This window comes from Sorex fumeus, unplaced genomic scaffold, assembly GCF_029834395.1.
Source record: "Sorex fumeus unplaced genomic scaffold, SorFum_2.1 ptg000189l, whole genome shotgun sequence".
Lineage (NCBI taxonomy): Eukaryota > Metazoa > Chordata > Mammalia > Eulipotyphla > Soricidae > Sorex > Sorex fumeus.
The window spans coordinates 210,945-281,271 of record NW_026606246.1 but is presented as its reverse complement, the minus strand read 5'-3'; the positions used below and the strand labels follow the sequence as shown (position 1 = coordinate 281,271).

Here is a 70,327-nt window from a genome sequence, read left to right as displayed (position 1 = left end):
TGTTTGTTCTTCACTTGAACAAGTCCCGAGAGAAGCAGCTTCCGAACAGTATTCACGTCCTGTCTCCACCATGCGTTGGTTCCAGGGCTAAGAACTTACCCCTTCCCTGGGGGCAAAACCAGACTTTCTAGTTTTTTCCAAGCTCCTCTGAAAACCTAGAGTGCTGGCTTTGGTGGGACTGAGTTCAAAGGGACAACGAGTAAAATGCCAAGAACAGAACTTGGGAAGTCAAACATAAGAGATGTCTTTTTGATTAGGTACTTGACTGGGTCAGTACTTCTTGTGGATAACACACCATTGGGATTCCCTTATTTTACCACCAGTTTTCTCTGAAGGGGGGGTACCGGGGTGGGGGGGAGAAGACTCATGCCAGTTTTAGCACAGAGTAAGCATTTAATTAGTATCTGATAACATTTATTTAGCAAATGTGCCCATTGTCAGCTCTATGCGAGTGATCTAAAATATTGTACTTTTTTTTTTAGGGTCAAGAGTGGCAGAACGCTACTCCTGGCTCTGTGGTTGGAATCAGTCCCAGGGGTGCTCAGCAGAACATATGAATCGAAGATCTAACCCAGGACTCCTGCATACAAATCATATTCTCTCTCTCTCTCTCTCTCTCTCTCTCTCTCTCTCTCTCTCTCTCTCTCTCTCTCTCCCTCTCTCTCCCTCTCCCTCTCCCCCTCTCTCTCCCACCCCCTCCCAGCCCCCCCCCCCCCGATTTAGAAACTTGAAGGCAGCAAGATCTCTGCACTTCAGGAAGTCCTTGACAAGGCCAAAGGTTCTTGGAGACTGACCTCTGAACAAACAGGAGCACGAGAAACCTTGTTTGAAACACGTCATCCCACCTTCATTAAATCAGAAATTTATCTGATCATATCATATCCTTGGGCTGGAGTGATAGCACAGCGGGTAGGGCGTTTGCCTTGCATGCAGCCGACCCGGCTGACCTGGGTTTGATTCCTCCACCTTTGATTCCTCCTCCCCTCTCGGAGAGCATGGCAAGCTACCAAGAGTATCTCGCCCGTACAGCAAAGCCTGACAAGATACCCATGGCGTATTTGATATGCCAAACACAGGAACAAGTCTCACAATGTCACTGGGCCCACTCGAGCAAATCAATGAACAGCGAGAGGACAGTGACAGTGATCGTATCCTCATCCCAGCTTCATTAAATCAGAAATATCAGGGAAGGGATATGCAAGGCCCAGCACCCTGCTTTAACAAACCTCCTCGAGGAGTCTAATGCTGATTAACATTTGAGAACTTGGACCATATGGAAGAGAGATACGTGCAAAGACAGTGACCACTTCTGGTAGCCATTTCTCTTGCTGCGGTTCAGGTGAGCCCAGAGCAGAGCACGAAAGTGGCCTTGGAGAGGTCAGGATGGTGTTGGGACACGAATTGATTCTCAAGTGGTAAGTGAGGGAAAAGCTGCTTTCCTGAAGCCGGGGGATGGATTGAGTGGTCTCGTGGTCTCCCAAGCCGATGTTAACTACGAGAACTGGAGCTATAGGGTTTGCGGGAAGAGAATGGGCAGAGCATCTGGTCTACCCTCAGTTGCTTTACCATGAGGCTGTCTCATGGGGTGTCAAGGAGCCTTAGAAGAACTGAGGCAGAGCATTCAGAGGCTGGAGTTTCACAGGGAACCACTGACCAGGGCTACATTTGGTCAATGCTGGGATGGACCATGGCTTCTTCAAGGATGGAAGGTGTGAGCGCAGGAGTCTCAAGAGGGAGAATGTGGAGTTCATGTGAGAATGTTTTTGTCTGTGCACGGGGAGAGATGATGGATGAGTTTAGGTCGAAGCAAGTTTTAGAAAACAAGAAGACTGTTTATCTTTCCCCCAAGCTCTCCAATGGACCCACAGGCCAGTGAAAGGGAGATGCTTGGGGGCGAGGAGAAACACCTGAATGTGAGGAATCGTTTCTGGAAGGGAGGGAGGAGACAGGGTGGAGAGGGAGAGGGACCCTTTAATTCTCTCTGTCGTAACAGCAGCTCTTGAATGTTTGCAGTTAGACAGTCAACGCATAGATATCATTGGAGTCTCCACTTTTTGTATGCGTGAAATAACCCGATAGGAAAAATGTGAAAACACATCAAATGTACTTACGAGGATGAACACAATGGAATTTTTGAAAGCCAACCCAAGTTTGATCCCTGGTACCCCATATTCCCTGAGCCCTGGTACCCCAAGTTCCCTGAGCCCTGCTAGGAATGAGCCTTGAGCACAGAGCTGTGAATAAGTCCTGAGCACCACACCAGATGTGGCCTCCCCCCAAAACTATGTTGTTGAGGATAAATACACCAGTGCATTAATGCATATTTGACGTTACTGTCAGCTAAGTGTGAGTTGCTAACAATCCACTGTCACTGTCACTGTCCTCCCATTTTCTCGAGTGGGCCCAGTAACATCTCCATCGTGAGACTTGTTGTTACTGTGTTTGGCATATTGAATACGTCACGGGTAGCTTGCCAGGCTTTGCCATGCGGGCGAGATACTCTCAGTGCTTGCCGGGCTCTCCGAGAGGGGCGAAGGAATCGAACTTGGGTCGTCCATGTTGGCTGCGTGCAAGGCAAATGCCCTACCCGCTGTGCTATCGCTCCAGCCCATCACCTAAAAATCTATAGACACACACACACACACACACACACACACACACACACATTAGATGACAAGCTCTGAGGCTCTTCTTAAAAGCTGGATTTTAAGCTCCTCCTTCTTCACTGTGAGTTCACGTCTCTGCAGCAGCAGATACAGATGAATCGAGGTTTCATGTTGTCTCGGAAGTAGGGGCTCCCAAGCAGTGCTCAGGAGACCTAGGACCGCATGCCACAATTGGTCAGCCAGGCCAGCTGTTTCAAGCAAGGGCTTTAGAATGTGGTTCTGCTCGGGCCCTGTGTGGTCAGGGGCACCCAGGCCACCCCAGAGGTGCTGGGACCCCCCTAGGGCTGTGTCTGGTGATGCTCGAGGAATCTTATGGTTCCAGGAATCGAACCCAGTTTGGCAAGTGCTTGGTATGTGCTGCAAGCACTGCACCATTTCCTGGTCCTGAGTCAAGAGATCTTTCCACAACAGCTGGTGAGTTTCGTCATCAAGAGTGAGGCCTGGAGAATAGAGCAGAAAGAAAATCCATGTGCTGAGGTCAAAGAGCACGAGTGAGTCCATCTGCAGTAGAAGTGGGGGGGGGGGGGGCCACACATTTGCCAACAGAGAATGTTCCAGAATGATAGGTAGGGCCCAGGTAGCCCTGTCTTAGGGTGAGATGGAATCAAGGACCACCACCTGGGGGGCTTACACACCAGACACCCACTGTCTCTCAGTGCAAAGTCCAGACGGGGATCTCCTGAGTACCAGTGGGGGTGGTCCTACCCACCCCCTCAGCATCCTTAGAGCAGCCCTGACCAAACAAAGCCAGAGAACACCTGAAGACGGAATCCCTGGGTGATATATTTAAGGACGGCCCAGTGGCAGAGCACCTGCCTTACAAGCACGAGGCCCTGGGTTTGATTCCTGGTTCCCTCCCCCACTCCCACACACAAAATAATAACAAAAGAGTTTCTCTAGCCAATGGGGGATCCTTCACTGAGGATGGCTGCGCCTGAGTATTTTCTCATTTTCAGAGCACGGGTTCCCCAGAGGGGTGAGTGGCCAGGGGAGTCCATTAGTAAGACCTCGGAAGTCAGGCTCCCTGCCGCCAAAGCCACAACACAAAGCTTAATGTCCAGAAGGGTCAGTACTGGCTGGGCATGGAGGACAGTTCACTGACCACTGAATTCCGAATGTCTTCCAAGGGCAGGCAGATAACTTGTTTTGACGTTCCCTGGGGCAGATCAAAGGCTTTGTTAGTGGCCATTGTTGGGCTGTGCTCCTAAGCAAATCATTCCCAATTAGAGAAAATGAAATCTCTGCTTCTTTGGTGAACCAAAGCCAAAGACCGGGTCCCTAATGACTTCTTTGAAAGGCTACAGAGAAGCAATTAAGTTGGTCTAAAGTTTCTGAGAGTTGTCATTTGCCCTGTTGCAACCAGTGTCCAAGCCCATGGTCACATCCGACCAAGCAATTTGATGGCCGGGAACTGAGCCTCAGGAAATCAGCAAGCATGCTTGCACAACCTGCCGTGAAAGATGTTCGTGACAGCATTATTTACAAGGGGGTTAGGGGAAAGAAGAAACGTTTAATATAGAGGGTTTGGCTGTCAAAAACGAAGGAAGTGCTTCTTGTAAGACAAGGGTCAGAGAGTTGCTTAAACATGCATAGCAGAAAAATGATTAGTGACCACGTTTAATGACAAAGACAGGTTTAAAGTCGAACTGGGTTTTTAATGGGCACAGGGCGGGGGAGAGGGGCCACATCCGTGGTGCCCTGGGGACTATGGGGTGGTGTCTGGAATGTAACCACAGTCAACCACATGTGAGAGAAGTGCCCTGATGCCTGTCCTATCTCTCTGGTCCTTTGGAGTTTCTGCTCCCTTGATTCTAGAATGGCTGCATGGCCACCAAGCCAGGCCAGAAGTCTCCCTCTGCAGCGAGTTCGGCTTGCGAGCAGGGGGACAAAGATGACAGTAACATTCCCATCTTGTGCAGGCAGCTATGGTCACAGTCTCACCTCTAGGAAAAGAAAGGAAAAAACCCCCCAAAAAACAGCCCTTACTTGTGCCTGCCACAGAGGGAGGGGGTTGGATGGGATGGGGGTGGGGGTGGGGGATGGCTACTGGGATCATTGGTGGTGGAGAATGGGCACTGGTGGAGGGATGGGTACTCAATCATTGTATGACTGAAATGTAATCACAAAACAGTTTTTTTTTAAATCTGTAACTGTATCTCACGGTGATTCATTAAAAAATTAAATTAAATTTTTTTTAAAAAGCCCATGGAAATGTCCAGATTCCTGCAAATCTCTAGAGATTTCACTCTGAATTCACACATAAATTTGGAAAACATTCACTCCCCCACAGGGCCACATGAAGGCACTCCATTTATAGTCTGTGTTATTTCTTAATTCAGCACCATTACTACTCCCTTCCTGGCTTCTTTGTAAATACGGATTTTTTTTGGGGGGGTGGGGGGATATAACTTAAAAATTTCCTGGTTGTTTCTTACTTGCACAGAACCAAGTCTTGAACTCTAGAGTTCAAGGACAGAGATCCTAGTTTAGGGTCTGTTTGGAACCAACTTTTTTTTTTTTTTTTTGCTTTTTTGGGTCACACCCAGCGATGCTCAGGGGTTACTCCTGGCTCTGCACTCTCAGGAATTACTCCTGGTGGTGCTCGGGGGACCATATGGGATGCTGGGAATCGAACCTGGGTCGGTCATGTTGGCTATGTGCAAAGCAAATGCCCTGCTCGCTGTGCTATCGCTCCAGTCCCTGGAACCAACTTTTGCAGAAAAAGCTGGCAGAACTCTAGGCTGATTTGAGGTGGATGCAGGGAGGAGTTAGGCTCTATGCTTACTGCTGAATTTTTTTTTCTTTTTGGGTCACACCCAGCGATGCACAGGAGTTACTCCCTGACTGCACTCAGGCAAGGCAAATGCCGCTGTACTATCGCTCCAGCCCCTGACTGCTGAATTTTGGGTCTACCTGCTGTCCTCAAATGCGGTGACTGACAATGCGATTTCCACACACAAAGAACTCTCCAGAGATGACCTTCGCCGTAGAAAAGGTGGCTACACACAGCGGATTCTATAAGGATTGAATTTCTCCCCAGTGACTCACAGAGGATTTGGGAGCTTATTGGAGGGAGAAAGAGCGCAGATCACAGGTTAATTCCTATAAAATGAGAAATCTCCATGCAACAGATTCCTCGAATTCTCTCTGCTGTTCAACCGGATGATGGAAAACCCAGACCCTGGCTTGTATTAAGCAGGGAGCTCTCAACAGATTTGCTTGAGGCGTATTTTAAAGAAATAAATTAATTTCACCCCCAATATCTTCATCGATAAAAAACATGAAGAGCCAGAATTTGGAGGAATGCTTGCACAAGAGGTTGAAAACGGGCTCTGGAAGTCAGATGACTCCAAGTTCAAATCCCTCCCTGTCCACTCCCTAGGGCCGTGATCTCAGTGTCTCGTGACTGCCCTCCTCTCCCCAGCCCCAGTGGTGACCTGGGGTCCCCCGGAGGATTCGGGGCTGATGACTGTTCCCCCAAGTCAGAGGACAAAGGAACAGACTGGCAACACTGTAGCACTGTCCTCCCATAGTTCTTCGATTTGCTCGAGCGGGCACCAGTAACGTCTCCATTGTGAGACTTGGTGTTGCTGTTTTTGGCATATCGAATACGCCACGGGGAGCTTGCCAGGCTCTTCCGTGCGGGTGGGCTACTCTTGGTAGCTTGCCAGGCTCTCTGAGAGGGACGGAGGAATCGAACCTGGGTCGGCCCTGTGCAAGGCAAATGCCCTACCCGCTGTGCTGTCAGTGGCTGCTTATTCAAATCCATTAGGATTATCATAGAAAAGTTGTGAGGGTTGGTGGCAGCAATTACACAATGGGATTGAACATCAGCATAACAATGAACAGATGTAAAGCCCCTCCTTCCGGGGAGATGCTTCTAGGAAACCCACCCAAGGACAGAATTCCATCTAGGGGATCCACACGCTAGGTTCCTACTAGGGATCTGCCCAAGGGTGGCGTTCCATCTCAGGGCATATTAGTTCCTCCTTTCCTTTGCTGGTAACCCATTTAAACAATCATATTAAATTGACTTCTCCATAATATTTCTAGTCATTTTGTATGAACATAGTCAGAGGGGCTGGAGCGATAGCACATTTGCGATAGGCATTTGCCTTGCATGCGGCCGACCCAGGTTCGATTCCTCTGTCCCTCTCAGAGAGCCTGGCAAGCTACCGAGAGTAGCCCGCCCGCACGGCAAAGCCTGGCAAGCTCCCTGTGGTGTATTCGATATGCCAAAAACAGTAACAAAAAGTCTCAGAGTGGAGACGTTACTGGTGCCCTCTTGAGCAACTCAGTGAACAACGGGAGGACAGTGCTACAGTCAGAGAGGTGTTTATCTAGAAACACCGAGGTTAAACTTCAAAGGGGTCTTTTCCTGGGGATGTATATCCCAGACGACAGTCCTGAGGCCAGGTTAGTTTTTCCTAACCCCAACACTCAGTCAAGTATAGAAGATGGTGGTGGTGGTGGTGTAGTGGTGTGTGTGTGTGTGTGTGTGTGTGTGTGGAGTGGGGATCGCTCCTAGAACATGGGGCTGTGGCTGGGAGAGAGGAGAGCAGTTAGGAGACACACTCGACACTCACCCAACCTGGGGTTTAGCCGAGGCAACAGTTAGTCTCTTGAGCATCTCCAGGTATAGGTCTGGAGGCCCTCAAGAACTTGCAGGGGTGGTCCTGGGGACCCCCAGCACTGGAGAATACAAGCAGCACCCCAGCGCAGTTGGCCGGTTACCACTAGGGAAGGCACCCCGCCCCCCGCCCCCCTCCACCTGCTGAGCTGCATGGCTTCCCCGGAACTGCAACTATCGAGTGAGGGGTGGAAGCAATGACCCCCTTCATGAGTGTTTTTGGGGGCATGGTGGAGTGTCTATGAAACTTAGCTCCAAGCCCGTGTAAAATGGACTGTTATTGATGGCGCTTATTTTTTTTTTAAATTTTTTTAATTGGCAGAAAAACAAATGCTTCTCAGAAACAGACTCTTGCCGTTACTGGATGGCCCCCAATATCAAAGGCCCCTCCCTCCCCGCTGGCTGGATAAGCTGATGAGTGGGACGCTAGAGGCAGAACCTGAATGTCACTGAACCTGGCCGGGTGACACCGGGCACTTAGAACACAGTTCAGCTTGCTCTTCCCACCTGCTGGGACTCCAAGGTCCTTCAGACAAATGAGGCCTCAGGGCCCAGGAAACACCTCTCCGTCTTGGGCCCTCCCTCTGCCCAAAAGACCCCCAGCATTTGTAAATGGAGGTTCCCTGCTGAGCCCTGTCCCAGCCTCCACTGCCCCTTCCGACCTTGAGCCCCCACTTGCCTCCGGAACATCTGTCACGGGTCCCCCGGGAGTCCAGCCTCGCTGCGAGGCTCCCCAGCTACGGGCTGCAAACATTGATTTTAGGCCTTTGCAGAACACATCTCCCTCCCCTGCCCCTCCCTCTTGTCATTCCTCTCATCATGGTGCACTGAGCACCTTCTAGAAGGTTCTGACGCAGACTTTTTCATTTCGGTGGGAGCTGAGCGCCCCACACACTCCATCCCCGTCCCCCCCACCCCCCACCGCCTGCCCCCGGGGGTGGAGGCGGGGGCTGGGGGGAGGGTGGAGAGGTGATGGGAGAAAATAAATTCCCCTTCACATAACAATCAGAGGAAGACAGTCCCAAACAGTGACCAGACCATCCTCGCGGGCTATGATGACAGCCATTTCCAACTTATCACACCCCGGCACTATATTAAGGCCTGGAGATTACAGCGTGGTTCATTAGAGGAACATCTGTTGGAAATCAGCTCGGCGGCCAGATATGAGCGCAGAAGCAGCAGCCTGTGGGGTGGGGGTGGGGGTGGAGGGCCGAGCAGAGCCCCTCCCGCGGCAGAATGCCAGACAGGCGCCATGTTGGGGCCCCCTCCCTCCCCGGCCCCCAAGTCCTCACTTGAATGAGGTCAGGAGCGGATGGGAGGCAGCTGGGTGCATCTGCAGGACCCAGAGATATCTGCAGGGATAAGGGGACTCTGGGTGCACCCTCCCCCAGCTAGGGACTCCCTGAGCACTGTGCTCATTCCCCTGTGGACAGTTTCACCCAGTTTCCACTGTCACCCTGGGGGAGGCGGCTCTCCTGCTCACAGCACAGGGCACGGAGGAACCAGGCAGCAGAGGGACTCCTCAAGGCCCGGCATTGGCGCTGCTCCAAGAAGTCTGCCAGGCATGCGGCTGTCTCGGCCAGCCCAAAGGTTTTCCAGGGATGCAGAATTTTCAGGGCTCAAGCCGGGCTAAGTGGCGGCCGACCCAGGTGAAGCCTGAGTCTCCATCCTCATCTGTCTTAGGCCAAAGCCGCATGCTCAGAATGGTCTGCCACACTGTGCGTGCATGCAGACATTCACACACACCTGCCCTGGCATGGCCAAAGCTGCCACGCTCCTGGCACCCAGCGGACATGCTTCAGGTCACCCCAGCCACGGCAGGGAACAGACCCAAACCCTCCCTCCCCAGCCACGGGCAAGTGGCCCCCTGTTAGAAAAAGCACCTAGTCCTACCCACCTTGAGATGCCCCAGGGTGGGTGACACAAAACCATTATTCCCAGCCAGTCAGAGCAATCAAAGGCCGTCCTTCCTGGGGCTGGAGCAATAGCACCGAGGGTAGGGCGTTTGCCTTGCACACTGCCGACCCAGGTTCGATTCCCAGCATCCCATATGGTCCCCTGAGCACCGCCAGGAGGAATTCCTGAGTGCAGAGCCAGAAGTAACCCCTGTGCATTGCTAGGTGTGACCCAAAAAGTAAAAAAAAAAAAAAAAAAAAAAAAGAATAACAAAGGCCGCCTTCCTACTGACTCACACAAAGAAGGATCTGGAAGCACCTCAGGGAAAGGAGCCCCAAGCAGAAGCTCCGGAACTGCTCCGTGCTGCCTCTTCAGTCTAGAAATAGGCTGGCCAGGCGGCCTGGGATCAAAGCAGGCGCAATCAGGAGGTTATAAATAGGGAAGGTCGGCCTGGGGCCGCGCCTGCCACTGGCCCTGAGGTGCCTTTGCCATTCCTGGGCTCCAGCTGAGCCGAAAGAACGCCCATCCCTCCACCAGTGCACATTCTCCACCACCAATGTCCCCAGTATACCAGCCCTCCGCCTGCCTCTGTGGCAGACAACTTCCCCCATACTCTCTCTACTTTGGGCATTATGGTCGGCAATGCAGATACCGAGAGACCAGCACGTTGGGTCCTTTATCTACTTTGAGCACACATCTCCCATCCCAAACGATCCCTCCAACAATCATTGACTTAGTGATCCCCTCTGTATTCCAGCTGCCTGATGAAACATTTTTAGATGATAAAAAGGAAAATACCCAATTGATATGAAGGTAAAGGTAAAGGTAAAGGCCCTCCCGTTGATCATCGATTTGCTCGAGCGGGCCCAGTAACATCTCCATTGGAGACTTTTGTTGTTACTGTGTCTGGCATATTGGGCTGGAGTGATAGCACAGCGGGTAGGGCGTTCGCCTTACAAGCGGCCAACATGGCCAAGCCGAGTTCGATTCCTCCGCCCCTCTCGGAGAGCCCGGCAAGCTACCGAGAGTATCTCGCCCGCACGGCAGAGCCTGGCAAGCTACCCGTGACGTATTCGATATGCCAAACACAGTAACAACAATTGATATGAAAATGATCAAAAATTTATTTTTTTGGGATTTTTTTTAAACCACAGATCAATTTTCTACCCCCCACACCTCACAAAGACACAAAACATGTTCAATTGGGATGGTAACTCAGAGTTGGACTTTCCAATTCACACAGTTCCTGTTCCTCATGGAGATGAGGGGAAGTGGCATTAGGTCTTATTAGTAATGTTCTAGCAGAAATCAGATGTGTTGACTCAGCTGATCTCCCGTCAATCCTTTGAATACATACATGTGAAAGCATGACTGTGCAACTGCCCGCACCTGACCATATTCAGCTACTATGGAAACTACAAAGGAAGGAAAAATATATCTATTCCCAGGTTCATTTACTGGGATTTTCATGCACCTTCTCTTCTGTAGCACCTCTGGGTGGGGAGAATGCCCTAGGGGCTGCTGTGTTGCCCAGCCTGAGCTCCCATCCTCTGAGGGTCCTGAGAAGGATAATGGATTGGTCCTGGAGCCTCATGAAAGGAGGGGGTGGCCCCATGGGATGGAACAGGTGTGGCCAGAACCCGGGGGTGGGGGGGGGGCAATGTTCACCACACCCAGAGGACCACTTGGGGGTAGGATGAAGTAGCTGGCACAAGGTTCTTCTGCAGGAGGAGGAGGAAGAAGTGCTCCTGGCAGTCCCCGGACAGGCTCTAGCTTGATCCCAGAACCTGGGGCTCCATCCTTCTCCTTTTCTTTCCCTCTACCTGCTTGGGACCTTCCCCATCTCACACGGAGCCTCCGGCCGTTGATGGTCAGCTTTTTCATGGACCTCTCAGCAATAACTTCCACAGCCTGCCTGGTGGCAAACTGAACGACAGCACACTGCTGTCTCTGGATGACAGTCACCATCCGGATCTCTCCGAACTGAGAGAAATGGTTCTTTAGATCTGTCTCGGTCACAGTGTCCCCCAGACCCTCCACATAGAGTGTGGCGATAGTCTTCTCCTCGGGTCGGTACAGACGGGGCATTGCTGATGCCCGCTTTAGAAGTTTGTCTGCCACAGGGTCATTGGTCCCATAGTACCGGTCTCGAATATTCTGATCAGCAAGGGGTTCATCTGAATGTGTGGGTTTCTCATGTCTGTATGGACACTCCTCTCCTCTCTGACACTCTTCCTTTCACCCAGAAGGAGCAAATAGGGGGGCGGTTTCTTTTATAATAAGGTGCCGTCCGACTTTGACCGTGAGTGTGGAAAAGTAGGACTACAGCTGAATCTTACGAAGACAATGTTTATGAGAAACAGCCTCGTTCCTGACGCCCCATTCGCTCTCAATGGAACGACCATCTCCGAATGCAACAGCTATGTGTACCTAGGTCGAGAGGTCAACATGACAAATGACCTGGCACCCGAGCTGCGCAGGAGGAAGAGAGCGGCTTGGAACGCCTTCAAGAACGTCGAAGAAATAGCTAAGAGGACGAAGAACCTCCGGCTCCGGGCACATCTCTTTGATTCCACTGTTCTTCCTGCATTAACATATGCCTCAGAGACCTGGGCCCTACGCAAACAGGATGAGAACGCTATTTGGGTCTCCCAAAGAAGAATAGAAAGAGCTATGCTTGGAATATCACGTTTCACTCAAATGAGAGAAAAATCCGGAGTTCCGACATCCATCGACGATCAAGAATCAGGGACGCTGTCTCGTTTGCCAAGGTGTCAAAAATCAGGTGGGCTGGTCACGTAATGACATTTAAAGACGACCGCTGGACTAGAGCTGTTACTGACTGGATTCCACGGGATGTCAAAAGACCTCATGGCCGCCCACCTACCAGATAGTCAGACTTCTTCGTCAAGATCATGAACGATCGGTTTGAGGCTCTTCATGTTCCCGGAGCAAACAGATGCCATTGGGCTACACTAGCACGCGACAGGAACAAATGGAGACGTTACTGGCGCCCGCTCAAGCAAATCGATGACTAACGGGAAGTTAAGTGATTAAGTGATTAAGGTGCCGTCCGTGCCAGCTTGAGAAGTGTATCCCTGGTAGAGGTGACTTTCCGGAGCTCGCCAACGGGCCAGGTTCCATCTGCGTTAGAGATCTCTCTCTCCGTATTCTGAGTGTAGTACTCTTTGTTAAGATCTGCTTTGGGCATGTCCTCCTTCAACGACAGCTCTGCATCACGAACCTGGGTGGGCAGGCCGTACTCCAGGTCCAACAGGCAGGATTGGCAGACATTCTTCAGTTGGCAGCAGGTCCGGCACACTTGGGTCTTCTTGACACGCATCTGAACTCCAGGACATCAGCGAAATACCGTGAATGGTCTGGTACAGATTTTGCATTCCTTCCCATACTTTTCTTTGGTCATCCGGACATACGGGTTTTTTCCAAGACACGTCTGGCACAGAATCGGGAAGTCTGTGCCCTCCCAGTTCTGCCTGTTGCATGTGTTGGAGCCCAGTGAGGTCATCTTGAGCTTGTCCAGAGATGGCAGCAGCTTCCAAGTCGGGACAGACACCACCACAATCCTGTCCTGCCTGAGGCCAGCTCCCAGCTGTGACGTTTTATTTAGAGCCCTTGCGTCTTTCCACAATAGAAAGAGAAAAGAAGCAGCAGAGGGCGCATGCAGGACTCAAGCGTTAGGTGCTGGAGAACTGTCTCCCCAGAACCGACTCCCCAGCCCGGTCAGGTGACAGATGGGTGGATAAAGGATGGGGAACGGGGGAACAGGGTCCCAGGCTTGTTGGCTATCAGTTGATTTCTCTCCCCTCCCTGCGTAGTCGGATCTCTCCCCCGCCTCACAAGTGCAATTGTAGTTTTGGTCGTAGTCCCAGTCATCATAGGTCCATCATCCTAGTCTCCTCATAGACCTCAAAGTCCTCTGGTTGGTCGTAGTTCTCCTCTTCCTAGTGATCGTCTTCTCTCTGTCTTCTACGTTCTCCAAGTCCAAAGTCAAAAAGTCTCCTCTCTCCCCCCCTTAAAACACGTTTATGTAGAAATCAGGAAGGGTGGGGCACCTAGGGTGGGGGTGAACATTAGCATAACAGAGGTAAAGCCACGCCTTCAGGGGAAGTTCTAAGAGATTAACGGACTGACAAATCTCATCTGAGGGTTCAACGGTCCAGATTCCTAGGAGATCCACTCAAGGGTGGGGTTTTATCCAGGGTGTTTTGCTTTCTCCTTTCCTCAGCTAATAATCCATTTAAACAATCATAGTCAATTTCTAATATTTCTAGTCATTTGGTACAAACACAGTAAAGTATATACTAAGCTTAAAGGTTGGCTCTTCTGAGGTCATCTCTCTGTCAATCCCAGACTACAGTCCTCAGGTCAGGTTAGTCTATTTTTTTCGTAGTCATTGTTTTATTTATTTATTTAAGTTATTTTTTAATTGAATCTCCGTGAGACACAATTACCTCTCTCTCTCTCTCCACCCCCTTCTCTCCCCCCACTTTTGGGCATTATGGTTTGCAATGCAGATACTGAAAGACCATCATGTTTGGTCTTTTACCCACTTTCTTTTTTTTTTTTTTGCCTATTTTTTTTTAAAGGCCCTCCCGTTGATCGTCGATTTGCTCGAGCGGGCCCAGTAACGTCTCCATTGGAGACTTTGTTGTTACTGTGTCTGGCATATCGAATACTCTCGGTAGCTTGCCGGGCTCTCCAAGAGGGGCGGAGGAATCGAACTCGGGTCGGCCATGTTGGCCGCTTGTAAGGCGAACGCCCTACCCGCTGTGCTATCGCTCCAGCCCGGACAAACCGACCATATCCAAAGTCTTTAACAGACAAACAGAAGGAGCCACTTAAAGCATGAGATATTGAGATCCAAGACAGACACTGGGGGGGCAGGATATACTTAAACCATCGAAAGCTTCTACCCAAGTCTGCTCCATCAACAGCTGAGCTCTGCCAAGGGCATGGGGGTGGCTTAGGGTAAGCGCAGATCTGCAAATCAAAGGAGGACATCTGTGTTACAAGCACACGCGCATCTCAGAATGCGCTAGAAAAGGAAGTATTCACGCAGAAGGGGAGAGGGGGGACAATGGAGGCTCCTCCTAGGCATTAGGCTGCCTTGCAGAGGGCTACAGCAGAAAAGCGGACTTCCCCTTGCTCCCGCTCAGTGAATTCTCAGCACACCTTGGCAGCATCCCGCAGTAGTGAGTCTGCCGAGCTGGATCCATGGTTCACAGGGAAGGGCATCCGGCCATCAAGTTCATAGAGGTGGCTGTCCACATTGTTAAACAGAATGAAATGAAAATTCACTTTATCATCTACCCGACACTGGCCCTCCTGGGCCACGGCGTCGTGGGCTGCCTGGATAGCCTCGTTCTTCTCAAAGCATTTGACTCAGTCTTCAGGGGACAACTTCTCCGTTTCAGAAAGGAACTGTTTCAGGATGGACCCATCATTGAACTCCAGCTTGTCTTGGTTATTGGCCACAGCATGGATCAGCCTGATGGTCCCACAGGAGTTGCCGATGGTCTGCTTCATGAAGTATACTTTGGGGCTTACTGCTTGTCCCTTCAGCTCTTCAATCTGCTTTTTCCAGTCTTCTGCCCCCGCGCCTGGCTGTTCCTCGCCGGGGCCCCTTGGAGGGGAGCGGGTTGAGCTTTTCTCCCCGCCCCGACCAGGACTCCGGCAGCCGAAGACCTCCAAGACCAGCCAACACCATGCTGAGACCACTCTCCGCACACATGAAGGTTACTGGCAGAGGGACAAAGCCACGTGGGTTCCGGGGCCGAGATCTCCAAGCCTACTTGGATTGGAGTCGAGCATCCTCCACCCAGATCCTCCAAATTCCAGTAGGCGGGGGTCACACCCACCACCTGGCCCCCTGGTGCCGTGTAATCCCATCAACGGCCAAGACTCAGAGACTATAAAATCCAGCTCCCGGACGAGAACAGTGCAGTCTTCTGCCCCCACGCCTGGCTGTTCCTCGCCGGGGCCCCTTGGAGGGGAGCGGGTTGAGCTTTCCTCCCCGCCCCGACCAGGGCTCCGGCAGCCGAAGACCTCCAGGACCAGCCACCACCATGCTGAGACCACTCTCCGCACACATGAAGGTACTGGCAGAGGGACAAATCCACGCAGGTTCCAGGGCCGAGATCTCCCAGCCTACTCGGATTGGAGTCAAGCATTCTCCACCCAGATCCTCCAAATTCCAGTAGGCAGGGGTCACACCCACCACCTGGCCCCCTGGCGCCGTGTAATCCCATCAGCGGCCAAGACTCAGAGACTATAAAATCCAGTGACATCTTATCAGGACATCTTTTTATGACATCTTATTATCTCATTCCTACTTCGGACAAACTTGCAGGCTATCGAATGTAGCCTTCCCACAGGGCAGAGTCTGGCAAACTCCCCGTGGCGTACCAAATATGCCAAATACCAGTAACAATGATGGGTCTCATTCTCCTACAGAGCCTTGAATATAATCTCAGGGCTAGGATGAAGGAGACGTTACTGGGGCCTGCTCGAGGCAATCGACGAATAACAGGATGATGAAATGAAATGAATGAAATTTTTTTTTAAATAGAGTCTCGTGCCCCCGCACCTGGCTATCTTCACCAGGGCCCCTTGGAGGGGGGAGGGTTGAGTTTCTCTGCCCCCTCACCCCGCCCCGAGCAGAGCCCCAGCAGCTGAGGACCTCCGGAGCCAGCCATGGCCATTCTGGGACCACTCTCCACATGTCCGGATGGGCCTCATGCATGAAAGAACTGGCAAAGGAACCCAGGCATGCGGGATCCGGAGCTGAGGTCTCCAAGCCTACTCGGATTGGGACTGTGCCTTCTCCACCCAGACCCCCCATCTTCCAGTAGGTAGGTGTCACACCCACCAGCTGCCGCCAGCACCAGGTTGGTCCCATCAACGGCCAAGATGCAGAGACTATAAAACCCAGCTCCTGGAAGCGCGCGGCTGCATTTGCAGCCTCGTGACATCTTATTATCTTATTTTTCCTTTGGACAGCCTGGCAGGCTACCAAAAGTATCCTGCCCGCATGGCAGAGTCTGCAAACTTCCCGTGTCGTACTCAATATGCCAAATACCAGTAACAATGATGGGTCTCATTCTCCTAATCCTGAAAGAGCATTGAAATGGCTCTTTTAAAATCTGAGGGCTAGGAAGAAGGAGACGTTACTGGTGCCTGCTCGAGGAAATCAACGAACAACAGGATAATCGTGATCGTGATTTTTTAAAAATTTTATTTTATTGAACCACCATGGGCTGGAGCGATAGCACAGCGGGTAGGGCATTTACCTTGCACGCAGACAACATGACCGACCCAAGTTCGATTCCTCCGCCCCTCTCGGAGAGCCCGGCAAGCTACCGAGAGTATCTCGCCCCCACGGCAAAGCCTGGCAAGCTCCCCGTGACGTATTTGATATGCCAAACACAGTAGCAATTGTCACAATGGAGATGTTACTGGGCCCGCTCCAGCAAATCGATGAACAATGGGAAGACAGTGACAGTGACAGTGAATCACCAAGAGACACAGATACAAGCTTTCATGTTTGAGTGACAATCATACACTGTTCAAACACCCATCCCTCCACCAGGGCACATTCCACACCTCTAGTCTCCCCAGTATACCCCCTTTCCCACTCCCACTGCCTCCATGGCAGGCAATTTCCCACATACTCTATCCACTTTTGGGCATTATGGTTGGCAACAGATACTGAGAGGCCACGGTAGCCTTAACCCCAGTGAAGGGGCTTATTTCTACAGATGGCACAGAACTGCCAATGCCTCCCCCAGTGAGGCGGGTCTCTGCAGTAGAAGCACTGGGGGTGGCGGGGAATAGCCAGCCAGATCCTAAGTGCGGGGAGGAGGGGGTTCAGCCCGAGCAGCCCCGGCACCCGCAGTGTGCACACTCAATGATCCGGCCCATTTCCAGCTTGCTTTTGGGGACCCGGCAGATGCAGTTGGTTCCGGAGTTGGTGTCGCGGGTCTGGATGCAGTGCAGGCAGCACAAGCCCTCGTAGCCCTGCCTCTTCCACTTGGCGATGAGGCTCTTGTCCGCGTAGCCTTCCGCAACGCAGTATTTGTACAGCTCTCGGCTGATGGCTTTCCGCTTGTAGAAGAGGTCGAAAATGTAGCGGGTTTTCTGGTGGTGGATCCTGAAGATGGGCCAGAGGGATTCCACCTTCCTCTTTCCCTCGTGAGGTTCTGTTGCGGCTTCTCTCATCTTTTGATCTAATCCATCCAAAGTTGGTTCAATCAGCTCCCAGCCATCTGGGGGAGCTTTTCGGCTTCTTTTGACTTTGGGCATTTTCCTCCTACCAAAGAACTTGCAAGACCTTAGGATCCGAGTCTAGGAGACAGCAGGAAGCTCCCGGGCCTCCTCTTGAGCGTGTCCAGAGGCAGCGGCAGCTTCCGAGTCAGGACAGACACCACCACAACCCTGTCCGGCCCGTGGCCAGCTCCCAGCTGCGAAGTCTTATTTAGAGCTTTTGCGTCTTTCCACAACAGAAAGAGGAAAGAAGCAGCAGAGGACGCATGCAGGACTCAAGCGTTCGGTGCTGGAGAACCGCCTCCCCAGCAGGTCAGGCGACAGCCAGGTAGATGAAGGATGGGAAACAGGGGAACAGGGTCCCAGGCTTGTCGGCTGTTGGCTGATTTTTCTCTCCTTCCCAGCGTAGTCTGGTCTCCCCCCTCACGGTGCAGTTGTACCTTTGGTCGCAGTCCCAGTCATCACAGGTCCATCATCCTAGTCTCCTCATAGACCTCAAAGTCCTCTGGTTGGTCGTAGTTCTCCTCTTCCTAGTGATCGTCTTCTCTCTGTCTTCTACGTTCTCCAAGTCCAAAGTCAAAAAGTCTCCTCTTTCTCCCCTTAAAACACGTTTATGTAGAAATCAGGAAGGATGGGGCTGAACATTAGCATAACAGAGGTAAAGCCATGCCTTCAGGGGAAGGTCTAGGAGATTAACTCCAAGACAAAATCTCATCTGAGGCATCGGCTTTTCAGATTCCTAGGAGATCCACTCAAGGGTGGGGTTTTATCCAGGGTGTTTTGCTTTCTCCTTTCCTCAGCTAATAATCCATTTAAACAATCGGTCAATTTCTAATATTTCTAGTCATTTTGTACGAACACAGTAAGGTAAGCTATACTTAGTTTAAAGGTCAGCTCTTCTGGGGTCATCTCTCTGTCAATCCCAGACTAAAGTCCTCAGGCCAGGTCAGTCTTAATTCCAGCAGGATCTTTATTCAGTTACTTCTTTTTGGGTCAAGCAGAGTTTGCTCCGTGACCGTTCTCTTAACTTATTAGACTTATGGTGCTTAGCTTGTCCCTTTCTGATGCCAGGGGAGCTTACTGCTAGCCCTGGGTCCATCCAGTCCCTTCCTTGGGACCCTCCTTTGGGAGTGCTAGGAACTAAGGCAACTGAAGCTTAAGTCAAGGAAATATGGATGCCCAGGAGTAAATATTACTTGGAGTCAACTCCCATGTTACAAAAGCATAACATGAATTATCTTTCTGTGTCTAAGCATCAAGCTCTAAGTTACTTTGAGCATCAAACCATTAAAATAACCACTGGCACCTGGGAAGGAGTTAAGTAAGAACTGAATGTTTGCAATCCAAAAAAAGGGAAGGTGTGCTCTGGCGTCCGCCTCATAAGAAGTCGGGTTTTGTGGTTTTTGTTTTGTTTTGCATCTGATCCTAGTCACACAGAAAGTGTCAAGAGAAAAGGCTTCGCCTGGTAGACCAGGTGTGTGAACTGCGTGGCGTGCATTCAGCCTGGGATCGTGGCCTAATGGAGATGGCGCCTTCCCGTTTCATATCCAGGCTTCTCCTGTGCCTGAGACTACAACCCTCTGGGGGAAAAGCACTAGAAACCAGAAGGTCACAGCATTGTAGCAGATCTGACTTTATAGATTCCCCTGGTGGGTAAGAGAAGCCTGCCGACAGCCCGGGGTCTTGAATGTTCTATCCCTCTTACAGGCCATGTAGGCCGCAACCCCCAAGCCCTCGTATAACGTGATCTGGTTGATAGGCTGCATGCAATTGAGCTCTGCCTTAGGTGAACGAAGGTGGAATCGACTGATCAAGTTGTATTTGCCCCCATGAAAAGGGATTTCAAGGAGGACCAGTCACAGCCAGAACTCTCGGCTCTAATTCTGTGCCCTCTAGTGCAAGTATTGATTTTTACATCAGGACCCACATATTACTGATTCTTGTATGAGGACCTACATGCACTCTGGGATTCAGAGTTGCATCTGCTGAAAGCAGAGAATTTGTTTCCTTACGGCTCTTGAATTTGGTTCATTGTGTTGAGTATTCATGCTTAGAAAGTCTATGATGACTACAGTATATGACAAAGTTTCCCCTGAGTGTAGTCTTCATGTTTCAGCAAAAAATAAATTCCACAGAAATGGGGGGAAAATAAGAGAACCAGTCAGATGGTACATTATTAACTAAGGGACCAATCAGAAGTCCCGATCCTCCAGACCTTTATTTCCTCTGCAACATCATGGCAGGACAGTGCCCCACCCTTCCCCAATCCTTATTAAATGATCCTGGACCCCAATAGGTTTGTTAGCAATATCAGGAGTTCAATAAAAGGCCTCAGGGCAGATGTCTGGGCCTAATGGAGTCTGTGCAGAAACTTCAAAGCACCCAAAGTAAAAGGAGCAGCCAGGACAAAGGTTCTGAGGCAGGAACAAGTCTGAGATGACAGGAAGAGCTATGGAGTCCAGGCAGGCTGGGTGAGCCCCAATTCTGGATGATTTTGATGGACTTTGGCGACCCCAGTTTTGGCAACAGCTAGTTAACCCGCATCCTTGAAGTCTTTGGGGGACGTTCTATTAAGGAGTTCTAATGTAGCTACGTTTCATTTTTTGTAATTTTTTAAATCCAGAGCGCTCCCTCCAGACATAATTGTTATAGTGGTCCCTTCTCTATCCAATTGCCTTCCCCCAGCACCTGAGGCAGGCTTCCAACAGTGGCCTATCCTGCTGTCCTTCGGTGTCCTTAGTCCCATACTATGTTTTATCTCTAGCTGTGTTTTAGAGCGCTGGAGAGGTGAGTGGAACTCTTATGGGAAAACATGCACCTCTGTGTACACTCACAGGTGTGTCCACACAGGAAGCCTATGAATACGAAAAATGCAGGAAAAGCTTCATGAGATCCTCAGACTTGATACAGCCCTACAAGGACCAGAGAAACCACAGAAATATAACGTCAATGTATTTAATATGCAAGGTCTAGTAATAGTGAGGGATGTGCCTCTTCTGTCCTCACCCTGTGGGCACCTGTCGTTTGACCCATAGGATGATAAACATTGGGACTGAAGGGAGTACAGCATGTAGGGTGTTTGCCTTGCATGCTGCCGACCTAGTTTTGATTCCTGGTAGCCCATATGGCTACGTCCCAACCCCCTCCCCCTCCCATAAAAGAAAAACCCTCAGTGCAAGGAAATATGGTCAGTTTCCATTTCAGTATCATCCATTCTTAAATCTTACCTGTCCAGAGTTCATCCTGGAAAGGAAAGTGTAAATCCCTCAGTAGCTAAAGGACATCACCAGATCTTGCTGAAAAGTCTACAAATGATTACGATGTGGGAAAACATTTAGATTTTCCTTTCAGATTGGCATTTATAGCCAGTCTATATATATATATATATATATATATATATATATAATGTGTATATATAAACACACATATATATGTATACATTTACAATGGATGTAGAAAGCTTTATGGAAAAACCATATGGGTGAAAGTAAAATTGTAGGGCCAGAGAGATAGTACAGTGGGTTTAGCACTTGCCTTCCATTGCAACTAACCTAGGTTCTATCTCTGGCATCTCATATGGTCCCCTAGTACTGCCAAGAGTGATTCCTGAGTTCAGAGCTAGGAGTAAGCCCTGAGCAATGCCCAATGTGACCCATAAAATTAAAAAAAAACATAACTGTAAGATATGTGGGAAAAATTTTACCCTCCTGTGATCTGTAAGCAGAAATGACATGTAAATTTTCCATAGATGTCCCTCCTGTTTGCTCGAGCAGGCCCAGTAACGTCTCCATTGGAGACTTTGTTGTTACTGTGTCTGGCATATCGAATACTCTCGGTAGCTTGCCGGGCTCTCCGAGAGGGGCGGAGGAATCGAACTCGGGTCGGCCATGTTGGCCGCTTGTAAGGCGAATGCCCTACCCGCTGTGCTCCTGTTGATTGGGTATAATAGAGGAACATTGGATACCTGCCACACTGTTAACAGTATTGTAAATCAGAGTACCTAAAAAGAGAAAACTTGTTTCAATGTGTTGTCCTGACTGGGGGTGGTCTCTTTCCCCTCCATCCTTAACTACTAAAATCCAAAGCACAGAGGCATGGTGCAACACCTACGTCTGAAGAAGAGGGATCTTGGTAGGGAAGGTCTTGGACTCTATTAAAATGGACTGTCTAGAAGTTGCTACATTGTTCCTACACCAGATGTTCTGTAACGGTCAGGTACTGAGTGAAAAGAGGTCCTGAACTCCTAAGTGGAAGGGGGTGTGTTTGCACCCTTAAAGACGTGCATGGGGTGTCTTCATCTCTCTTTGCAAATGTATATGCACAAACTGAAGGCAAGTAGGTGATGGTGTTTAGCTGGTAGCAGAGGGCAAGGACGGGTGGAGAAAGGGAACTCTCCTTGGCCCTGAAGTTTAGAGTCTTAGTGTTTAAACTTTTTAAACAGTGATTGACACAGTTGCTCACCTGCAGGTGTTTCAAAGTGAGCTTCCGTGGTGTTGTTCCGTGGAGTCACCAGCTCTACCTCTGACGTCTGACTAGGTTAGAAAAGTCAGCTTTTACGTCATGGACTTGGGTCAGGTTTTTAAGTTCTTGACTGGTTGCACTTCTTCTGTTTGTGGTCATTGCTATTCTTTAATAAACCCCGAGCATCGTTGCAATCGCGGTTATGAATAGCCCATGGCATTAGTTGAACACATCTTATGCCTCTGTTTTTGCCTTTTGCATGATTCATAAATAAGGTGACACCTGCTGGCTAGAAAGCTGAAGCATGAAAGTATTTTAAAATCCTTTAAAAGCTAACATTCATGATTCTTATCTGTGAGCAATGACATTGGGGGAAGGGGGCAGGGTCTCCCAGTGGTTCTAGGGAGGCTGAGAACTGTGCCAGGTATGTAGTCTTTTGGCTTATCTTTCCTGGTCCAAAAATTATAATTTTGAACAAAGAGCATGACAAACGTATCCTTCCTGATAAAGGACAGGAATTCTGTCTAGAGGCTCCCATCCAGATGGCCAAAGACTGATGGGTGAACACTGACTCCAAGATGACACGTCACGGTCACGGTCTTCCCGTTGTTCATCGATTTGCTCGAGCGGGCCCAGTAACGTGTTCATCATGAGACTTGTTACTGTGTTTGGCACATTGAATACCTCACGGGTAGCTTGCCAGGCTCTGCCGTGCGGGCGGGATACTCTCGGTAGCTTGCCGGGCTCTCCGAGAGGGGCGGGGGAATCGAACTCGGATGACAATGTAGTAATATTTTCCGTTTAAAAGTTAACACATTCAGGGACTGGAGCACAGCAGGTCAGCCATTTGCCTTGCATGTGGCCAACCCAGGTTGGCATCCCATATGGTCCCCCTAGCATCACCAGAAATAATTCCTAAGTGCATGAGACAGGGGTAACCCCTGTGCGATGCCGGGTGTGACCCAAAAACCAAAAAAAAAAAGTTAACACATTCAGTTCTCAGTGAGCAGTACAAGGAATTACTTTTTAAAAATTAACATTGCATAACTGAAGGGGAAAGAGAATTATTATACAGAGGAGACACAGGAGGAAAAAATTATTCACATGTTTAAACTAGGTCCTAAACTAAGTGCCTCCCCACCTAGGGAGTTCCTTTTCTGCTTTCTTATAAACTTTTTCTACTTTCAGAAAAAAAATTCTTTTGTATATGTCATACGAATTTTCTATTAGTGAACCGTCCTGGTGCAGGGCCAAGTATTGCAACTTCTGGAAGTTTTATGAAATCAGGCAGCATGAAGAGCAGTCACGATTTCTTCCATCTACTGTTGTCAGCAAGAAGCCGAGAAGAGTGTGTCACTGCGTATGGTGATGATGTCTGTGGCTGGTCACTGCTGTCCTAGGAATGGGGCCCGAGGGTCGTCTGGCCTCTGTCATTCCCTTCTGTAGCCCCCATTTCTTCCTCGGTGGGCTCCTGGGTTTCCTAGACGCTCTTGTCCGGCCACTTCCTCCCATCCATCTGCATGGTCTCCTTGCAGAAGGTGACTCCCTTGGCCTGAGTGCAGAAGCAGCAACCTGGGGTGGGGTGGGGGATGCAGGGCTGAGCAGAGTCCCTCCCGCGGCAGAAGCCAGACAGGCGCCACGTTGGGGTCTCAGCAGAGCCCCCTCCCTCCCAGGCCCTGAAGTCCTCAGTTGAATGAGGTCAAGGGCAGATGTGAGGGGCGGGAGTGATAGCACATCAGGGAGGGCGTTTGCCTTGCACGTGGCCAACCCGGGTTTGATTCACAGTATCCCATATGGTCCCCTGAGCAGCACCAGGAGTAATTTCTGAGTGCAGAGCCAGGAGTAACCCCTGTGCATCGCCTGGTGTGACCCAAAAAGCAAAAAAAAAAAAAGCAGATGTGAGGCAGCTGGGTGCATCTGCAAGACCTGGAGACATCTGTGAGAATGACTCTAAGCGCACCTTCCCCCAGCTAGGGAGTCCCTGAGCACCACGGTCATTCCCACGTGCACGGTTTCACCCAGTCCCCACTGTCACCCTAGGGGAGGCGGCTCTCCTGCCACAGCACAGGGCACGGAGGAACCAGGCAGCAGAGGGACTTCTCAAGGCCGGTCATTGGCACTGCTCCAAGAAGTCTGCCAGGCATGCAGCTGTCTCGGCTGGCCCAAAGGTTTCCCAGGGATGCAGAACTTCCAGGGCTCAAGCCAGGCTAACTGGGGTCTGAATCAGATGAAGCCTGAGTCTCCCTCCTCATCTTAGACCAAAGCCACATGTTTAGAATGGTCTGCCACGCTGTGCATGCATGCAGACATTCACACACGCCTTCCCTGGCATTGCCAAAGCTGCCACGCTCTTGTCACGCAGCAGACACGCTTCAGGTCATCCGAGCCACGGCAGGGAACAGACCCAAACCCTCCCTCCCCAGCCAGAAGCCCATGGGCAAGTGGCTCCCTGTTAGAAGAAGCGCCTGTCCTGCCCACCTTGAGATGCCCCAGAGTGGGTGACACAGAACCATTACTCCCAATCAGAGCAATCAAAGGCCACCCTTCCTACTAATGGAGAAGGAGAAGGATCTGGAAGCACCTCAGGGAAAGGAGCCCCAAGCAGAAGCTCCGGAACTGCTCCGTGCTGCCTCTTCAGTCTAGAAATAGGCTGGCCAGGCTGCCCGGGATCAAAGCAGGCGCAATCAGGAGGTTATAAATAGGGAAGGTCGGCCTGGGGCCGCGCCTGCCACTGGCCCTGAGGTGCCTTTGCCATTCCTGGGCTCCAGCTGAGCCGAAAGAGTAAACAGGATCATCCCTACCAGTGCACATTTTCCATCACCAAAACCCCCAATATTCCCCCCCTGCCCCCCGGCCCAGTCTCAACCCTTCCCCTGCCTGTGCTCAAACATGAAAGCTTTGCAACTGTATCTCACGGTGAATCATAGAATGGGGGTAAACTAATAATAATAAAATAATAAAATTAACATTCTGAATAAAAAAAAGTAAAGTGGAATTCATGCCCAATTCAATCAGCTTAATCAACGGCAGAATAAAAAGCAGTACTCCTACATTTATTTTAAAAAATAAATAGATAAAATAAACACGAGCACAAAGGCAGAGGAGCAGGAGCTCAGGTGCTGCGACCAACGAGATCCAAGTTTGAATCCCCACCCGCCCTGCACAGCCCTCAACACCGTAACCACCACCTTCTCATTTCCTGTAGACTGGGGTGCAGGCAGAGTCCGCCCGTGAGGGCAAAGCCGGGCCCCGGGGGTATTCCCTGAGCACTGACTCAGTGCCCGGGCCACCTTCTAGATCAAACCTAAGGAGTGGTCAGTTTCTGTACTCCTTCTTGTAATTAACACAAAAACAGGGATCAGGGGCTCCAACCAGTGCTCTGGGGATCCAGAGGCTATTCCTGGTGATTTCTAGTCAACCGGATCAGTGGTTCAACACAAGGGCCCAGGAATACGATGCTGCAAAGCCCTGGGGTGCTGAGGACCATCTGGGTCATGGCAGTTATGCTCGGGGGGCCTCCAGGAAGCCTCCAGGATCCATGTGGTGCTAGGGATCAAGCCAGGGGTGGGCACGTGCTAGGCGTGGTCCTCAGTCCCATGGATTATCTCCTCAGCCCTACGCTCTGAAAACTGGCATTGAAATGCTGATAAGCTTTCAGCATCTGTATTGCAAAATATAATGCTAAAAATGAGAGAGAGAGGAGAGAGAGAGAGAGAGAGAGAGAGAGAGAGAGAGAGAGAGAGAGAGAGAGAGATATGCCTGCCATAGAGGCAGGCTGGGGTAGGGGGAAGTTGGGAGGGAGTGGGAAACTGGGGACATTGGTACTAGGAAATTACACTGGTGGAGGGATGGGTTTGAAATATTGTGTGACTGAAACTGAAACAGCTTGGTAACGCTCTATCTCACGGTGATTCGAATACATAAATAAAAATAAAATACTACACACACACACACAAATTGTCACTGATTTTGCAAACGTGCTAATGTTTATGCTTTGGATGTACAAAATCCTTGCATCTTCATCAGCACCAACGTGCCCAAGACACTCCACCACTGTCCTTGTGTCACTTTACACCACACCCCTTCACACCCCGTTGGTAATAGGCGTTAGCAGTGTTTAAGGGTTTTTCACTGGACATTGTCCCCTTGCTTATTTCTTTACATGCCACTTATGAGTGAGATCATCAGCATTTGTCCATTTGTCCTTCTCCCTCGGATTTATTTCACTGGACATGACCCCTCCTACCTACGCCCCCTAGCTCCATCCAAAGGCAAATTTTCTTTTTTGCTAAGTAGATCAGCACTCCTTTTATGCTAATTACAGCCTCTGCACCCAAGGTGGTGCTGGTCACTTACTCCTTCCAACTTCAGGGAGCTATCAACTTCATCCAACACTCCCTGGTGACAAGAAGTAACCTCAATATGAGATGGGGGACAGAGGGGATGTTTACTTAAACTTTACAGCCAGCCACTGCAGAGAGCTGGCATTTGGGCCCACGGAGTGTGAATCCAACTGCAAAGGTTTGAAGGAGGATTTGAGTATCTTAATTCTGAACATTCTTCGTTCTAACGCACATTCAGCAGATGGGGGATGGAGGTGGGAGGGGGTCAGAGAAATGGGTGGGGCATCATGAAAGAGAACAAGGTACAACAGTGCTCATTATGCCCGGGTTTGGGGGTGCTGGAGAAATCACAGGTGTTGCCTAGTGTCCCCTTCCCCACCGGCAGAGAATCTTGTCTTTGATTCTGTTTGGGAGATCGTTTCTGTAAGGTGCCGGTCGGTTCTAGAAGGCAAGTGTCTTCTTTAATGAGAAGGATTGCTTACTGGCAAAACCGGGAACACTGGACAGTCCAAAGAAGCGTTGTTAATAATTGCACGGGGACAGGGGACACGCACGAGGAGCCGGTGGTCCTTCCACTTAGCAGCTGCACCTGGGATTAAAGCTGCGCTAGCGTTGGTTTCTGGGCTCAGGGGAAAGGCATTTTGGGGAGGAAAGCAGCCAGCCAATGGGAAGAGAGATCAGCACCAACAGCCAATGGGCTGCGGGGATCAACAGCCAACGGGCAGTGAGCGCTGCACCGAAGAAGGTTTAAAAGGTGCCTTCCAGCCTCATCTTCGTTTACGCTCTGCCGTCCGTTATCCTGTTGCGGGAGGGTGTGGGAAGATGCCTTCTGCGGAACTTTAATATTTGGGGCCGGGGGTGGGGGGGGCAGAGATAATATTTGGGCTGTGACCCCAGCTGGTTGGGCTTTCTATCTTCTGCAGGGGGATTCTGTACTTTAAACAAATGTAGTCATGGTGATGTTTTGTGGCCTCCGGGAAGAGTGTTGCTATGAAGTTGGTTGGGGGTGAGAGTAATCCGGCCCCATCTGGGGGAGAATCTCTTGATTCCCGTCCCCTGCAAGGCTTCTCTGGCTGCCAAAGAGGCTGAGAGGGGAAAAAAGAAGAGGGTGAAGGGCTGGGAAGTTCGCTCTCAGAATCTGTCTCTTCCTCTGGGCTTCTAAAAAGTACCCTTTCTGCCTCTGCTTTCTAGAAAACAGTCGCAGCAAGAATCCAAGTTCTCTTGGGTGCTCCCCGTGGGCCTGTGCCAACCATCAAGGGGCCCTGACCACAGACGGGGGCTGTGACCCCAGGGGCACTCCTGCTCTTAGCCCACATCCCCCAGAGGGATAGGCTCTTAGCCCTGACTGTTCTCCACTGGCTACCATGTTCTCCGGGTGCGTGGCTCTCAAACCACCCAGCTGGAAGAGTGTGCTGGGAGCAGGACTCAAAGCTCTCGATTCTCCTGTGCCGGGACCATGGGGTTCTGGTCATTGCAACCTGAGACTGACCGCAAGCGTTTTTTGCTTCTGGGGTGTAGCCATTCTAGCTTGGGGAAATGCTGGGTGGGCAGGCTGAGCCCGAGTCCCCTGGGAGACTGGCACTGTGGGCGCTTGCCGCATCTTGCCAGGTAGAGAGCTTAACCTAGATGCCCAGTTCTGAATTGAGAAGCGGGATGTGGGGTCAGACTGGCTAAGAAGCACTGCATCCAATGAGCAGATCTGTTACTTGTGGGGGGAGAGAAAACAGATCGTTAGCGTCTCGGGAAGCGACTCTCGGAGGCTGAGGAAGCCTGAGCTGAGCTGTCAACCACAGAGCCTGGTTCTGAGACTGCCCCCAGTGTGGGGACTCCTTATTTCTCTCCCAAATAGAGCTCCTGGCCCAGTCCCTCATAACGCCCCACATTCCTGAGCGGAGGACATAGGGCAGCCTCTCCAAGTTTTCCCCTTCCTTAGCCCAGAGGGGAGAAGGGGAGTCAACCCTTCAGTACGGCTTGATTTGCTTCTCCTGTGGCCCCATCCACGTGCCTGAAAACCCACCCATGAATTCACCTCAGGTGTAAGCATTCTCTCCGTTTCCTTGGGGCAGTAGCTAGGAGCTGGGGTGCTTTAATTGGCAACAGGGAGCCGCCTATGGAAAAACCTGTATCACCTGTCGTCCTGCTGATCGACACTTTGCTCGAATGGGAAAAACATGGGGGCTTAATGGCCAACCAACAATGCCTGGACATAGATGGCTCAGACTCCCTCATGCCTCACTTTCCCTAGGGCTCCAGCCATACCGTCAGTCAGCGCTAATCTTGGTCCCTGTGAATGGTGGGGCTCACATACACAGATGTGAGGAAGCCTCTCAGCTCAGGGCTTGGTGCTGCCAGCCTAGGGGCATCCCTTTGAGAACCCCAGGCCACCCTTGCCTGGTCTCCGTGACTCATGTCAGCTCTGCATTGGGGGAGCTTGGTACATAAGGCCCTCTGCTCAAACTCGGACACATGGGCCCCAGCTGTCCCCCTGTTGGGAGCCTGTGCTAGTCAATATGAAGAAAATTCTTGTCCTGGGGTCTGTTGTCTAAAGGCTGGTTTATTAGAAACCATTGTCTTGGGGTTACAAAATCTAAGGGCTGACTTGTTCTAGGGGGCTGTTTCCTCCTTTACAGCAGAACATGTTGCTAAGGTGTATCAATATGTAAGCAAGGAAAATATTGAAAGATATAATTATAGGTGTTGGGGTCGGGAGTTCCCTAGCCCCGGGAGGCACGGAGAGCCCAGACAGACAACGTTCCTGCAGGAATGCAAGCGGGGTTTTATTCGGACCAGCATGCTGGGGTCCCACAACGTACCCAAGAACGGGCAGAGGCTGGGAGCCGCGAACTCAGAAACAGGTCATCTTTTATACAGTTTGAGAACAAAGACCACATATTTTGCCAATATTTTGCCAATACGGGTTCCTTGCGGTTCTTCTTGGAGTCTCTCGACCCAAACATCTTGACCTGGTCACATAGTTTCAGTTTCCAGAATGGTCAAAACACTCTATCTTTAAACAGTTATGTCTTATTCTAGCCCATACCTTACACATCTACTGGGTTCAATCCAATTTTGTAACCTCAAGGCTGCTGAACTGTTTACAGAAAGCAATTTTGCAAGTTAATTAACTCCTTCCTAGCCTTCCTAGCTCCTTTCATCCCCCACTTCTTGTGCATATCTCTAATCCTAGAGATGTTCTTAGGTGGCACTTTCTTCCTCATGGGGTAAAGTCTGATACTGCTGTCTCAGCACCAGCAATTGGATAGGATAGAATTAATTCATTCCTTAACAAACGTAACTAATTTATTGAGGATACAGGGTCCCAAGGTAAACAGAAGTATCGAGAGTGGTCCAGCTAGGGTTGAAAGGAGAGTTGCTAACCAGGGTGACTGATTAAACCAGGATTCAAACCACCCTTCTCGGGACTCCCTCTCTTTCTTTCGTTGTTCCAATCCTAACACTGCCCATCCAGCAGCCTTCTTCCCCAGGCAACTAAACAGAAAAAAAGTTTGGTTTTGTTTACTGCGACATACACATGAAATCAAGTTATACAGTCCATGCAGTAGCACAGCCATTGGAGAGGACATTCTGATGCTGGTTCCAGTGCAAAACAGTTCCAGCAACGCCTCCTGCTTGCCATTGCTGCTACCGCCACTGACACCTTCACTATAGAGTCTCTGACAACCTCAGGTCAGCGTAGAAACAGCATTCATCTGCCAGAGCAGCACAGAGCCCTTCGTTCTTGAGAACAACAGGTCGAAGATCAAGTCCTCTCCAGTTTTGAAAGACTATCTTGGACAGGGATGTTAGAGATTTCTCGATGCAGTCTTAAAAAGAGTTAAAGCAACAGAAACCAAAGCAACATTGGCCAATTCACACATTTACCCAATCACCTCTGTAAATTAGAATCTGATTCTTACAAGAAACAAGTTACAGAAACATGGTTTTCTCTCCACCTTCATTTTAAAACTTTGCCAAATAGCGTAACAAATCTGGCTTGTTCCTTTGCATAAACACAGCAAGATTGGAGAACTCTCCATTTGGGATACCCCATTATTTACTGCAAAGTCCTGGGGGTTAGCTAATGACAGGAGACACACCAATAATGGGATTAATCTTATCTGGCACGTCAGAGTTACCCAGGCCTGGCCATAAGATGTCCCACGACAAAACTGGATGGCTTCAAGCCTTCAGGTTGAACTGATGTGGCTTTGGGCCTCATTTTCCACAGAGATGTCCTGGTAGAAAAGAGTCCATCCCATCCCTTCTTCAGGGCTGGGAGAAATCCTTGACGCTGAGAGTAGGCCCAGACTGAGTTAACCTAGATTCCTCCATAGCAATGATGACTTCCAGTCTTTCCTTGAGCTAGTCTGCTTTTAGGGTCGCCCTGAGGTTTGTAGGGTACTTGAAACAGTACCTGTTAAGTCCCTGCTCCTGTCACTTAGACAGATCCCCTGACTGTTTCCCTGGAAAAGGGCTTTGGGGTCCCACAGCTGCCTTTTCCTGTCTGCATGAGGGGTAGACCCTAATACAGAGAGGAAAGACTTATCTGGATTTATGCAAACCAATTATAGAGCCATGAAACATCAAAAACATACTGAAGGTGCAAAAGAAGAGAAAAGCAAGATTTTCACTTTACTCACAGTGAGGTGTAAAACACCCATTTGCTGTGGGTCCTAGTCAAAAGAAGCTTAAATCTGTAGCAATAAAGGATACAATTTAGCATGTTTAAACCTTGACTTGCCATTTTCTAAAAGCACTGTACTAGGAGTCTGGACAAACTGTCCAATATCTTTTTCATAGAGCTTACCAAAAAGGCACTAGAACAATTCTTCAGATGTAATGTAAAGAGTTTCTTGCAACAATACAGTTTGATCAGTTCCTTTTAAAACACAACCTCAAACCTACACACACATTTCTTCACATACTCAAGCCTTCTACACATTTCCTTAACATTCATTCTGTTTTCCCACTCCCGATCACCTAGTCATCCCAGTTGATGGACCAGGGCAGGGCGCTCGGCTCCTCGGACATGACCGCGGTGGGGAGCTTCGCCTGGGCCCAGCCCCTCTGTCCCGCCCCACGCACGGGCCAAACTTTCAAAACCATCTTCAGTTTAACAGGATTCCTTTCCTTTTTCCCACTGACGATATCTCCATCCATTATCTTTCTGACTTATGACATATATCTATATTAGTACAACATTACCAACCATCTCACTTAACATGACAAAACTGTACTCTGCAGTGCTATTTCAAAAGCACTAGATCAGCTCTATAGATATTCAAAAGGCCTTAAAAATGCTCACAATTAAAGCTCTTACAAAGTATATTTACTGGACAAAAGATCACTTTACATTAGAAATAACCAGAAGACATCTTAAAATTCTGATTTACAGGAAAATACAAATACAAAAAGATTAAAACACTCATAGATTATCATGAAACAAAGCATTTCACACTTAGGTACAAAGTTTTCAGGTCAGGACTAAGTTGATACCTGGAGACAAAGCTTGGCATGAAATAAAATTATCAAAATAATAGCATGCATTTTTAAGCACTAGACAGGCTGATTAACAACATAGTAAAATTTCCCACATTTTCCATGCAATTCTCCATTCTTATATTCACACCAAGGTGCAATGCTATGGCTTCAAATTGTCAGGCTGACATCTGACACCTCAGATGTCATTTTATAAGTCTTAGTAGTTCTAGAAATTTTAGTTACCAAGAGTCTCAGATCATATAGAGTACTGGTAGGACAAACTTTGCAACCAATTTTATAACTCTAGAAACTCATGTTTAAAATCATGAGCTTTCTATACCAGATATTTTTAACAATCCCACAAAATTACAAACATGCTTTCAGACACAGAAAAAGCCCTTTGGATTTTCCAAACTTTGATATTAGCATAAGAAAATACTTGAATTGCCACTGTTTATGGAAACATAAGAAAACTTTTATGAAAAGGGGGAAACTTTATCTTAATGGCTTCTGTACCTCCGTTTGTAAAAACGGCCTAATTTTTCATTAAAGTTAGCTGAGGCTTGTAAGATAAGGTCTTGCATTCTCTGAACTTATTTCACTTTAGTTTTAGGCTCTAATTCCGCAGCTCTTCCTGGATAGTACAGATTCTTAAGTTCAAAAGAAATCATTAATGTTCTACCAAGAAATTTAGATTGAGAATTCTCTCTCTGTTGGTTCAACCTCCTGACAAGGATTCTTCTTTTAACCCTTGTCTGACAGGTTCCAAAAACAACTGCATTTCTTAAATCACTGGGTTGCATATCACTAACTTCTCTAGAATTTCTACTCTGATTTCAGCCTGGTGCTCCGCGGCAGTAGGATTGAAGGGAGTATACCTGAAGTACGCTTCCATTAACCTAAGAACACAGCCAGACTCTGGTCCTGCTCCCGCGTAACTCTCCTCACCTGAGCCAAATTGGTGGGCTTGCGCCCTGTCTCCCCGGAGACCTGCAGCTAGAGTCTGGCGGTAGATCTGTAGATGTCTCCTACCTTCAGATGTATTGGGGTCCCAATCAGGTCGCCGGAGTGGGGAGTACTCGTCCGTTCCCCCCTCCCCATCAGGAATCTCAGGGCCATAAGCATGGAGGGGTAAGATAACTGCGTCAGCCTAGGAGGAGCTGCCGGCTGCTCTGGCCTCCCTACTCCCTGCCCGGGACGCAGGTTCGGGGGTTGATGAGTCCGGGGCTGGAGGGGCAGCGGCCGCCCTGCAACGGCAGGAGGCAGAGGATCAGAAATAGGAGGGAGAGGAGGCGGGAATGGCTGGAGTCCCGGGACAGGCGGATAAGGAGGGGACTCATCGAAGAGTAAGAAATCCTGTGACTCAGGGAGGGGATCTTTGGATGGAAGGGCAGGATACAGCGGCGGATGGCTAGATGGCCGGGCCACCAAGACAGGAGCAGTAGGAGCGATAGCTGCGGGGACAGGCACAGATGGAGCCAGGGGAGGAGCAGAGGGAACCTGGAAAGCTTTAACCCATGGGGGAGGATTTTCACAGAGGTCTTCCCAAACCAGGATATAAGGTTCCTGATCAGGATGTCCATGTTTTCCTGGTCTGTAGATTATATCTTTTACCTGTAAAACCAAAGGCAAATGAAAAGATCCCTCGGATGGCCAACCGCAAGGGAAAGTTGGCCATTTGGCAGAACAGAAAGTCCTAAACAACCTGTAAGAAAGAATGACGCAAGCGCAATTCCCTTTGTAGAGAAGAAGATAGTGAAAGCGTCAAGAGGTCGGGTGACACAACAGATGTAGACTATCCGAGTCTACCAGATAGGAGGCTTCCAGGCGTCCCTGGTCCTCCTCCACCACCGGGGCGTCCCCCAGGGCTGTGGTCAGTGTTACTCCTGACACGTCTAACACTGAGCGCACATACAGACGTGCCCCTGTCCGATATGAGAGACGGAATATATAAACAGAATATATGGTACCAAAAGAAAAACAAAAAGAGGCACCTTGACTTACCCCGCGGCTCAATCCGGCGTCCCTAGGGCAGGGTCCTCAGATCTCGGTGGGACCTCCAAATGGTTGGGGTCGGGAGTTCCCTAGCCCCGGGAGGCACGGAGAGACCAGACAGACAATGTTCCTGCAATAATTCAAGCGGGGTTTTATTTGGACCAGCATACTGGGGCTCCGCAACGTACCCAAGAACGGGCAGAGGCTGGGAGCCACGAACTCAGAAACAGGTCATCTTTTATACAGTTGGAGAACAAAGACCACCTATTTTGCCAATATTTTGCCAATACGTGTTTTGCTGGGTTCCTTGCGGTTCTTCTTGGAGTATCTTGACCCAAACATCTTGACCCGGTCACATAGTTTCAGTTTCCAGAATGGTCAAAACACTCTATCTTTAAACAGTTATGTCTTATTCTAGCCCATACCTTACACATCTACTGGGTTCAATCCAATTTTGTAACCTCAAGGCTGCTGAACTGTTTACAGAAAGCAAGTTTGCAAGTTAATTAACTCCTTCCTAGCCCTCCTAGCTCCTTTCATAGGAAAACATCATTGACTTCTAGAAGCCCAGTGCATTCTAAACTTGTGTATCCTGAACATTCCATTCCAATGTATGCTTCCTTCTAGAGATCTGTAGGTGTCTGTTGCTTGTTCAATAAAGATGCTTCATGAGCATGGCTTGTTCAGCCCTTAACCCGTTGCCCTTCTCCCTTCGCCTCGGGGATCCAGTTTGACTTAGTGGCGCAGGACGTGGCAGTAATCATTACCATGCCAAGGCATGTGTAATCATCAGCTATCTTTCCCTTCTACTACTGAAGTCACCGGAAACAAATCCCTTTCTACTGGGGTTATTTCTTTCTCAACTGCACTTTTGCAACCCTCAATCAACCTTGTCCAAGCAAAACTTTTTTTTTTTGGAAGGGTTTGTTATGATCTTAGGGATTATTAGGGGTTGGAGGCTACCAGTATAAATTTTACTAAGCTTCCTAGGGCTTGAGAGGAATATGAAGGCTTCCCACATTCTTTACGCATTTAAGAGTTCTTAGTGTATTTTCATATACAAAAATATGAAAGAAAACAAAGCAAGAAGCATGGTAGGGTTGGCGATTCTGCAGTCCCACAAGGTCCCACTTGCACTCTGCAGGGCGAAGCCAAGAGTCATTGCAAGCATCACTAGGTCTGCCCCATCACATCCCAAAATAAAAACCCCAAAGAAGTTAGCCTTGTGGGGCTGGAGTGATAGCACAGCAGGTAGGGCACTTGCCTTGCACGTGGCCCGACCCGGGTTCAATTCCCAGCATCCCATATGGTCCCCCGAGCACGACCAGGAGTAATTTCTGAGTGCATGAACCCCTGTGCATCGCTGGGAGTGACTCAAAAAGCAAACAAAATATTTTTTAAAAAGTTAGCCTTGAACCCCGGCTTTGCATATTCTCCCAGGGCTCAGACTGGGACACAGACCTCAGTGGGGTGCCTGGTCATTGGGAGACCTGGGGAACTGTTCCCAGTGTGTCCCACTCTGTGTGAGGGGACATGGGCAGAATCGGGAGAACCTTTGTTTCATCACTCACCTGTCTAAAGTGGGCTCTCAGGAAAACACATGGAAGGCTGCCTGTGGGGTCGCCCCCACTAACCTGGGCTCTTAAGCCGAAACTCCAGATCTCCGAGCTGCTGCTTTGTATGACAGTCTTGGGTCAAGGTGCATCTGTGGGACATCTGGGGGTGCTTTGGAAGTGTCTAGGGTTGCAGATCATCACCTGACTTGGTTCCCATCTTTTTTAGAAGGGGGCGGGATGTGAGCTTCCACTGTACCTTTAAATGCAGATTTCTCTGAGCCACTTTGGGTTACACAGTGCCCGTTCTCCCTAGGTGAGTCTGACTTCTGCCTGCAAACCACCCCTCTCCCGACTGAACACAGCAGGAACCGGGGGTGGGGAGGTCACCTGTGCCCATGGGAGGCACTTGGCTGTCCCATTATATCACGATCATCCTGTTGATTTCCTTGAGCAGGCACCAGTAACGTCTTCTTCCTAGCCCTGAGATTTTAAAAGAGCCATTTCAATGCTCTTTCAGGATTAGGAGCATGAGACCCATCATTGTTACTGGTATTTGGCATATCGAGTATGACACAGGAAGTTTGCCAGACTCTGCTGTGCGGGGAGGATACTTTTGGTAGCCTGCCAGGTTCTCCAAAGGAAAAAATAAGATGTGCAGCCGAGAATGTGGCCGCGCGCTTCCGGGAGCAGGGTTTTATAGTCTGTGTCTTGGCCGTTGTGGGACCAACCTGGCACTGGCGGCAGCTGGTGGGTGTGACGCCTACCTACTAGAAGATGGGGGGTCTGGTTGGAGAAGGCCCAGTCCCAATCTGAGTAGGTTTGGAGACCTCAGCCCTGGGACCCGCATGCCTGGGTGGTTCCTCTGCCAGTTCTTTCATGCATGAGACCTGTCCGGACATGAGGAGAGTGGTCCCAGCATGGCCGTGGCTGACTCTAGAGGTCCTCAGCTGCTGAGGACCCATCATATAATCTCCTACAAAAACGCCTCAAGGATGCCCACCCACCTTTTAGGATGCATGCTAAGTTCTAGGACTTGACTGATCCTCAACTGGGAAGCTCAGGACGATCAACCCCAGGAGTCTTGGTGTTTCTCCCTTTAATCCCTCCCACAGCTAGGAGGGGCTACAGGGGACATTCACGTGTCCCCTCTGGGGACCAGACAATGGCCTCCAATGGGCAAGAGGCCCAGGTTCAATCCCTGGCATCACATGGCCCCCCAAGGGCTGCTGGAGGTGGCCCCCAACCCAGGGTTGTCTCTGCATTTGAAAGGGGGGATGGTCTGTGTTGACAATTTAAGTAGGCCCCCAAGGTGAGCTGATTGTGCAACGTGGGCAGTGGTCCTGGAGACAGCTGTATTGGACAGTTCTCAGCAAGTTCTGGAGGGCTCAGCTATGTGAGGACCATCTCCGCCCCAACGGTCCCTTATAACCCCTCCCTGGCCAACCACACCCCAGACCTGGACTTCAGAACAAGGGGGAGCACAGGCACGAAGAGATGGTGCAGTAGAAAAAGGGCACTTGCCTTGCACACAGTTGACCCTGGTTTTTATCCCTGGCACCACCAGGTGTGGCCCAAAACTCCTGTCCTATATCGTCAATTTTTTTCCAGAAAGCTTATAGGTGCCTTCTCGGTGACTTGCATCACAGTGGAGTGTGCTTTTCATTTTCTAAAGTTTTGTATCACTGATTGAATTAAAACAAAAGTCTTCTGTAAAAGCTGGGCTGGGTCCCAGGGGCCTGAATCCTGACTGACTGGGGCCCTATGTCCCAGAATCTGCCCCAGCCGCTGAGATGGGGGTGCAGGTGCTCTTTGTGCTTTTTTTTTTTTCTTAGTTTCATCGAGTTAACCATATTTACCATCTAGACAGGCGTCTAGATCAAACGAATCCTTCAGTGGCACATGCTGTGGAGCACTAGATGATGCAGTTGGAGGAAAATCTACAAGTTTGAGTGCTGATCGCAGGTCAACGCGTTCTTGCGGTGCTATATTGGAGACGAACGCAGAAAGATCTTTCACCATGGTCATCAGTGTGCATGTGCATTGAGAACTGACTCGTCAGGTGTCTTGGGTGAAGATTCAACAGACCTTAGTGTAGAAGAGAGCACTATGGTCCTCTCACGATTGAGGCTGAGGATTTATTCCTCTCCAGGAGCCATGCTGGATCTAGCGGCAAGTTCGTGTGTCTCGTGGAACCTCCTCTAGCTCAGGTTCTTCACAGACTTCAGCATGTTTTGTCTTGCAACGAGTGGCTCTACCTGTACCTTGAGGGGCAAGCATTTATTTCAGTGGATGATTCCTTGCCCATGATTGAATCTTTGGTGGGTATGATGTTCCTCTTTGCACTTCTGTGGGGCTGCTCCCCCTGAACTCAAGGGGGGAAATGCTGTGAGACTAAGTTGCCCATGAGCTTCCAGATGCTTGGAGAAATTGGGGTACCCAGGATTATGTGGCCCCAAGAGTTCCTCTTCTTGCCCTCTATCCTAGACCTTCCTAGTGTACCCCAAGCCCGCTTTCTCCCTTAAAGGGACCATGACCTTGAAAACAGATTTGAGTACTGGGCTTTGAGGGGGAGAGCAGGACTTAGGGATTTAACAAGGGTTTGACAAGTGTGCAAGGCCATAACCTTGTTCCAGGCCCCCAACCCTCATCTGAAGAAACCAAAGGCTCAGAGGGAGTCACACCATGTTGCCTGGGCTCACCCTCATGATTTTAGTCACGAATGTCTCTGACCTCATGGGAGAGTATAGTGGAGGTGCCCAGTCCTGTGCTGACCACCCCCATTGTGGCAGAATATGGGTTCCTGGCACTTGGAACTGCTGGGAGCAGAGCCATGGGGGTACACGTAGGGCAGGTACCAAAGACTGGACACTAACATCTCAGCATGGTTCTGGACTCCCCGTATCTGTTAGACTCAAACTAGCTCGGGGTTACCCAACGGGAAGCACTGGCCCTCGACGGCACCTCGCCACTCAGTGAGCTTGGGGACAGAGTCCCTTGCCACTGATGCCCTTGGAAAGGCTGAACGAAGCACCAACCAGCACCATGAGCTGAATGCTTCCTCGGGACCCCATCAATGGAGGCTTCTGTGCTGTTCCAGACCTGTGGGAACTGAATGCCATGAGTAACTCCGTGTCTGGGACACCTGGCTCTCTGGATGTGGGATGGGGTGGCCAGAATGGGTGTAAAGCCTTGGCTGCCTCTCTAGCCTCCAGACACCCCCGCCCCTTCCCCAGGTAACTTCTAGACTTTGGTCCTTCTCTGGCCACTTCCCTGCAGCTGGGCCCGGCCCTAGTTCTGAAACGTTTGCCTGCCCGTGGCTAAAGGCTTGTTTGAACAGGTGGACCTGGTGCAGTAGCACTAGGAGAGCCCTAAAATCCTGTGTCCCTCCTGGGGAAAGGGATCCTCATCTCCTGGCTGCGGGGTGGGGTCTGCTGCATTCTGGCTGACGCCTCGGGAAGTCGAACCCTCCTGTTCCTCCGCAAGCTAGGTTTGGGCTGTCCTGGGGTGGGGGGGTGCGTGCACCTTCTCCCTCATTGGAACACTCCAATTCCGCCACCAGCCCAGTCCTTGCCACTGAGTTTCCACAACAGAAGAAAAAGAAGCGAAGGGCGCATGCGTGGTTCTTGAGCGTTCAGTGGCCGAGAGTCCCCTCCCCAGGCTGGTCAACAGGGAGGGGTGGACAAAGGAACAGGGAATGGAGGACTAGAGCCCCAGACGGGGCTTTTGTCAGTTTCTCTCCCTCCCCTGGGTAGCCCGATCTCTCCCCTTGTTTGTGGCACAGTAGTAGTCCCAGTCCTCATAGGTCAGTCATCCTAGTCTCCTTGCAAAACACACACAAAAAATAGAAATTTCAACCCACCCCTGAACCGAGAAGTGTTATGAAGTGTCCAGTCACTGCTCGACAGCATGGTTGGCAGTAGCCCGCACTGTCCAGAGGTGAAGTCATTTTGCCACGTTTTGATGAACTCCTGCATCTCGATGAGGTTTGCAATGCTGTTTCTGCAGCAGGAGTGGTAGTGTTCTGTAGCGATTCAATCAGGAGTCAAACAAATTGTAATGTCATATAAAGGAGCTAGCATCAGCTAGGTCCTCTGATGCTGACCCCTCTGATTTCCTTGCGACTTCCAGCTGAAATTCATTTGGATTGGAGTTTGGAGAGTTTGATGAGTGTCTGGCGGTCAAGGGGCTAAACCCAGCAGATGAATTCCGCTCCAGATGAGACCTAGTGGGACCCAGAGTTTCTCGGTGGGTCTGTCACCTGTTAAAAATAAGCATAGAGGGGCTGGAGCAATAGCACAGCGGGTAGTGCATTTGCCTTGCACGCAGCTCACCCGGATTCGATTCCCAGCATCCCATATGGTCCCCTGAGCACTGCCAGGGGTAATTCCTGAGTGCAGAGCCAGGAGTATCCCCTGTGCATCACCGGCTATGACCCAAAAAGCAAAACAAACAAACAAAAAAAAAACACACACAGACTTTTTCTCCTACAAGGAGTTTTTCCAATACATTCAAGTTGGGAAATATCTCCTTTTTAATATTCTCCATGTCCACTAAATAGAGAGATGGTGGGCATAAATATGCAGTGCCCCCTATTAAAATGGGGTGCCCTCAGAATCAGGCTACAGGGGGAGGCGGAGTGGGAATTCTAAACTCTGCTTGCCATTGTTCAAGTCAATCTCGTTCTCATAAGTTCAGAGGCATGGGAGTTATGTAGGGCTGGAATGTGGCTGTAACGCCCTCAGGGCCAATGCAACTGCCTGGCACTTGCCGGACAGGGGCAGAAAGCATCATGCCCGCTCCATGCAAGCCACAGGGTATTGCCTTGCACGGCCCAGTTATGGGGCCAATATTGGGTAGAGATGACATGAGATATATCAGTCCCTGAGTCAATCATTTCCTTAAATTTCTTTCCATGGATCTCAAGAGTTACAAGAGGGCGACTGCCCTCTCTAAGAGGACAACAACCAAAGGATTAGTGCTCCCAAAACCTCTTGTCCTAGGGCGAGTGGATTGACCGGGCATAACAAAAGTAAGAGAAGCTGAAAAATATGTTCTCCCCTTATCAAATGTCCAAACAGTTGGCACCATGACAATTACTATTTCACCAACATAATCTCAATCAATGACCCCAGTCTGAACAGTAACTCCCTTAATAGTCAAACTGCTTCTCCCTAAGAGTGCTCCATGGGATTGGTCCCTTTACACCAGAATTTAATTTGTAGGGACACTTGGCAAGGGTTATCCAAGGCTGTGTTCCCTTTTGTGACTGGCTGCAGCGAATCTACCGCTTGGCGCTCTGGAACACTTGGGAAGAGGGGCTGCAGTCCAGAATGTCCTCCGGTTTTACAGGGCCTGGGGTTGGTCCCCTTGCTGGTTTTCCGGGATCAGGTTAACCATAGCATCAAATCTGGCATGGCGGTCCCTGGCCCAGTGGTTTCCCCTCTTACACTGGGAACAGAGCCTGGGAGGTGCTTCTCTTACTGTGCACAGCGCCTGGGTGGTGCTTTCGAAGAAGCAGGGGGTTCCCTGCAATCCTTTTGAAAGTGAGCTGATTTCCTACAATTTAAAACATGTATTCTGAGCTTGTCTTTGTATTGCTTAGGCCTCAACAGCCTTCATCTGTGCCCGATTAACAGAATCAACGTTTACACTCCTTCATGTACCCCATTATGTCCTCCTTTTCCTTAACAGGGCACATAAATAGCCTGGCAATATTCATTAGTATTCTCAAAAGCCAGTTTCCAACAGGTTTTGCTGAGTCACTTTACAGTTAACCTGCCTATCAATCGCATCCATCAACCTCCCTATAAAGTCTGCAGATGGTTCTGAGGCCTCCAGAACAATTTTTGTATAGCTTCCTTTAAATTCGGCATCTGCATCAATCCTTCTCCCAAGCCCATAGTACTGCTTGACGGACGTGAGCAAAAACGGCACGAGGCAAGGTGACTTGCCTTTTTGGTTTGTGCCATTTCCCTTAGCCTATTAACATCTCATAAGTCGATTCAACTTCTGAAAACCTTCATCCAGAGTGACTTAAATCAAGTTTTGCCTTGACCTCATCTCTGAGCCATATCCTCCATTGCATATACTGAGAAGGGCTTAAGCACATGTTAGCAACCACGTGAAAATCTGGGGTACCCAATAGGCATTTCTGCTCCATCTTATAAGATATTCCCTACAGTACAGAGAAGTAGGTCTGTACGAAGCAAGGGACTTTTTGAAACGGCTGAGTGAATCCATTCTTGATAATCCAACCCTTGACAAGATGGAGGCTGCTTCTCCTCCAGCTGGACGGGGTGATGGGGAGCTCGTCCCAAGTGGTCTGGAGGCTGCTTGGCTGAGAGGCGGGAAGCCTCTTCTCCGAGTCACTCTCAGACTGAGAATCCGAGGAAGTGGCAGTGGGCTCGTCACCCACATCCCTTTTATCTGATGCTCTGGGTGTGGAGCTATGTGGAAGAGCTGGGGGTCTCTCTGTAGGGAATATTAACTCATCAGCATCAGAAATATTTTTATTTTGAGAGTGCGTTTCTACTGGAAACATGTTGAGTCTCTTTCAGGACTTGGGTATGGGAGGAGCTAAGAACAACTTCACTGTATCACTGTCATCCAGTTGATCGTCAAATTACTCGAGTGGGCGCCAATAACGTCTCTATTCCTCCCAGCCCTGAGATTTTAGCAGCCTCTTGTCTTTTCCCAATAATTGGAGGCTTTTTCAGGGTCAGGGGAATGAGACCTGTTGTCATTACTGTATTTAGCATATCTAATACGCCACGGGGGAGCTTTCCAGCCTCTGCCTGTGCAGGCAGGATATTCTCAATAGCTTGTCGGGCTCTCCGAGAGGCATACATTTATATATTTTTCTGATTTGTTGCCTACTGTCTGAATCCCACTAGATAATGGTGTAGTAATTGTGGAAAACGGGTAGGAAGTGTCTTATGTGTCGCGGGGCCACAAAGCGGCCTGGTGGTTGGGTAGTGGAGGTCGGCTGCTGGGACTGGGTCCCTTGGGGGGTGGGAAGGGCTCTCACCTGCCCCACAGCTGGGCGTGGAGTCCAACAACTTGACCCCTAATATTCTCCTCCACTGTACTTCTCCAAAACTGGAGAATAGAATTAAGTCTCCCATGTAACCCAGAATTCCATGGGGATCTTGGTCCCTCCTTAGATGCCATGTAGACACTTTCCAAATCTTGGTCTCGAGTCCCTTCATCCGGGAACCATGGGTTAATTTCATAAACTACTTTAAAGCAGGCCTAGATTTGGTCTCGGGAAATGCCATCTTCTGGGTCCCCTGTTCCGTGGGAGCAATTCTGAACAAATCCATAATGGGTTGGCCCGCTCACCCTGGCTTGAGATACACGGGAAGAGCCTGGGGGAGGCCCAGCTTCTGTCCCATCTCAGTGAACACAGAGTTCCAGTCGGGAGTCCCACGTCTTCTGCCCCAGTACTCTCCAATTCATTTTCATGTCAGTTTGTGAGTGTTTTATAGGAAATTCTTAAATTATTTTATCCCAGGCACCAGGTTTTCTCAGTGATACACTCCAGGATATTTTTTTCCATTCGATTGATAGAAATAAGAACTTTAGTTTTTGTCTTTTTGGTAGCATAGAAGGAAAATTATCAGCAATTCCTTTAGCCGTAAGTGAGGAAAAGAGGAAAGACCTGGATTGTGCTGGGTGCCTGTTCTGACTTGCCTTTCTGGGGTGTGACTTCAGAAGTGTTAAATCACACTCAGGTCACTACAATTAGTACAAGAAATCTTTGTTTTAGAGGCTGGAGCGATAGCACAGTGGGGTAGGGTATTTGCCTTGCACATGGCCAACCCGGGTTTGATTCCAAGTATCCCATCTGGTCCCCTGAGCACCGCCAGGAGTAACCCCTGTGCATTGCCGGGTATGACCCAAAAAGAAAAAAACTTGTTTTAGACACATTTTTATTTTATTGAATCAGTGAGATACAAAACTTTCATTGCCCAGCCTGAGCTCCCATCCTCTGAGGGTCCTGAGAAGGATAATGGATTGGTCCTGGAGCCTCATGAAAGGAGGGGGTGGCCCCATGGGATGGAACAGGTGTGGCCAGAACCTGGGGGTGGGGGAGGGGCAATGTTCACCACACCCAGAGGACCACTTGGGGGTAGGATGAAGTAGCTGGCACAAGGTTCTTCTGCAGGAGGAGGAGGAGGAAGTGCTCCTGGCAGGCCCGGGACAGGCTCTAGGTTGATCCCAGAACCTGGGGCACCGTCCTTCTTTTCTTTCTCTCTACCTGCTTGGGACCTTCCCCATCTCACACGGAGCCTCCGGCCGTTGATGGTCAGCTTTTTCATGGACCTCTCAGCAGCAACTTCCACAGCCCACCTGGTGGCAAACTGAACGACAGCACACTGCTGTCTCTGGATGACAGTCACCATCCGGATCTCTCCGAACTGAGAGAAATGGTTTAGATCTGTCTCAGTCACAGTGTCCCCCAGACCCTCCACATAGAGTGTGGCGATAGTCTTCTCCTCGGGTCGGTACAGACGGGGCATTGCTGATGCCCGCTTTAGAAGTTTGTCTGCCACAGGGTCATTGGTCCCATAGTACCGGTCTCGAATATTCTGATCAGCAAGGGGGACATCTGGATGTGTGGGTTTCTCATGTCTGTATGGACACTCCTCTCCTCTCTGACACTCTCCTTTCGCCCAGAAGGAGCAAATAGGGGGGCGGTTTCTTTTATAATAAGGTGCCATCCATGCCAGCTTGAGAAGTGTATCCCTGGTAGAGGTGGCTTTCCGGAGCTTGCCAACGGGCCAGGTTCCATCTGCGTTAGAGATCTCCCTCTCCATATTCTGAGTGTAGTACTCCTTGTTAACATCTGCTTCGGGCATGTCCTCCTTCAACGACAGCTCTGCATCACGAACCTGGGTGGGCAGGCCGTACTCCAGGTCCAACAGGCAGGATTGGCAGACATTCTTCAGTTGGCAGCAGGTCCGGCACACTTGGGTCTTCTTGAAACGCATCTGAACTCCAAGACACCAGCGAAATACTGTGAACGGTCTGGTACAGATTTTGCATTCCTTTCCATACTTTTCTTTGGTCATCCGAACATACGGGTTTTTTCCAAGACACGTCTGGCACAGAATCGGGAAGTCTGCGCCCTCCCAGTTCTGCCTGTTGCATGTGTTGGAGCCCAGTGAGGTCATCTTGAGCTTGTCCAGAGATGGCAGTAGCTTCCAAGTCGGGACAGACACCACCACAATCCTGTCCTGCCTGAGGCCAGCTCCCAGCGGTGACGTCTTATTTAGAGCCCTTGTGTCTTTCCACAACAGAACGAGAAAAGCAGCAGAGGGCGCATGCAGGACTCAAGCGTTAGCTGCTGGAGAACCGACTCCCCAGCCCGGTCAGGCGCCAGACGAGTGGATGAAGGATGGGGAACGGGGGAACAGGGTTCCAGGCTTGTCGGCTGTCAGTTGATTTTTCTCTCTCCTCCCCAGTGTAGTCTGGTCTCTCCCCTCACAGTGTAGATGTACTTTTGGTCGTAGTCCCAGTCATCATAGGTCCATCATCCTAGTCTCCTCATAGACCTCAAAGTCTTCTGGTTGGTCGTAGTTCTCCTCTTCCTAGTGATCATCTTCTCTCTCTTCTACGTTCTCCAAGTCCAAAGTCAAAAGTCTCCTTTCCCCCTTATAGCACGTTTATGTAGAAATCAGGAAGGATGGGGCACCTAAGGTGGGGCTGAACATTAGCATAACAGAGGTAAAGCCACGCCTTCAGGGGAAGGTCTAGGAGATTAACTCCAAGACAAAAATCTCATCTGAGGCATCAGCTTTTCAGATTCCTAGGAGATCCACTCAAGGGTGGGGTTTTATCCAGGGTGTTTTGCTTTCTCCTTTCCTCAGTTAATAATCCATTTAAGAAATCATTGTTGTCGATTTCTAATATTTCTAGTCATTTTGTACGGACACAGTAAGGGATATATACTTAGCTTAAAGGTTGGCTCTTCTGGGGTCATTTCTCTGTATATCCCAGACTGAAGTCCTCAGGCCAGTTTAGTCTTAATCCCAGGAGGATCTTTATTCAGTTACTTCTTTTTGGGTCAAGCAGAGTTTGTTTTGTGACCGTTCTCTTAACTTATTAGACTTATGGTGCTTAGCTTGTCCCTTTCTGATGCCAGGGGAGCTTACTGCTAGCCCTGGGTCCATCCAGTCCCTTCGTTGGGACCCTCCTTTGGGAGTGCTAGGAACTAAGGCGACTGAAGCTTACATCAAGAAAATATAGATGCCCAGGAGTAAATATTACTTGGAATCAATTCCCATGTTACAAAAGCATAGCATGAATCATCTTCCTATGTCTAAGCATCAAGCTCTAAGTTACTTTGAGCATCAAACCATTAAAAAAACCACTGGCACCTGGGAAGGAGATAAGTAAGAACTGAATATTTGCAATCCAAAAACAGGAAGGCGTGCTCTGGTGTCTGCCCTTTAAGGAATTGGGTTTTGTTTGTTTGTTTTTGTATCTTATCCTAGTCACACAGAAAGTGTTAAGAAAAAAAAAAGCTTTACCCAGTAGACCAGGTGTCTGAACTACATGATGTGAATTCAGCCTTGCACATGGCCAACCTGGGTTTAATCCCGGCATCCCATATAGTCCTGCAAGCACCCCAGGAGTGAGTGATCCCTGAGTATTGCCAGATATGACCCAAAATTGAAACAAAAAAACCCATTTGTGTCTGAGGGACAGATAGTATCATAGGGCATTTGCCTTGCACACAGCTAACCCGGGTTCAATCCCTGGCATCCCATAGAGTCCCCTGAGCACTGTCAGGAGTTATTCCTGAGTACAGAGCTAGGAGTAACCCCTGGGCCTCACTGGGTGTGGCCCCCAAACAAAACCAACTCCCCAAAAAACAAATTTGGATCTGGGGCCAGGGAGATTGCCTTGCGCATAACTGACCTGGGTTCAATTCCAGGCATCACATACAGTCCCCCAAGCCTGCCAGGAGTGATCTCTGAGCAGAGCTGAGAGTAAACCTTTAGTCGGTTCGGACAGAGAAGGAACCATTATGGCAACAATAGCTGGAAATGGTCACTCTGGATAAGAAATGTATGCTGAAAATAGGAAAAGAAATCACACATAATAACCTCTCAGTATCTGTAGGGCAAACCATAGTGCCCCAAAGGGGAGAGAGAGAGAAGGAAAGTGCCTGCCTTAGAGGCAGGCTGGGAGGGCGAAAACTGGAGACTTTGTTCGTGAGAAATGTACACTGGTGGAGGGACAGATGTTGGAACACTGTATGACCCAATCATGAAGAGTTTTGTAACTATCTTAACTGTACATCAGTAATTCAATTTTTAAAAAGGAAAAAAAACCCACCTTAAGTGGCTAAAGGGAATCCTTCCGGTTAATAATGCAATTGTTATGTTTATGCTACAATTTCTTTATAAGAGAGCAAATGGCATTTCTATTGACTTATAATCTGTCAGATACAATCAACGTAAAAAAGTAAGCCCTGAATATCCCTTAATTTACTTAAACCCTCAGCTCTTGTCCAGTGTGATCCCACGCATGTTCAAGGAGAATGTCCGGAGGGCGAATAGGTAATGAAGACACGGTCAACGTCACAACTCAGCAAGGCTAAGGCAAGCTACAGTCCAACGCACCTCACTAGTGAATGATGCGCATTCAAAAACAAGTGCTGATGGAGGTGTGGGGGAAAGAACTCACCAGAGAGCATAGGTTGGTTCCCCCTCTGTTGGAAGACAGCACGGAGCCAGAGTTAGAACCTCTCACAGGCTCTGGCAATCCCTGAGGACCTGAAAAGTAAAGTCATTGATTCAGTAATATCCACCCCAGTGGGGTCTTATCTTTTTTAGACTACACCCAGCTGTGCTAAGGGATTAATTTAATTTTTTTTTACAAAACTGTTCATGATTGGGTTTAGTTAGTGTTCCAACACCCATCCCTCCACCAGTGTACATTTCCCACCACCTATGTCCCCAGATTCCCTCCCATCACTTCCAACCTGCCTCTATGGCAGGCATTTCTCTCTCTCTCTCTCTCTCTCTCTCTCTCTCTCTCTCTCTCTCTCTCTCTCTCTCTCTCTCCCCTTTTGGGCACTATGGTTTGCAATACTGATACTGAAAGGTTATCCAGAACAGAAGAAACTGCTATGACAATAATAGCTGGGAATGATCACGCTGGATGAGGGCGGAGGGTTTAAACAGTCTTCACACACTTTCCTCTAAGGAAACTTTTTTTGATCATTTTTAGTGGATTATTCATAACAATACAAAATTTATTTAGGACCTGCTTTGGGGGCAGGCTTGGGTGGTGGTGGGAAAATTTGAAAAAACAGTGGTGGGATTGGTGTTTGAATACCGAATGTAATAAACTACTGTGAACAACATAAACATTAAATTTTTTAAAAGTGATTCAAACTACACAACTGTCAGGAAAAATCAAGTCATAAAATTTGCCTATAAATGAATGGACATGGAGATTATCATGATGAATGAAATGAATCAGAAGGAAAGGGATTGATATAGAATGACTGCATTCATTTGCGGTATATAAAATATATAGTAGAATAATATCCATGGCCAGGGTAAACGGGTTAGGAGGACTGGTAAATGGTTGTACACACAAGTGTGTGTGGGGGCAGGGGGGTGATTCAGGGTAGGGGTAAGATAGAGAAGAGACCAGTATGACAATAGCTGGGAATGAGCACGCTGGACAAGATCTGAGGGTTAAAAGTAGGTAAGGGATATTCTTGATAACCTTTCAGTATCAGTATTGCAAACCACAATGCCCAAAAGGAGAGAGAAAAGTGCTTCCCAAAGGGGCAGGCGGTGAAGGGTGACGGGGGAGAACCTTGGAGACACTGGTGCTGGGAAATGTACACTGGTGTGGAGGGATGGTGTTGAAATACTATGACTGAAATCCAGTCATGAACAGCTTTGTAATTCTCTAAAAAACCTGAAACTCAAACATAAAAGCTTTGTAGCTATATCTCACGTTGATTCTTGTATCACTTGTCATCCCATTGATCGATTTGCTCAAGCCGGCACCAATGTTCCCATTTGTCCCCGTTGTGCGCTAGTATAGCCCAATGGCGTCTGCTCACTCTAGGAACACAAAGAGCCTCAAACCATTTGTTCAGGGTTTTGACGAAGTCTGACCATCTCGTAGGTGGGCGACCATGTGATCTTTTGATGTCCCATGGAATCCAGTCAGTAATGGCTCTAGTCCAGCGGTCATCTCTAAATCGCATTACGTGTCTGGCCCATCTGATTTTCGACGCCTTGGCAAACGAGGCAGCGTCTCTGATCTTTGATCGTCGACAGAGGTCGGAACTCTGGATTCCTTCTCTCAACTTGAGTGCAGTGTGATACTCAAAGCATAGCTTTGATTTCTCTTTGGGTGATCCAAATAGCATTCTCGTCCTGTCTTCTTAGGGCCCAGGTCTGAGGCATATGTTAGTGCAGGAAGAGTGGTGGAGTCAAAAAGATGTGCCCGGAGCCGGAGGTTCTTCATCCTCTTAACTTCTTAGACTCTCTTGAAGGTGTTCCACACCGCTTTCTTCCTCCTGCGCAGTTCTGGCGCCAAGTCGTTCTTCATGTTGAGTTCTCGACCTAGGTACACATAGCTGCTGCATTCAGATATGTTTGTTCCATTGAGAGCAAATGGAACGTCAGGAACTTGTCCGTTTTTTATAAACATTGTCTTCGTGAGATTCAGCTGCAGTCTGACCTTTCCACACTCACGGTCGAAGTCGGCCAGCATTTGTGCTGCTTGGCTAATGTTTTGTTATTAGAACGATGTCATCAGCAAAGCAGAGGTGGTGTAGCTGCCGACCACCCATCTTCACTCCCAATCCTTCCCATTCCAGTCGTCACATGACGTTCTCGAGGGTGGCATCGAAGACTTTCGGTGAAATGGTATCACCCTGCCGAACCCCTCTTTATGTCGATGATCACTTCCTTGTAGAATGGTGAGATCCTGGTGGTAAATCTGTAATACAGCTCAGAGGATCCTGATGTACTGAGTTTGAACGCCCTGTTTGGCTAGGACTTCGATGACCGCTTCAGTCTCACAAAATCAAAGGCCTTCTTTAAATCAATGAACGTTAGATTCAATTAAGAAATTGATTCAATAAAAAAAATTATAAAGTCAGGAAGTGAAAAAATTCAAGCCTTCTGCCTAACCAGTTCTGAAATAACACGAACAGTGTTAACTTGTTGCTGATTGAAGTCGAAGAACTGGGTGCCTGGACTTGGAGCCCGACTCACCAAAAAAGAGTTGAGAAACGCAAGGCTAATGACCGGAACCTCAGCTCGTGAAGGGTGTGATGGCAAAGATTTTTTAACAGGCACAGAACTCGCAGGCCAAACCAATGCCTGGAATAGTCCTCATTCAAGGTTCAGAAACAAGATCTTGATGTGTTTTTAGAATGCAAGATGCCAGGTTGTTCAAAGCTTTTTATAACATTGAGGAATGAGCTCAACCCTGACCAGAGGCAGAGTTCTCTGAGCACCCCGCTAATCACGGAAAGCATGAGCCAGACTCAGTTGCTGCTGGGCATGTGAGTCATCGCTTGTGCTGTAAAAATGATGGCTTTTCCAAAACTCCACTTCTGAAGGCGCCTGGGCTCGTTACACTAACTAGTTTCAACTGCCTTGGCCATTGCTCGCTGTTCTGGGAACAGTCCCTGGAAACTTCTTGAAATCTGAGGGCTGCAAGAGTTGGGGGGCCTTGGGACAGCTGACCCTGTTACTACTTGGTGTAGATGAGGAAGTTGAGGCTGTCTTTCCTCTGGGCCAGGCACATAGTTGAGCTAAGACTTCAGCCTGTCTCCCCCCCCACTCTTCCCCCTTAATCTGCCCTCTACCAACTGCCAGGAGGAGGGTCCCCATACAAAGCTACGTAGCACTGTTGTCCCGTTGTGCGTCAATTTGCTCAAGCGGGCACCAGTAACATCTCCATTCATCCCAACCCCGAGATTTTAGCAGCCTCTCCGCTCATCCTTCCCAACTTTGCTTGTACTGGAGGCTCTCTCAGGGTCAGGGGAATGAGACCCATCGTTGTTACAGTTTTTGGCACTTCAAATAGAGAAAGCTGTGGGTGTCCAGTAATTGATTCAATGGTTCCTTGATTGACTCTATTCCCTTTGGGGATCAATAGTGCATACCAGGTCCCAGATTCTGCCGTGGAATGGACTCAGGGGGCACTGAGAACTGGGAGCAGCTATCTTGACACACGGAGTGTGTGGAGTAGGAATCACTGATTCTTTAGAGCCCAGCACAGGTTTCCAGGTTTCAATGAGGGGGGATGCCTAATCCAGCCAGATGAGCATCCACTTCCGGCCCTCTATGGAGTCTCGAAGAATCTAGAATTCTGGCATTCTAGAGTGTGAGCCTGGGGAACAGCCCCCTCCCCCGTTAAACTGGGATGAGGGATAGTTAAAAAAGGAGCCCCCTACTACCTTTTAGGCACAAGTGGGTTCCTCTCACTGCTGGGGGACCCTAGCTGAACCTTCTCATTGCCCTAACCCCCCCAAATCTGGGTGGGTTTGGGAAACTTTCTGGGACCAAGTCAGAAGGTCCCATAGAACATGGATTTGAGTTCAAGTGGGACCTTCTGTTGAAAGGGGTGTCCTTGGTGAACTCTCTTCCGGTTCCTGACTTCAGTAGTAATCTGGGAGCTGGGCTGCTGTTAGAAGCAAGATTCCCACTGGCCTCTGCTGCTTGGAACGACAGCCAGAAAGTGCCTGGATGAATGCAGTGGCCCCCCGAAGCTCCCCACTCCTGACGTGCAACAGCATGTCCAAACTCAAGATCTAGTAGACTCGGTTTTCTTAGAGTACAAGGTAGTGCGTTCTTGTATCACCTGTTGTCCCACTGTTCATTGATTTGCTCAAGCGGGCACCAGTAATGTCTCCATTTGTCCCAGCCCTGAGATTTTTAGCAGTCTCTCCTTACTTGTCCTTCCCAACACTGCTGTCCTGGAGGTTCTTTCAGGGTTAGGGGAATGAGGCCCATTATTGTTACTGTTTTTGGCATATCGAGGAGGAGGTCAGATGGTGCCAACGCCGCCGCCCGAACCCCTCACACTCTCCCGAATCAGGCTCTTGAATGGTAAGAAAGCAAAGGGCCTTGCCTTGTTTAAGACATGCTCCAGGTGACTGGTGGCTACTTGCTTTCGGGTCACGTCTGGGTTCTCACGATGGCTCAGACCTTCATCACCCCTACCCCCCAGACCAGGGTCTTCTTCCCACCTAAAAGGGCACAAAGAAGGGTGCTTGAGAGGACAAGTTTCATCCCCCCTCTGATGCTCTGCCATTTTAAGAAGGAAGGAGACCTTTTCCACAGCGCCAAAGGTGTCAGGGCCCCGGGCATGCGTAGTTAGGCCCTGAAATCCAAGAGCTTGGCTTTCCTAGGGGACAGATGGCTCAGGTTGGTTTCAGATGGAGAACAGTGAGGCAAGTACACCTCAGCTTGGTGGGGGCTACTCTGGACGTCTTCCCGGGAGACCTGGCCAGGCTCTGAGGAACACCTCCATCTGATGTGCTAGCAAAAGGGCCCAAGCGAAGGAACAGTGACTAAGGCATTTGCCTTGCATGAAGTTAATACGGGTTCCATCCCTGGCATCCCAAACGGTTCCCTGAGAGCACTGTGGGTGTATTCCCCCACCCCACCCCCCAAAAAAAAGATAGTGTGACTGGCCAGGATCCTCTAGGCTGATCACTCCTAACTCCTCCCTGCTCAACGAGCCTCAGCCTCAGTCACTGCGGTGACACCTGGAGGTGGTTTGACAATGAAATCACAAGCCTGGGACCTATCCTAGCAGCTGGGCTACTGCTTCACAGTCCTTGGAGTTGTGACTATCAGCTGGCACCACTCAGCGCAGACCCTGCCCCTTCAGAGACGGCACCGCATGCTACAGGGTGACTTGGTTCTCTATCCACTGTTATTAGTTATTCACTTGTGACCATATAGCAGTCTCCTGAGCTGTGTCCTGGGCTGGGGGTCAGCCGGCTTGCAGGCCGGCTCACCAGCTGGGTCCTTGGCGGTGCTGAGCAAGGCTGCCTCTGTGCCCCTGGCAATGGGGGCCCTGGGCCACTGTCCGTCCCGTGCATTGCTTCCCCTGGCTTGATGGCCCCCCCACTCCTGCCTGCATCCCCCCAGCAACCTAGTGGCAGTATGTGGTTCTTTGGAGTTTCTGAGTTAATTGGCACCCATCTTGACCCAAGCTTAAAAGGCACACGTGACTAGATTGGCCTCCACCCCCCCACAGCAAGCTAGCTATGGTAAGGATCTGGGGAGGTGACCCGCCCTGGGGTGTTGGGCCACCGCCTGCGAATGCTGCATCTCTGCAGACTCGAGGCTGGTCAGACCCGCTTGGAGGCTTGAGGACCAATATCCTCGTTCCCTATCCCCAGCCCCTCAGCCAGAATCCTAGAGAAGCCCCAGCTTTAGAGGCTCAAGGCTATGGGACTCTGGAACTGAATCCTGCTGTGATTCTGGCCACGACGCGGCCAGGAGGTCAGTGCCCATCCTGGCTTAGCAAGAAGCCTGCCGTCAGACTGTAGGCAAATGCACTTGTGGTCAAGTGCTCTCCCCTCTCAAGGGGCAATGTGAGGACCAGGGAAATGGCCACTTTGAGAGACTGCAATCCCTTCCATCACTACCCAACCAGAGCTGACCCCTTTCTGGGGCAATCCACCAAGTACTCTGTCCACCCCTTTCAGAATACATGAGGACACTTGGCCCGTTCACATGGGTGGGGGATTCTAGAAGCCCCCCCTCCCCATCATCGCCCCCATATCTCAGTAGCTCTGGAGTAACACAAAACTGCAAGCAAGGGCGACTTCCTGTGTCTATGAGGAAATGCCCGGGCCACTGCAATTGACCAGACTTCTGGGAGGACCTGACTGGCCCCCTCCTAGCTGGAGGACTGTGCAGCCTTGGCCAGAAGTTGGTCCCAGCTGAACTCCCACCTCGGGGGCAGCAGTTACTTCCAGAAAACAGGCCTCAGAGCTCCTCAGAGGGCTGACACCGTGTCCATCTTGGGTGTTTCTTAGTGATTCGTCTGGCTTCAGGGTCCCTGTTCTGTTTCAGGAAGGTTCCTAGGTTTTGAGGCTGGTAGGCAGTGCCAGAGTCCTATTTCTTTCTCTTTTTTTCCCTTTTTTTTTGGGGGGGGGGTCACACCTGGCGATGCACAGGGGTTAGTCCTGGCTGTGCACTCAGGAATCACTCCTGGAAGTGCTCAGGGGACCAAATGGGATGCTGGGAATCGAACCCAGTCTGCTGAGTGCAAGGCAAACACCCTACTTGCTGTGCTATTGTACCTGCTGTACTCAGCCCCCAGAGTCCTGTTTGTTTCTGATGTGGGCAGGCAGGCAGATAGGAAAACTTCCCCCCATTTCCCCTGCAAGGCAATAGCAATGAATTTCTGGGAGCTATCAATATCCCTGAAGTTGCAAAAGCCAACTTTGCCGAAAACAGTAACTAAAGCCTGATAAAATATTTTACCTGGCTAGCAACAGACCCAGAGAAGGCTGGGAACCCCCACCCCCACCCCAAGCTTTAGCAGGAACAGAAGGTCTCTCTGTCTGTCCTCCCGTTGTTCATCGTTTTCCTCGAGCGGGCCCAGTAACGTCTCCATTTTGAGACTTGTTACTGTGTTTGGCATATTGAATACATCACGGGTAGCTTGCCAGGCTTTGCCGTGCGGGCAAGATATTCTCGGTAGCTTGCCGGCTCTCCAAGAGCAGCGGAGGAATTGAACCCGGGTCGGCCAGGCTGGCTGTGCGCCAGGCAAACACCCTACCGCTGTGCTATCGCTCCAGCCCAGGAACAGAAGGTCAGAAAAGGAATTTCAAAGAAGACCACTTCCAACTCCACCCTCCTTGGCAATCTCCCTAGCAAGACTTTGACCTAGGTAGAAGCCCCAGGCGAGGGCAGATTGGAGAAACCCTATCAAAGCAGCCTTGAACATGGGAGAGCATGCATGTGCTGCCTAGGCCCATGTGCTGCTTGTGCCCATGTGGCCCTGCACATGTGGCGCACGCATCTCCCCTCCTGAGGTGTGGACTTTCCTGTCTAATGCTGGGGTCTGCACAGGGGTTTTTTCTGCCCTTGGAGAAATTCATGTTCTCTCTTGAGTGCATTACTCTTTCTCTCTGCCTCCTTTCCCTTCCTAAAAACCTTCAGATAAAATCTGTGTTTACCTCACTGCTCGTCTACTCCTGAAATTCTTTTCTGTGAGGCGAGACAAGAACCCTGTAACCCTGGGTCCCGGGTGGCAGAGACAGATCAGGAGAAAGTGACCGTGTCTCCTCCCCGCCTCACTCCTCCCCGCCTCACCTAGGCCACATGTGGGGGCCCACCAACTTCGTTTCCACATGTCCTCTGGGCACTCCCTGTGTCTGACTGATTCTAGCTGCTTTTCTCCACTTCCCACAATCCCTGGGCCCGTTCATCTGATGTGTGGTATTGGGGTGCATTCACCGTTGAGGGTCCCTGAGGGACAGGAACTCTGTGTCCTGCTTTCTCTCCACAGAGTGCCACTATCTGAAAGAGGGGAGGACAAGAAAAGAGGACTCAGGTCTCTGCCCAGAAGTCTGGCCTTGGGTCTCCCACGACCACCCTCTCCCCATCCTCCACCCCGCATACGACCTGTGAGCAAAAAGAGAAGCAGAATGGGACTACTCCCACAGCACCCCGGTATTCAGATTTGGTCCCAAGGGGAATTTACAGTGGGAAGAAGTCAGGAAGACGCCCTGGCATCAGCGCCCCCTGCCTGTACAGATGAGCACTGCATCAATTCTGTTGGGGGTCCTCCACCCCCACCCCACACATCTGGGCATTGAGCTCAGACTGCTCAAAGGAGCTGACAGGGACTCCCTGAAAGAACGAAGGTCACAAAAGGGGGGCTGAAACTGTCCAAGAGGAGATGGAGCCTTAAGACGACTTATGGTAACAGGGTGCCCAAGCAGGAGACTTAAAACCACTATTTTTTCAATGTTGTAAGATTTTAATGTTCAAACTCAGGCAAGTATGGGGGTCGGAGAGACAGTACAATGGGTAGGACACTTGCCTTTCGTGTGGCCGACCCAGATTCAATTCCCAACACCCCATATGGTGCCCCTACCCTGTCAGGAGTGACACCCCTAAGCACTGTTGGAGGTGGCCAAAAATTTTAATTTTTTTTTAAACATTTAGACAAGTTGAAAAGTGTCTCTATACATTTTTTCCCCTCCGAAAACCTTTACTACATCTCAGAACACACAACGAGCTTGTACAAAACCACATGGCCTGGTGAGCTCAGCTCTGGAGGACGGGAAGGCCCTGAAGATCACATGGGAGAAGGTGCTCAGGGTTGTTTCATCAAGCTCCCCCCGCCCTACCCCCCCCCCCCCGCCCCGGACTTCAGGTGGGGCCTGTGGTCTCCTGGGGAACCAGCAATCCCAGCTGAAAAAAATATATACATCATTTGTTGCCTCATGGAGGCCATGTAGCTTAATCCTACACGTTTATAAGCTCAAAGGAAATAAAATGTGAAAACCCAAAAACCCGCAGTCCCAGAAGCCGTACTTGCTCCAGCATGGTCACACAGAGGCCCCAGATCCCCCCTTGGTGGTCCCCAAGGCCTGAAAATGGTGCACAGATGTGTGGGCTCCGACCCAGGAAGCTCAGAACTTGAGGCTGAAGCCAGGGCCGGTGACCAAGCCCAGGTGGAACCCTGTCTCCTTCAGGTCCTCTTCCCCCAGCAGTAGCTGGCCTGAGGCTCCCTCCCGGGGCCAAGGGCTGGTGCCCCATTTGACCCGCTGCCGTTCCATCTTGGCAGGCCACTTGGGGAACAGTGGGGGGAGAGGTCAGTGAGAAGGGTCTCTTGGAAATACTCGTGCTGGAGCCCGTCCTCTGTGCTGGCCTCTGCTCAGGGAAGTGGATCAGGAACCTGTTCATGAGGCAGAAGCCCCAGTCGGAGAGCAGAGCCCCGATGCGCCATGGAGGTTATTGCTTGGGGGGTACTCCCCGAAGAAGCTCACCCTCCTGACTGCAGGAAGGGCCTCGTAGCCCGGCCAGATCTTCTCATTGGGGGTCCCCAGATGCCTAAACACTCTGCTGATCTGATCCATCTCCGACTTCCCCGGGAACAGAGGCTTGTGCGTGAGCACCTCCCCAAAGATACAACTCACCGACCACATGGCCATGGCAGGGGAGTACTCCCAGGCGCCCAGCAGCAGCTCGGGGGCACGGTACCTCAGGGTCACGACCACTGGGGTGTAGGCCTTCAGGGGGAACCCATACTCCCGAGCTAGCCCAAAGTTGCCCACCTTGAGGATGCTGGGTGGCTCAGGAGCTGGTTGGAGGTCTTGAGGTCGCAGTGCATGATACAGTTATGGTGCAGATGTTTGACGCCTCACAGCAGCTGGATCATGAGGGTCTTCACTTCTTCGGGCAGGAAAGCCTGCGTCATGTTTTCCATCAGGCTCGTGAGGTCGTGCTCCATGTAGCTCAAGCTGGTTTTTCGCTCACTGTCATTGATGTGTTGTAAATGGGCACCCACCACGGATCTCTTGGACAGTGACGATATTGGGGCCTCCAGGAGGGTGTGGATCTCACTGAGGTGACGGGAAAGCCCTCCTTCTCCATCTTCTGTCGCTTCAGAGCCATGATCTCATCTGTCTTCCTGTCTCTGGCTCTGTACACCACCCCGTCGGCCCCCTCTTCGATCCTGCCCAGTCACTGGAACTCCTCCATGCTCTGACAGCCCTGCCAAGTGGGCAAGTGCCTGTTTGAACTCCACGGGCTGCAAGGCAGGGGAGTTGGTCACAAAGTCCCCTTCGGTCAGAGTGCTGCCCTGCGGGGTGCCCACCCCCACGGCCACCTCCCTTTCACCCTGCCCAGAATCATGATGGAATCTCGATTCACCTAGGAGATGGTTCTCCGTCTCGCTCTTTATCCTCACACATTCCCTTTTTACTCACTTCAGCTGACTGCCCGGGTGCATCCTCTGTGTTGTTCTCCTCCTCCTCCTCCTCCTCCTCCTCCTCCTCCTCCTCCTCCTCCTTCTCAGATTCCTCACTGTTGCTCCTGTTCTCTTCCTCCTCGGACCCTGAGTCTGATTCCACTGGCGAGGACTTGGCCAAGCTGGTTTTTCGCTCACTCTCATCGATGTGTTGTAAGTTAGACAGTAGGTCTCCCTCATCCATTTTCTCTTTTCACTGGCTTCCGGCCGCCTCCCAGCTCCAGCCTCTCTCCAGGCGACCACGGAGAGCTGTGGCCCCAGTGACTGGCTTTTCCCTTACTATGGGCCCCTGGCACAGCTCAGTGATGAGTGGAAACAGCTTCCCTCTGGGCCTCATGTTCCTTGTGCCGCTCCTGTGCCCTCTGCTCCTCCGTCCAAGGCTTCCACTTCTCCCTTTTCCTTGCTAGCTGCTCAAGGCGTCCCTCTCTCTCCTGGGACACTCTCACCATCTCCCGCCTCTTCTGCCTCTCCCGTTCCCGACAGGCTTTGTCCTGTTCTTCTCTGTGGCATTTCTGATGTTCATGTCCTTTTATCCGACTCTCTTCTACTGAATGACTCTGATGTCTATATTTCTCTTTTCATGTCTACGGTGATGCGGCTTTTCTTTTCAAGATATTTGCTGGAGGGGTGTGATAGCCAAAGAATCCTCTTCCTCTCCCCTGTCCTCCATGGGGTCCTCAGGCCAGTGCGGTGAGTTCCAGGTGGTGCTCCCCATGTGGTCCTCCCTCAGCTCCCTCTCCAGGGAATCCCATGCTGAGTCCCGGTCATTGGCTTTTTTTGAGCGTTTGATCTTGGCTTTCTCCTCCTGTTCCTTGTGTTTCTTCTGCAGATTCTCCTCTAATAGCTTCACTTTCCAGGAGTCCTATTGATATCTTCACTTTCCAGGAGTCCTATTTATCATTTACCATCAGGAGTGACCCTGCCCTGAGCCTAGAGGCTGAGGAGAAACAGTGCCCAATGGGCACAAGAAGTATTGTCCCCTTTATATATTTTCAAAATGTAACTGTTCATCTTAAATATGACTGGACTGCTTGAGGTATAAAGTTAATAGCATTGTGGTAGGGCATTTGCCTTGCAAGCGGCCAACATGGCCAACCCGAGTTCGATTCCTCTGCCCCTCTCGGGGAGCCTGGCAATCTACCGAGAGGATCTCGCCCGCACGGCAGAGCCTGGCAAGCTCCCCGTGACGTATTCGATATGCCAAACACTTAATCACTTAACTTCCCGTTAGTCGTCGATTTGCTCGAGCAGGCGCCAGTAACGTCTCCATTTGTCCCTGTCGCGTGCTAGTGTAGCCCAATGGCATCTCTTCGCTCCGGGAACATGGAGGGCCTCAAACCGATCGTTCATGATCTTGACAAAGAAGTCTGACCATCTGGTAGGTGGGCGGCCACGCGGTCTCTTGACATCCCATGGAATCCAGTCAGTAACAGCTCTAGTCCAACGGTCGTCTTTAAATCTCATTACGTGACCAGCCCATCGGATTTTTGACACCTTGGCAAACGAGACAGCATCCCTGATTCTTGATCGTCGATGGAGGTCGGAACTCCGGATTCTTTCTCTCATTTGAGTGAAACGTGATATTCCAAGCATAGCTCTTTCTATTCTTCTTTGGGAGACCTGAATGGCGTTCTCATCTTGTTTGCGTAGGGCCCAGGTCTCTGAGGCATATGTTAATGCAGGAAGAACAGTGGAATCAAAGATGTGTCCGGAGCCGGAGGTTCTTCGTCCTCTTAGCTATTTCTTCGACGTTCTTGAAGGCGTTCCAAGCCGCTCTCTTCCTCCTGCGCAGCTCGGGTGCCAGGTCATTTGTCATGTTGACCTCTCGACCTAGGTACACATAGCTGTTGCATTCGGAGATGGTCGTTCCATTGAGAGCGAATGGGGCGTCAGGAACAAGGCTGTTTCTCATAAACATTGTCTTCGTAAGATTCAGCTGTAGTCCTACCTTTCCACACTCACGGTCAAAGTCGGCCAGCATTTGTGCCGCTTGGCTGATGTTTGGTGTTATTAAAACAATGTCATCAGCAAAGCGGAGGTGGTGTAGTTGCCGACCATCTATCTTCACTCCCATTCCTTCCCATTCCAGTCGTCGCATGATGTTCTCGAGGGTGGCACTGAAGAGTTTTGGTGAAATGGTATCACCCTGCCGCACCCCTCTCTTGACATCAACGATCACTTCTTTGTAGAATGGTGAGATCCTGGTAGTGAATCCGCAATACAGCTCACGGAGGATCCTGATGTATTGGGCTTGAATGCCCTGATTGGCTAGGGCTTCAATGACCGCTTCCATTTCAACAGAATCAAAGGCCTTCTTTAAATCAATGAACGTTAAGCAGAGCGGCATCTTGAACTCCCGAGAAACCTCAATGAGCTTGGTTATCGTGTGGATATGGTCGATGGTGCTGAATCCTTTGCGGAACCCTGCTTGCTCACATGGTTGTCCTTCATCTAATGTTCTGCCAATCCTATTCAGGATGACTCGAGTGAACAACTTGTAGATGACAGACAATAGGCAGATGGGGCGATAGTTGCCAATGTCATGGATGTCTCCCTTCTTGAACAGTAGTACGGTCCTGCTGGTTTTCCATTGGGACGGAACCTTGCATTCAGACAGGTAGCGAGTGAAGAGCCGAGCCAGTGTATTGATGAGTACTGACGGCAGGTTCTTCAGGTGTTCAGGTCTGACCTTGTCTGGGCCGGGTGCTGTTTGCTTCTTTACTGACGAAATGGCGTGTCGGATTTCGGAAGGGAGAACGTTGGGAACGACATACCCATCCTGTGGAATTTGGTATGTCGGCAAGTGGACATGGCTATCGAAGAGATTTGAGTAGAAGTCATGGATAATCTTCTCCATTGCCGTTCTGGAGGATGTGATGGATCCATCAGGACGTCGGAGGGCAGTCATCTTGGTCTTATAGTTGGCGAAGGACAGGCGGGCGTTACGAATACTTTTCCCGGCTTCTGCCGCATCTACCAGTACTTCTGCTCTTCTCTCTTTGAGGTCTTCCTTGATCGCATCTCTGCACTGCTTTGCGAGCTCGGACGTTAGCTTGCAGTTGCCTGAGGCATGCGCCAAACCACGCTGGCGAATTAGCTCAAGAGTTTTCGAAGATAGGCGACTTTTTGTGGCTATCTCTCTCTTGGCGTTCCTCGCACATTCATGGAGGTGCTGAACCAGTCGATCGTATTCCTCGTCAATGTTGTCAACAATGGCATCTTCCCATGTTGCCGCAATAGTACCAAAGAGTTCCCAGTTGGTGGTCGTTCTGGGAGTTCTCTTTTTGAACTTTGCAGCCCTTTCTCCCCGCTCTGTGAAGTAGAATTTTGCACGAAGGAGACGGTGGTCCGATCCCGTTCGAAATTTTGGGACAACAGCGACATCAGTCAGGCAAAACCGTCGATTGAATATGATGTGGTCTATTTCGTTGTGGAATCGTCCACCGGGAGACTCCCATGTCCATCGTTTAGATTCTGCCTTCTGGAACTGTGAGTTACCATGAATGGTCTTGGTCGACATGATGAACTCAGTCTCTCACCCTGTTCGTTCCATTCTAGGCCATGGGTTCCGATGTGAAGTTCTTCAGCTGATCTTCTCGGTCCTATCTTGGCATTAAAATCACCCACAATGATCTTGTAGAAGGTGTGGTCTTCTTTATAGAACTTCTCTAGCTCCATGTAGAACTTCTCGATTTCTCTTTCATCATAATGAGATGTTGGTGCGTAGACAACGAAGATAGAAACTGCAGGCAGTGAGCCACATCTATTCAAATGTAAACGTCCGATTCGGGTTGTTAGGCATTCGAATGAATCAATGCTCTTGGCCAAGTTTGTGTTGACAAGGACACCAACGCCTCCAACACCTCTTTTATCGCATGTTCCGAGGAACAATTCTTCTCCAGTGTCGAAAACGGCATGGTGAGATTCGTGCCTTCTTGTCTCGGTCAGACCAATGATGTCGTACTTGATCATTCGCGCTTGTACCATCAGGTCCTCGATGGATGCATCTGATGCTAGCGTACGTGCATTGAAAGTACAGACGATCATTTTTGTCTTCCTTCGTTGTGGCAGCCTAGGTCGGCCTTGAGATTTTGTCGGCCTCTCCTTTCTCATCCTTCTCAGTGCTGCCATGTCGGTGAAGCCTTCAGGGTCAGGTGAATGAGACCAGTTGTAGTTACTGGTTTTGGCATATCGAATACACAGCGGATAGCTTGCCAGGCTCTTCCGTGCGGGCGGAATACTCTCGGTAGCTTGCCAGTCTTTCCGAGAGGTATAGAGGCTTTTGGGGTGACCTCTAATCCCCCTTGTAGGTGTTACCATATTTGAACCCTATCAAATATGGTACGACAATTCCAGAAGACAGGTATTTAGTGTCTTATGATGTGTCGCGCGGCCGCGCGGGTCCGGAAAGCGTCCTGGAGTGTGGCGACGGCTGGGTAGTGGAAGTAGTGTCGAGAGTGGAAGTCTGCCAGTGGGGTATTTATCTGGGTAGGGTGGGTCTCCTGTGCACAATTCGATCCCTGGGTGGTTGATGGAAGCAGACAGGGCAGGGTAGGGTGGGGCTCCTGATTAGAATCCCTTTGTCACCTGTGGTGGTGGGAGCAAGCAGAGAAGCTCTGTCCCTGGGACACTACTTCCACTACCCAGCCGTCGCCACACTCCAGGACGCTTTCCGGACCCGCGCGGCAGCTCCGGCCGAGACCCACGCACAACTGAAGACCCACAGAACAAGGTAAGCGGAACTCTCTGAGACCTTGGACTCCAGGCTCGCCGGACCCAGGGACAGAGCTTCTCATGCCAAACACAGTAACAACAAAGTCTCCAATGGAGACGTTACTGGGCCCGCTCGAGCAAATCGATGAACAACGGGAAAACCGTGATAGACCATGATTTGGGGAATTTCCTCTAATTCTCTATTCTAAAATGTCTTACCTAAAACTCAACAACTTGATAACATTCCCCCCTCCCTCCTTTTAAACATCAGTTTACAAAGTTATGCATGGCACATTCATTATAGGCACTTAATATTCCACCATCAATCTCCCCCTCCATTTTCCCAACCACCCCCAAAGCCTGCCCCCTTAGCAGACACTACATATTTTGCTTGCCATAACTCAATGTCTATGCAATCATCAAAACACCGAAAGGAAGTTTGAAAATTCTCACCATGTGGATATTAAATCCTTGTCTGTGGATTCTTTTTTTTCCTTTTTATTTTATTGTTTTTAAATTTTTAATAGTGAGACATCATGAGGTACAGTTGCAGACTTACACATTTTTGTGCTTGGGTTTCAATTATACAATGATCAAATACCCATCCCTCCACCAGTGCCCATTTCCCACACCACGGATCCCAGTATCCCTCCCACCCCCCATCCCACCCTGCCTCTGTGTTCCTTTTTATTTTTTTAATTAACGAACTGTGACATACAAAGTTATTGATTGTTGCATTTCTTGGTATATTTCAACACCAGTGTCAACTTCCCTCCACAAGTGCTCCCATATTCCCACCCCATCTCCAGCCACCACCCATCCCCACCTGTCAACTTGACAGGCACATTGCAAAGTTTCAGAAGTTGCAGTTTAGAGCTCGTTTTCAGTTTTGTTAAGTCTGTGTTTTGGATATAGAGCTATACCACTCACCCATATTACCAGTGTAACTGAAACCCTGAAGCCTATTTCCCCGTGATTTTCCTTTCTCTTCTTTACCCCATTGATTTCTTTCTCTGTCCTTCTCTCTGAACACTGGGGACAAGGGAAATCTAGGCATCCCCCTTTTACGACAGTACCTTTCCTCATCCAGTAGATAATTGGTATTTTTTATCAAAGTTCATCTATTGCTTGTATCTCCCTTGGTTTTATGCTTTCTTTTTGTTTTGTTTTATTTTGATGGATGGGAGTTTGGGCCACACCTGACAGTGCTCAGGGCTTACGCCTGGCTCCGTGCTCAGGGACCACGCTTAGAGGGTGTGGATTCTTCTGTGCTAACGCTCTTATTTGTTGAGCTCAGTTGAATGCTGTACTATCTTCCCATGTAATTTGGTCTGTTCCTCCTGGGATGTCAGTATTGAATAGTTTGGTGGTGCCCAGACTGCAGAAACTCCAGCATATTTAAGTGGGCAGTGAGCATATGTGGCAGCCTGGAGTTTTCAGCCGTGTACAGGGGAATTTTTTGCAGCTAATCTTTTCAATATTCAAATCAGTACAGCTGGACCCCTTAATGAGCCTACATGGTGGTGGTTTTGGATCATGAGTGTGGCTGTCTGGGCTCCCCACCCTCCATTCCCAAAACACCCTAAGATCTCACCAGAAATACCTCTGTAACCTGAAATTTGTGGGTGTGGCTTCCAGGGCTTTGCCCGGGTAGGGACACACCCTTTCATACTCAAAGTATCCTAGAGGCAATAGGTCTTCTGTTCTCAGGCTTTGACAGCAGCTTTTCACTGGGCCTCATGGGGGTTCCCAGCTGGCTCCTGGCAGTGCTCAGGGTTACAGTCCAGAGTTCACATGCCATCTCCACATAGCCCTGCCCCTTACACTCCCACCCCCGCCAGAGATTAGGACCTTCACCTTTCAGACCTTCTCACACCAGTAGGTGTGCTCTGAGCACCCGGGCAGGCCCCCTGCTGTCACACCTCATTACTGAAATATATGACCATGGCCTGGCCCTGGCCGGACATGGTGGGATTAAGGCAATAAAACGATACTGGTAGGTGGTCGGCATGGGAACTGCCGCACATGATGGGCCCTGCTCCAGGGCAGGGACCTCAGCCAGTCCCTCACTCCCGCCCTGACCTAATATCCCCCGAACTTGACACCACCCCTGGCTGGCCTGGGACCTCTGCCCCTCAGAAGCAAGTGTTGGCTCTGTTCAGTTCTTATTTCCAGGGCAGCTGGGGAGGGTAGAAGGACCTGGGAGGCTCTTCCAGGGCATTTTGGCAGCTCTCTGGAGGAAGTAGCAAGCGGGCATTTCTGCAGGCTTGTGTAACTATGGAATGGAGGGGTTCAGGGACCTTTAAAGGGGGTGTAGTCACACGTGGCACCCCGGGAGGTCATCAACTCCTGCCGTGCTATCGTGCTGTCACTGGCCAAGGCAGCACTGAGCTCAGCGGCCCTCAGGGCCCCCAATAGGACATCCTCTGATCCCTGTCTGGACTCACGGAGCGCCCCTGTTTCATGGGCTCAGCTGCCGGCTTAGGAGTCATCGGTGCTGGTCCTGCTCTGGTTGGCACAGGTTTTGTACCCTGATGGATTCTTCTTTGGCTAAGGGGGCCCTGCTGATGACTAGTAGTGCAATCAGGGTGACCCTCCCGGGCTGTTGACTGTTGGTCTGGGAGCAGGGGAGTCTTATTGGGGATACTCGGACCGCCAAAGGATTGGGAAGCTCTGCACAGGGCCAGGCGCAAGATGGAAGAACATTTCAAGCTCAAGAGTTTCCTGATGAGCTAGTCTCGCAGGAGAGGAAGACCTCGCGGGTCAGAAGCCAGGCGGCCTAGCAGGGAGAGCTAAACCACTGCCTCTGCAGCATTCCAACCCGGCCGGCGAGTCCTGCCGGCCCCAAAGGTTCAGGAGCTCCGATGAGCCCACAGGTGCCATGAAGGAGCCCCGTGAGGAGGACTGCGGGACATTCCGTACTCGGGTACATCAGGATTTCCAGGCTCAAGAACGCGCATCTCCAGTTGGAGCAGCTGAAAGGCCTTGACCCCGGAAGCGGAAGTCAGGGCCCGCCCCCGGCCTTCCCTTGGGTGGGAGGAGCGAAAGGGCCCTCGCTCGCCTCAGATGCGCCACGGAGCCCTCAGCAGGAAGGAGGCCGAGAGCGAGCGGGACCGGGACCGGGACCGGGGCCAGGACGGGATGGAGGAGCAGGGGAGCCTCGCGGCCGGGCTCCGCGGGAGCCGGTCCCCGGCCTGGAAGAAAAACAAGCCTGCAGGGCGCGGGGGCGAGTCTCCGCCGAGCCAGGGAGGACCCGGCCACCCCGCGGGAAGAGGAAAGCGCGAGCGTGCGGCTCGGCAGCGCCGCGACCAGCCGTCCGGACACGCACCCCGGCGGGCTCGGACCCGGGACCGAGCCGGCCCCCGCGGCCGGCCCCAGCCCAGGACCCCCTCGAGCGAGAGGCCCGGCCGCGGGCAGGCGCGGGGACGGGCCGGGGCAGCCGAGCCGGAGCCTCCAGGTGCTCGCCGCAGGGAGCACCGCCGGCAGCAGGAAGCCGGGGCTGCGGGCAGCGGGTCTCGCGAGTCGGACCCTCGACCTGGAGGCCACCGCAGAGCCGGAGAAGAGCCCCTCCGAGAAAGGCCGAGCTTGGAGCTTTCCGGCGCCCTTCTCGAGGACGCCAACGCTTTCCGGGGAGTCGTGGTGAGGTACAGCGAGCCCCCAGAAGCGCGGGTCCCCAAGCAGCGCTGGCGCCTCTACCCCTTCAAGAACGAGGAGGCGCTTCCGGTCATGCACGTCCACAGGCAAAGCGCCTACCTCCTGGGCCGCCACCGCCGAGTCGCGGACATCCCCATCGACCATCCCTCTTGCTCGAAGCAGCACGCCGTCTTTCAGTACAGACTTGCGGAGTGTCCTCGCGCGGACGGCACAGTGGGCCGCAGGGTGAAGCCCTACATCATTGACCTCGCCTCGGGCAACGGGACATTCCTGAACAACCAGCGCATCGAGCCCCACAGGTACTACGAACTGAAGGAGAAGGATGTACTCAAGTTTGGCTTCAGCAGCAGAGAGTATGTTCTGCTGCACGAGTTCTCCCACACCTCGGAAGTCGGCAGGAGAGAAGACGAAGAGGAGGAGGGAGTATCTGACAGCTAGCAAACTAAAAAAGCACAACCCAAACTCAGACCTCTTCTCTGAAGGCTGTGGGGTTGACTGGAGGACCGTGGTGGGGTGCTCTCTGGGATGCCTCTCATTGCCTTAAGCCTTCCCTCTGTTCCTCCTAACCAGCTTATGTTACGGTGTGGAACCCAAGCACAAAAATTTGTAAGTCTACAACTGTACCTCATGGTGTTTCACTAATAAAAATTTAAGAAAAGAAATGGACTTGGGTGGACTTTTCTCTGGCACAATAATCACATGCTTGCAGGCATGTTTTCAGGACAGTCTCACCAACACAATGTATCGTGTTGTGTAGAAATAGTGTGGCTTTTGGTGGTGCTTTAAGGACTAGCTGCCTGGGAAACTTTTAAACTTCTTGGTTAGAGGGGAAATGTGACTTGTTATCTTTTGGACAGGGCTTTTATTTATAGAGTTAGGCTTTGTGGACCAGGTGGTTTTGTTTATGCTTTTGTTTAGGGCGGGGCGGTGGGGAGGAGGGACAAACCCCTGAACAGAGAATTTTACTAGGCCTTGGTTATCACCTAAACAGGCTGCAGAATATACCAAAGCTTTGACCTGGTTTTCTCGTTTCCCACCAGAGGAATATGTATAGGTAGAAAAATTATTACTTATACATATTGTTTGTGTGTGTATGTATAATTGTGTGTGTGAAAGAGCTGTACTGTATACTGATTTTCGTGAGAATGTTTTGTGAATGTCAATGTAATGCTACATTAAGGCAAAGGCCTCCCTACATTTGACAAGCAGGTGTTTGTTTACAAATTTTATTTTATCCCAAAATTACATAGAAATACCAAAAATAAAAATAAAAGTTGCCAGGCTCCCAGCTTCTCACTGCTGTGACCTGAGGAAGCACAGGTGAGGGTAATGAGTAAAGGAGCCCCAGAACTTCACTTCATGGCTCAGGAAAGAGCAAACCTGGTCAGCTGTTTGCAAGGAGTTATTGTAGGAACCCCCTCTTTTGGCTTTATACTAATAGGAACATTAAGCTGGAAAACACATCTCGATTTAAAAAAAGGTGGGCACTCCCAAAGCCTGGGGGATATCCCCAGAATTACTTGACCAGTTGGGACAGCGGCTCATTGCCAGGGTTCACGACCACCCACGACCACTGAGCTGTCAGGGCTGCACCTGGCGAGGCTGTGAAACTCCCTGGTGCTGGGGACTGAACCGGGGTTGGGCACAGAGCTGGGCCCTAACCACTGGGCTACCTCTTGAATTTCCATCTGGCTTTCACCAGTGTTTCTTATAACTTTCTGAAGCATTTGAAGCCTTAGAAGTCGGGACCGAGATGGCTAGAGTTCTGTGAAGGCTCCTGCAGCCCTCAGCATAAAGACACCCAGGCAGAATGGAAACTGGTTTCCCGCGTGGGCCCGGGAAAAGGACCATCGGGGAACAGGACCATCGGTCAGGGAGATTGGACAGTCAGCAACGTGGACCCAGTGGGAGCTTCGCTCTGATCGGGTGGCAGGGAGGACGGCAGCGAACAGAACGAGCAGAGACCAGAAGCTGGTTCTGGGCTAAGAGCGCCAGTTACAGACACAGAAGGCTTGGTAGCAGCATTTCCACCTTCTATCTGCCCCATGGGCCAGTTGGAGAAACCGGCGCTTGAACAGTTGTCTTAGAAATGTCTTCATACTGAATTCCTTCAACTCTGTCCTTTGAAAGGGCCAGTTTCAATGACCACGGGCCGTGCGGGATGCAGTGCGCAGGCGCAGAAGCATGCCTGGCCCGGCTCGCACAGGAAAGTCTCGCGAGAGTGGGAGGGGTGGGGGCTCCACCCCTTGCAGCTTGCCGCTGATATAAGCGGCACCCGCAGCCCCATCAGCCAGTTCTACTTCCAGCTGTGCAGGTGCGGGTGCTCCCCGGAGTGGCGTCGCGATGGGCAAGCCGGATTCGCTGACCCCGAAGGCCATCGCCAACCGGATGAAATCCAAGGGGCTTCAGAAGCTGCGCTGGTACTGCCAGATGTGCCAGAAGCAGTGCCGGGACGAGAACGGCTTCAAGTGTCACTGCATGTCCGAATCGCACCACCGACAGCTCCTGCTGGCCGCAGAACAGCCTCAGCAGTTCGTGGATTCTTTCTCGGAGGAATTTCGAGACGGCTTTCTCGGGCTGCTCCGGAGACGCTTTGGCACCGAGAGGGTCCACAACAACGTCGCCTACAACGAGTACATCCGCCAGAGGGACCACCTCCACATGAATGCCACCCGCTGGGAGACGCTCACCGACTTCACCAAATGGCTGGGCAGGGAAGGACTGTGCAAAGTGGAGGAGACCCCCAAAGGCTGGTATATTCGGTATATTGACAGGGACCCAAGAGCAGTCCTGCGGCAGCTGCAACTAAAGAAAAAGCAGCGTCTTGACCAGGAGGAGGAAACAGCCAGATACATTGAAGAACAAGTGAGAAGAGGTCTGGCGGGAAAAGAGCAGGAGGGCCCCGTTTTTACCGAATTAAGCAGAGAGAATGAAGAAAGAGTCACCTTTGATTTCAATAAGGGAGCGGGCAGCTCAGCGGTGATCACCTCCAAAATCAGCCCTTTGGGACCAAGTGCATTGGCCACACTAGGGCCTGTGGCATCCCTCAAGCGGAAACAATCTTCGCAGAGCTCAGCTGTGCCCAAGAAGAAGTCTGCCCTGGAAGAAATCATGGAGATTGAAATGAAGAGTTCCCGGACAGCTTACTGGCTACAGCCGGAAATCATTGTGAAAATCATCACCAAAAAGCTGGGCGATAAATACTACAAGAAGAAGGGTGTTGTAAAAGAAGTGATTGACGGGTCCACAGCTGTGGTGAAGATGATGCACTCCGGGGATAAGCTGAAACTGGACCAGACTCACTTGGAAACGGTCATTCCTGCGCCAGGAAAGAGAATTCTAATTTTAAACGGAAGCTACAGAGGAAATGAAGGTACCCTGGAATCCATAAATGAGAAGGCATTTTCAGCTGCTGTGGTCATTGAAACCGGCCCTTTCAAAGGACACAGAGTTGAAGGAATTCAATATGAAGACCTTTCTAAGCTTGCCTAAATTTGAACCTTTGCTACTGCATTAAAATTCCAAAGCATCAAACTGTCACTGAAAAGTTGAGACTGTTTTAGGTTGTTTTTCGGGTGTTTTCTGTACAAAATCAATTTATTTCAGACAGTATCAGTTTAGCTAAGCTTAGAGAGATCTAATTATATCAAAATATCAAAATGCCTTACTTTGTTCTGTTGGGATCGGGAGTTCCCTGGCCCTGGGAGGCGCGGAGAGACCAGATAGACACAATTCCTGCAGGAGTAAAAACGGGGTTTATTTAGACCAGCATGCTGGGGCTCCGCAGCATACCCCAGAAATGGGCAGTGGCTGAGAGCCCCGAACTTCTTCAAAGGGGATCTTATATAGGCCTTCACTGGCCGTTACAGCAAAGCCCGCGCATTTCATAGCCAATAGATTTGTAACAACATATACTTTCTTAACCAATCCATTTAAAAGTACCTCACTCCTTAGCCTATAGATTCAAAGATCAGCATTTACGTATATCGATTGTCAGCACAAGCAAGGTTATAGCTGGAATCATTAAGCCTTAGGTAATCTCCCTTGACCATCGTGTTACCCAAGTCTGCAGGGTGCTTTAGTGAGACAATACATTCCAGGAAAGGGCAATTTCCCCCAACCACCAGCATCCTGAGTTAGCCTTTACCCAAATCTGCAGGGTGCTTTACTGAGACAATACATTTCAGGGACAGTAAATACACCTGAATCTTGTAGAAAGAAGTTATGCCCTGTTCACTTTGCAAGTCCCCTCTCCCCCAGGTGCAAAGCAGCCAAGCAGTTTTACAGAAAGCAATGTTGCAAGTTAGCTAAAGTACACAAAAATTTGATGCCCTAATGTGGATTCTTTCATTCCCCACTTCTTTTCATGAGCATCTCTAATCCTAGAGATCGTGGGGGGGTTGGGGCCTAATTCAAGGACCCGTGGTTAAGAGTAGCTTCCCTCAGTGGGTAGAGTCCGGTATTGTTGCCCCGAATTAGGAGGATCTTCAAGACTCAAACCAATTCTCCCAGGCTTCTCCGACGTCGTTCAAGGCCTTCCGGTAGCTTGGCTATAGAGTCTCTGACAACCTCAGTGTGGTCTGCGTAGAAACAGCATCCCTCCACCAGATCAGAGCAAAGCCCTCTGTTCTTGAGGAACAACAG

The 70,327-nt window shown here is 50.3% G+C and overlaps 3 protein-coding genes and 4 pseudogenes across 3 annotated transcripts; 2 read left to right on the top strand and 5 right to left on the bottom strand.

Annotated features, from left to right (window-relative positions):
* Window positions 1-10,703: 10,703 nt before the first annotated feature.
* Window positions 10,704-12,718, bottom strand: LOC130017319 (pre-mRNA-splicing factor RBM22-like; annotated as a pseudogene).
* A 1,503-nt stretch (window positions 12,719-14,221) lies between these two features.
* LOC130017317 (ubiquitin carboxyl-terminal hydrolase isozyme L1-like) lies at window positions 14,222-16,808 on the bottom strand (annotated as a pseudogene).
* Window positions 16,809-17,027: 219 nt separating this feature from the next.
* Window positions 17,028-17,541, bottom strand: LOC130017312 (protein BUD31 homolog). Its single transcript, XM_056107999.1, has one exon. The coding sequence runs from the start codon at window positions 17,512-17,514 to the stop codon at window positions 17,080-17,082; it is 435 nt and encodes a 144-aa protein (XP_055963974.1). The 5' UTR covers window positions 17,515-17,541; the 3' UTR covers window positions 17,028-17,079.
* A 25,733-nt stretch (window positions 17,542-43,274) lies between these two features.
* Window positions 43,275-44,487, bottom strand: LOC130017316 (pre-mRNA-splicing factor RBM22-like; annotated as a pseudogene).
* Window positions 44,488-55,976: 11,489 nt separating this feature from the next.
* On the bottom strand, window positions 55,977-64,521 carry LOC130017315 (cyclin-dependent kinase 11B-like; annotated as a pseudogene).
* A 574-nt stretch (window positions 64,522-65,095) lies between these two features.
* On the top strand, window positions 65,096-66,121 carry LOC130017314 (smad nuclear-interacting protein 1-like). Its single transcript, XM_056108001.1, has one exon. The coding sequence runs from the start codon at window positions 65,096-65,098 to the stop codon at window positions 66,119-66,121; it is 1,026 nt and encodes a 341-aa protein (XP_055963976.1).
* A 1,905-nt stretch (window positions 66,122-68,026) lies between these two features.
* LOC130017320 (DNA/RNA-binding protein KIN17-like) lies at window positions 68,027-69,175 on the top strand. Its single transcript, XM_056108002.1, has one exon. The coding sequence runs from the start codon at window positions 68,027-68,029 to the stop codon at window positions 69,173-69,175; it is 1,149 nt and encodes a 382-aa protein (XP_055963977.1).
* The last annotated feature ends 1,152 nt before the right edge of the window (window positions 69,176-70,327 follow it).

Bases quoted from the DNA above. Each gene is read 5' to 3' on its own strand.
- LOC130017312 (XM_056107999.1), bottom strand. From the start codon at position 17,514: ATGCCCAAAGTCAAAAGAAGCCGAAAAGCTCCCCCAGATGGCTGGGAG.
- LOC130017314 (XM_056108001.1), top strand. From the start codon at position 65,096: ATGCGCCACGGAGCCCTCAGCAGGAAGGAGGCCGAGAGCGAGCGGGAC.
- LOC130017320 (XM_056108002.1), top strand. From the start codon at position 68,027: ATGGGCAAGCCGGATTCGCTGACCCCGAAGGCCATCGCCAACCGGATG.